Genomic DNA, 72,089 nt, shown 5'->3' with positions numbered 1-72,089 from the left:
AAGATTATACAGTACAGCAAATTAGAATATAAATTACAATATAAACATAGAAAATAAACATCATTCCTGCTGTTTCACAATGGCTCTTGTAATCACGCCAATATTAAACCTGCATCATGAAGGATTCAGCACTCTTACATACTGTCCTTCTTCACTGAAGCCACCCCCTTCAATCAAGTTGGTAATATTCTCATCTATTTATTACAGTTTCATCTGTTACATCAATGCCCATTTCATAATTCACAACTTGCATTAAAAAAAAAAAAACCATGAATCCTACTATCACTATTTCTCTGCTTCCCACAATGTTGTCTGACAACCTCAAAGACTTCCCAGCCAAGTTTTCAAATTAACCACTTTCCACCTTTTCTGACTTGTCCATATTATATTTGCTTGTCACCATGTCACTGACAGCTGTCCTGCATATCTGCTTTCTCTTCCAACCAATCATAGAACGACCTCAAACATCAGAATATGTTTAAAAATCCCTTTTCCATCTATGGCTTGTGTCATGAATACTCTAAATACCTATTTGTCTTATTCTTATCCCAGAGCTCAAGGCTGCTAACCCACAAAGGAGCCCTGATTACCTCAGTGAGGAATAAGATAAAGCCCCAGTTAGTGCTCAAGGGAAGGAGCTTCTTCCTTTATTCCACTGATTTCCACTGAATCACTGCCAAGCAATCTTCCATAGGCCAGAGAGAGCTCCCAAAGCAAAGGGTGTGATAGGATTCCTTGGATTTTTCATATCTAAAAACTCATGTTCTTTGCACTGCACGAGTAGTGCAGAGGAACCAAATAATATATATAGGCTTGCAGTTGTAAAGATAGGAATTCATGAAATACATCATCACAAACAGGTGAGCCTTAGGTAAAGCCAACGTCCCATAAAAGACTGTTGATATAATCTGAACATAATTACCAGCTTGAAAGTGAAGGAAAGATTATTTGTGCTTAAAGAGTTTTGAACACAAGAGAACGGAGTATTGATCAGAAGATAAGGAAAGTCTTCTTGCCAAGTATATGTTTTAAGGAAAAGGTATTTGAGCAATATTACAATTCAAAAAGGAAACATTTATTCACATGAAAGGTTAAAGACCTTATTGCATTTGAATTAATGTTTCAATGGTAAGAATAAAACAGTTTGAAGGAAAATAACATCAATGTTGTTACAGCCAGTAAAAACCATGATACACAGTACTTCATCACATTCTAGAAAATATTATTTCTGATTTTCCCATTAAAAGTCTGTATGCAAGTAATTGGGGCTAATGGAGAAGATAATCAGAATCAATGTCAAAGCAACCCGGTCTCATTCCTCTAACATGAGCTTGTCTCCTGCTCTGGGAACTATCTTCAGGCCACTTACAAGTAGAGCATGACACGTAAATTGAGGAGACCTAAATCGTATTGTCTTGTCAGGATCTATCTTCTATAAGCCATTTAATCTTCACAGAAGCGGGCTTGATTTATAAAAGGAAAGGATTTGATTATAAAGCATTTTAAATTTAGTCTTAAGAGACTTTTAAAATGCGAAATTTGTTGACGTGTTGCTTCTGTGTGTTTACTTTTGCTTGCAAGACATCAATTCCTGAAATAATAATCGTGGGGCATCTACTGTATTTTAGGTATTATATTGAGAATGATATCTTAATCTTTCCAACATCTCTATGAAGTTACTCTTAATATTTCCATCTTATAGATGAGGGAGACAGCTTTAAAGGTCTACTATCTAGAATTTTCCTAATTAGATTTTATCTTCCATTCAGGGAGATGTCATTAAGAGAAAGTCCGTAATCATGGAATTCACAGAACTAAAATTGTAATCTTTCTGAAAATCCTACTCTCCACATAATTACATGATTGGTCAGTAGGAAGACCGGTTTCAGCCAGTGGAACAGGAAACTTAATAGCTTAGGTGAATTGCAAACAGCAAGTTTTCAAAAAAAAAAAAAAAGCTTTATATTAGATAATATGTAATTTGGGGGCACCCGGGTGGCTCAGTCATTTAAACTATTCAACTCTTGATTTCAGCTGAGGTCACAATCTCAAGATTTAGGAGATTGTGCCCCATGTCGGGCTCTGTGCTGATGGCATAGAGCTGCTTAAGATTTTCCCTCTCCCCCACCCCCGCCCTTCCCCCCTTGCACACAAACTCTCTCAAAATACATTAAGAAAAATCTATTATAGATAATAAGTAATTTCTTTTAGCTTTAGGCTAAGAAATTATTGGAATTTCAAATCACTAATGGCTAAGACTTCCTTTGTACATGCTAGAGAGACAAGCTCATGTAAAATGGAATTACTGTCAGAAAACACAAATAATCAATTTTAAATTGTCATTAAATTATAGACTATTAAAGTATTTCAGAAATCATTTTATCCAATGTTCTCACCTTATAAGTGAGCAAACTGAGGCCTGCTTGGGATTCCTTCTCCCTCTTTCTCTTCCTCTCTCTCTCAAAATAAATAAACTTAAAAAAAAAAAAAGAAAGAAAGAAAGAAAAGGAAGGAGAAAACAGAGTCTACTTAGCAGGGACACACAAGACAGAGGGTAGAGTTATTTAAGAGGAGATGGAAAGTCAGGCATAAGGTGCAAACCACAGCATTTAGAAGCCTATTGTGGTGATTAATTTTATATGTCAAGTTGACTGGGCCATGGAGTGCCAGGATATTTGGTGTGCTTTAATATTATTAGGGGTATGTCTGTGAGGGTGTTTCCGAATGAGATTAACATCTTAATGGTAGACTGAGTAAAGCAGATTGCCCTCACATGGGTTAGTCTCATCCAATCAACTGAAGAAAAAATTTGCTCATTCTACCTGACTGTCCATGAGTTAGGACAGCAATCTTGTCCCGCCTTCAGACTCGACTAGAACTCGAATTTCCACTATCAGCTCTCCTGTTTCTTGGACTCAGACTCTGATGGGAATGTGCACTGTCAGATTCCCTGGTTCTGGACTTCTCAACTTCTGCAACCCCAGGACACAATGTCTTATAATAAATTTCTTTATTCATGCATGTGTGTGGGTGCACACACTCTGGAGAACCCTAATCCACCTATTTAAGAATTTTTCATTTTTATCTTTATGGAAAGAAAGAGGAGATAAGAAATATTTGAAATGTTTAAGCATTAGAAGTAACATACTCAAATCTGCATTTTGAAAAGATTGTTATGCTTGCAATTCATACAGCCAGTTTGAAAATAGCCAGACAGGATAAATGATGACCCTTTAGGCATTCGTGTTAGTGGTAATGGCAGTTTGGAAGAGAAAGGTTCCCAGGGAGACAATGAGATCCATCTGAGGTCATGCATTTTTGTCATCCAACAGTGACAGTTCATTCATTTCTTGCAAGTTATCAGAATACTGATTTCCTATTTGTATAGGTATTTGCAACAAGAAACACAGTAGGCCTTTTTACTTATTCAGAGGGTTTAAAACATGAACCACAAGTACATCCTCAAACTACTGTTTGATTGTTTCTAACTTACTGTCTTATAAACGGTGAAACAAGACAGACTGATTAGAATTCTATGTATCTCTTATGTGAAAATGACTTAATATCTACAAATGTACTCTATAGAGTGTCAGCCACATGGTTTAGTGCTTACTAAATGCACTTTCACCATTGTCTATCCTTTCATTCATGGTAAACACACTAAATTAAATATTCTGTTTCTTCTAGAGTAGATTAAAAAATTATTTCAGTTAGAATAGAAAAATATATACATGTTATATATATATATATATACATATATATATATGTAATACATATGTCTTTGCATAGAGATAAAGTCACTTGATCTCCTTCTCTCTCACACAAACATCCAAAATGCAAGGCATGAATTTGAAAAAGGAACACTGAAAATCAAGTATTACAAAGAGATAAGCGATAGGTTAAACTCTTCTAAGAATTTCAGAAATATTCATAAATAGTACACTTAGTTTATTATTCTCACATTGTTTTAAGACTAATCAAAATCAACATTACCTGTATTCCTATTCTAACCTTAATTCTAGTCAACAGAAGGCTGCCCAAATACCACGTTTCCCCATTAACATTTGTATTATGCCCAAAATAAGACAAAAGAAAATTTTATAGGGGCACCTGGGTGGCTCAGTCAGTTGACTGTCAGACTCTTGATTGTGGCTCAGATCATCTCATGGTTCATGGGTTCAAGCTCCACATTGGACTCTGCACTGACAGTGGGGAGTCTGCTTGGAATTCTCTCTCTCCCTCTCTCTGCCCCTCCCTAGCTCAGGCACTCTCTCTCTCTCTCAGAATGAATGAATGAATGAATGAATGAATAAACTGAAAGAAAAAGTTTCATATAACTGGAAGACTTTGTTTTGTTTGTATCTCAGAGGAATATGTATTATTTACAATTTTACAAATATATATATATTACAAATATATACAAATATAATATATATTACAAATATATAAATAAATTTTACAAATTATATTACAAATATATATATTACAAATATATATTATACATATATTACAAATATATATATATTAAAAATATATATATTTACAAATATATATTACAAATACAGTTATTACAAATATATATTATTCATGTAATTTATATTTTGTAAGTTATTTTTATATATTATGCATAATATATTTAATCTAAAAATACTTTGGGACAAAAATATCATCAATAATAAATAATAAAATATGTAAATAATATATAAATAAAATAATAATCATAAATAAAATTTTTTGTAGCAATATGACTAAATATGTGTCCAGTACTCATTCTTTGCTAGACACTAAGTAGTTTGAATATATTAACTCCCATACTATCCACATCAACTCCCTGACACAGATATTATTATTATACCTTTACGTAGATAAGGAAACAGCCTCAGGGAAGTTAAATCACATGCTTAAGTTTTCCCAGTTGCTAAATAAAGAATAAAGGAGAAAAATAAAGACTTAAACTCAAATCTGGCTCCCTAGTCAGTCTTGCTAGACTGCTGCTCTAGGTCAAGACCGCAGTGTAGATTTAACCAACAATTCTGATTTTAATCTACATGTTCTTAGAATGTTTGATGAGTTTTTAATTTAACATATATATAATCTCTTTGTTCAGGTAATTTTAAACACGTTTCTACTGAAGAGACAAAGTGTGAAATAAAAACTATTTGATGCTGTTTCCATTGTGTTTAAAATGCTATACAGAAAAAATCCTACTGTTATTGTTTGTAACACTTCCATATTTTAAAGGGTGGATACACAAGCAGCATAGATTCTATTACTGCCCTTAACTATTCGCTTTTCCTTTCCCTATACAAAAATGATGTATCCTTTCTTATTACATGTGATGTTTAATGCCCCTGTTGAAGTACTCCTCTCTACTGGGATTCGTTTTTCCAATGGGATATAATACATATGACTCCAAAAATAACTAGCTTCAAATGCCATAGTTTTATTGATCTAGTTGCCTTAGATTTTCCTTCTACCATAAAAATTGTTTGCCCTAATGACTCCTTTCATGCAGATATTGGAATGAAAAATACACCTACAGCAGAGACCCTCAGCTCATGTGGAACATGACTGAGAAATAAATTCTTCTAAGATAGGGAGATTTGGTGCCTGTGCCATGATGAAGGGAGAAAAAACCCACAGCCCAGTAGCCTTTCTAAGTTGAAGACATGGAGCTGAGAGTCTGGGATGAAAACAGTAGCTAGACATTGAGTTTGAAAGAGGAGAGAGCTTCAGAGAGAGTTCTGAAAAACTGCAGAGTTCCTATCTCAGTGTGTCAACTAGTCACTGCAAGAAACTACCCAAGACCAGGGAAAGAACACCCAGAAGAGTAGATGTCAGTGCCCAGCACTCACACTGGACAGGGAATACTGCCTATTCTCACCAGCCAGAGTACAAATCTACAGTGTCTGAAAAGTAATAAAAAATTACTCGGCTTACAAAAAGGCAGGAACGTACAGCTTATGATGAGAAAAATCAACCAGCAGAAACTCGTCTATAACTGAAAAAGAATTAACAGAACAGGACATTAAAACAGTCATTTTAACTGTATTCCATATGTTCTAAAATCTATATGGAAACAGGGAAGGTATAAAAAAATACTCACATAGATTCTTAAGAATAAAAACTATAGCATTTGAGATGAAAAAGTTACAACATAAAATTAATGATAGATTAGATACTGAGGGGAAAAAAAGATTAACAAACTTAAATACAGAACAATAGAAGCTATCCAAAATAAAACACAAAAGAATTTGTCATGTTAGATAAAAATTAAAAAAAAAAAAGTTAGGTATAACTATGTGCTTCCTACAAATAATTCACTTTAAATAGAAAAGTGTAGTGGTAAAGGACAGGAAAAAGACCCCACAAGTTAACATAAAGAAGAAAGGAGGAATGGCTATATCAATATCAAACAATGTAAACTTAAGAACAAAGTATATTACCAAAGGAAAAAAAAGGTCATTTCATATGAATAAAGAAATTATTCATCTGGATAACCCTAAATATCTATGTACCTAGTCACAGATATTCAAAAATACATGCAGCAAAAATTGATAGTACTGCAAAAAGAAATAGAAAAATCCACAATTATAGTCAAAGATTACAATACTGCATTCTCAACAAGTGATTAAACAAGGCAGAAAGCCGGTATGTAGCAGACTAGAACAATATTACCAACCCACCTGCTTAATTTATATTTAAGGAATTCTTTTTCCACTAAATATCTAAGTTGGAAAAGACAAAAAATTATAAATCAGTTATCCTAGCCTTCACCTCAAGATACAAAAAGCAAACAACAAAAAGTTAATTAAATCTAAAATACACAGAAAAAGACATATAATAAAGATCAAAATGAGGCGCCTGGGTGGCTCAGTCGGTTGAGAAGCCGACTTCGGCTCAGGTCATGATCTCACGGTCCGTGAGTTCAAGCCCCGCGTCGGGCTCTGTGCTGACAGCTCAGAGGCTGGAGCCTGTTTCAGATTCTATGTCTCCCTCTCTCTGACCCTCCCCCGTTCATGCTCTGTATCTCTCTGTCTCAAAAATAAATAAACGTTAAAAAAAATTTAAAAAAAAAGATCAAAATGAAAGTCAATGAAATAGAAAATACTATAGAATTTTTTTAAAAAGCTACATCTCTCAGGAGATTAATAAATTAATATACTCCAGCCAGACTCATCAAGAAAAAAATGAATGAAGACGTAAGCTATTAATGTTAGGAATATGATAGATCATATCACTACCAAGTCTACAGATCTTAAAAGGAAAATAAAGAATACATTAACAATGTTAAACCAATAAATCTGACAACCTAGAAGAAATGGGTAAGTTTCCTAAAAAACACAAATTGCTAAAATTCACCCAAGAAGAAATAAAAAACCTGAATAGCCCTGTATCTATTTCAAAAATCAAATCTGTAAGTAAAAATCCTTCCACAGGAAAAAATAAAAATAAAATAAATTAAAAAAAGAAAAACTTCAGGCCCCTGTGGCTTCACTGGTCAAATCTACCAAACATTAAGGAAAAAGACAAACAAAACAACATAGTACAAGACCTAAGTCCTCCAATTCCCAAACTTGGTAAAGGCATTCAAATAAGATTGCAGACCAGTATCTTCATGAACACAGATACAAAAACTCTAAATTATTTTAGCATATCAAATCTATCCATTGATACATAAAAAGGATAATACAATATGACCAAGTTGGGTTCATCACAAGAATGCAAGTTTGATTTAAAATTCTGAAGTGAATCTATGTAATCTACTAGATTAACAATGCTAAGAATAGGAAAAACATGTGATCATCTCAGTAGATACAAAAGAAGCATTTAATCAAATCCAGCATTAATTCCTGATAAAAATTCTCAACTAGAAATAGAAAAGAAATTCCTTGATCTGATAAAAGGAGTTTATAAAACAAACAAAGCAAAAAACCCTGGAGCTAATATCACACTCAATGGTAAAAACAACTGAATACTTTCTCCCTAAAATCAGAGTAAGTCCAGGATGCCTACTCTTAACATTTTTTGAGATATAACTGACATATAACACTAATTTCAAGTATACAACATAATGACTCAATATCTGTATATATTGCTAAGTGATAGCCACAATAAGTCTAGTTAACATCCATCTCCAAGCATATACATTTTTTCTTGTGATGAGAACTTTTAAGATCTATTTTCTTAGCAACTTTCAAATACACAATAAGGTATTATTAACTATGGTCACCAGACTGTAATTACATACCCATGACACTTATTTCATAATTGGAAGTTTGTACCTTTGACCACCTTATTTTGCCCAACCTCTAGCCCCTGCCTCAGGCAACTACCAATCACTTCTCTATTTCTTTTTTTTTTTTTTTTCAACGTTTATTTATTTTTGGGACAGAGAGAGACAGAGCATGAACGGGGGAGGGGCAGAGAGAGAGGGAGACACAGAATCGGAAACAGGCTCCAGGCTCTGAGCCATCAGCCCAGAGCCTGACGCGGGGCTCGAACTCCCAGACCGCGAGATCGTGACCTGGCTGAAGTCGGACGCTTAACCGACTGCGCCACCCAGGCGCCCCCACTTCTCTATTTCTATGAATTTGGATTTTATGCTTGCACCATTTCTATTCAACTTTGTACTCAAGTCACTAGGCAGTGATTTTAGGCAACACAAACCTAAGAGCCATCCAGATTGGGGAAAAAAGTAAAAATGTCTTTGTTTATAGACAACATGATCATCCACCTAGAATATTAGATGGTATCAACAAAGAAGTTACTAGAACTAAGTGAGTTTAGCAAGATTGTAGGATAAAAAATGGATATAAAATCATAAGTTTCCATAAACTGGCAACAAACACTTGAAAAATAAAATTCTAAGAATCCCATGTAATATAGCCTAAAACTTATAAAACTATTAGGAATAAATATGATGGAAAATGTTAAAAACACTATAAACTACAAAACATTTTTCAGAAAAATTAAAGAGGATAAAAATAAATGGAGACAGAGCCTGTACTCATGGGTAGGAATTGCCAATACTGTTAAGATATCACTTTCCCCAAATGGGTCTATAGTTTCAGTACAATGTCAATTAATATCCCAGCAGGCTTTTCTACAGAAATTAACAAAATCACTTAAAACTAATGTTTAAGTACAAAAAGCCTAAAATAACCATAACAACATTAATAAGGAGAACCAAACTGGAGGACTAATGCTATCTGATTTCAAAGCATATCATAAAGTTATGATAACCAAAGCATATCATAAAGTTATGATAACCAAGATGATAGGTTTTAGAGCACATTGGTCAATAGAACAGAATAGAGAGACCAGAAATAAAACCACCTATATATGGACATTATTTGAAAAGATACAAAAGCATTGTATCTTTGTGGAAGCAGGATAATATTTTAAACAAATGGTTTTGGAACAAGTAGGAAGCTCTATGTAAGAAAATGAACTATGATCTATCTTTTCCCATTATATACAACTTACTATGGCTTTGAGACCTAAAATGTAAACACTAAAACTATAAAAATTCTAAAAGAAAGCATAGGCTAAAATTTTGGATGAGGCAAAGATTTCTTAGGTACAATTCCAAAATGATCTTCAAATAATAATATTGATAAAAATGGACACTGGCAAAATTATAAACTTATCCTATTAGAAAGACACTTAAGAAAATGCAGACAAGCCAGAGAGTGGGGAAAAATTATTATATCACATAAAAGATCTATATCAGAATATATAAGGACTCTCAAAAATTAATAATAGAAAACCAGCAATCCACTTAAAACTTTCATAAAATTTTGGAAGAGATGGTTCACCAAGGAAGAGAGATGGATGGTAAATAGGCAAAAAGAAATATGCTTAAAATCATTGGCTATTAAAGAAATGCAATTTAAAACCACAATTAGATACCACTGCATACATACTAGAATACCTCAACTAAAAAGATTGATCCTAGAAATCAGTAGTGAATATGTAGAAAAACTAGACCTCTCATACATTCCTGGAAGGAATGTAAAATAATAAATCCAATTTGAAATGGTTTGTTAGGTTCTTAAAAAGTTAAGTAAATATCTACCAAATGATCTAGCCATTCTGCCCCAGGATATTTATCCAAGAGAAAAAATATATGTCAATAAAAATATCTTTACACTAATTTTTACAACAGCTTTATTTGTAACAGTCAAAACCTAGAAACAGCAGATGAATGAATCAACAGCTGTGGTATATATACACAATGAAATACCACTCATCAATGAATAGAAACTACAGACACACATTAAAACATGGATTGATCTCAAAATAATTATCCTAAGTGAGAGAAGCCAGACAATATACACCGTATGATTCCTATTGTATGAATTTTTTAAAAAGGTAAACTAATCTATCATGAGAGTCTTAGTCACTGCCTAAGATACAGGTGGGGGAGAGGCAGGGCACAAGGAATCTTTGTGGGTGATAAATAGGTTCACTATTTTTTTTAGTTTTTCAACGTTTATTCATTTTTTGAGAGACAGAGAGAGAGCAGAAGTGTGGGAGGGGCAGAGAGAGAGGTAAACACACAATGTGAAGCAGGCTCCAGGCTCTAAGCTGTCAACACAGAGCCCAACATGGGAGCTGGAAACCACGAATCACAAGATCGAGACCTGAGCTGAAGTCAGATGCTTAACTGACTGAGCCACCCAGGTGCCCCTAAATAGGTTCACTGTTTTGAAAGTGGTGATTATTTAATGGATATATACTTGGGTCAAACTCATTAATTTTTACATTTTAAAGATGTGCAATTATGTTCCTATAAAGTTGTTAAATGGGAAAACAAAGCAAGATTAGAATTAGAAATTACATAGCTTCCCGCACTATTTAGAATAGAAACACTTACATTAAGCATATTAAAAACCACATAGTGTCTCTTTTATCATTTTCAAATCACCTTAACACAAAAGGTTAAAGGTGTTTTGACTTCTTTTCATACAGGCACCAAGAAGGGTATATTCTCAAGAGTCCATTTTTAAATTTTTTAATGTTTAACTTTTAAAGAGATTCAGAGAGAGCGAGCGTGAGCAGGAGAGAGGCAGAGACAGAGAGAGAGACAGAGACGGAGACACAAAATCTGAAGCAGGCTCTAGGCTCCACGTTGTCAACACAGAGCCCCATGTGGGGCTTGAACTCATGAGTCAAAAGATCATGACCTGAGCCAAAGCTGGTCGCAACCGACTAAGCCATTCAGACGCCCCTCAACAGTCCATTTTAGATTTTGCAAAGTGATATACCCATTTGCTCTCTGGGGCATATACCCTAAAATACATCTCCCTTTGTGTTCAGAGACAGAATCTGTTTGCACCACTCTTACAAAACTAGGTATCTGATGTTTGCTTTACTTCAAATACTTTCATATTACCTCACTGCTAAATTCCATTATATAATATGCATGTAAGTTTTTATTTCAAATATTCATTCAATAACCATTTCCTGAGCAGCCAAAATAGGCAGGCGCTGTTTTGGGTCCTACCTTGGTAATAACAAAGAAAATGATATGTTCCTTTTTTTCAGGGAATTAGAGTCTTTTAAAGGATGAATTCATGTAAATAAATAACTAGTGCCCTGTACTATGCATATGCTGAAGAATTATAAAGACAGAACTGTGAGAAACCAAAGAAATGTTCAGCCTGGTTCAAACCAAAGGTTTGATCAGGAGCTATCCGTGCGTGGGCAATGCAAAAATATGTTTTGTGGACGAAGTACCACAAATAGGCTGTTTTAAAGACGAAGAGTTGGTGAGGCTGACAGATGAGGAAAAGATATTATATACAAGGCATATGGATGTCTCAGAGAACTGGAACCAAAACTAAGTATCATCAGTAAGAATTTGATGAGAATGTTTAACGTGTAATGTGCCATTGCTACAGTCTGACCTTTATCCTGAAAGTAGAGGAAAGCTTTTAAAGAATTTATGTAAGATACTGATATTATCACACCAATGCAGAGAAGGAATTTACACATTGATATTTAACCTTGGGTTCTTAAAACATAACAGAACTGTTACCAAAAAAGAGTATCAGTGGTTTACCCAAATCTTTTAAAGTATTGATTTACTGATGGCTTGAAAACCTAAATGCTTTCATATTATTGTCCTGTCAATACCCATTATCAAATAAAGAGATGGCCATAACGTTTTACATAGGAATTCTTTTTTTAATACTTTTTGCATCTTTGAAGTAATCCATACGTAGAATACTGTTTTCCACTCCTATCTGTCCTCTATGTCATCATAATCTTAGTCTATTGCCTGGACAGTTCTAGGCTTTAGAGGAAACACTTTCCTGGAAACCTAAGTTGATTAAGAAAAAAAATTGTGCCCATCATCTCTAATTTCATGACTTTTCTCACAAGAATAAAAGCAGAATTATGCACAGGATAACCAGTTTTCTTAAAGGAAAAGGATGTAAGCTGAGACCCTTGAAAATACACAGAAGAAAAGCATTTGACATAGCAAAGTTTATTAGACTCATCTTTGACATTTATTCTCCCAAAGAAATAAACTTCAGCCATTTACTTGTTCCCTTGGGTTAAAGGTTCCTTCCTCTTACTTGTTTTAGTTAAGAGTATTGTTGATCCCTAAACTTCCACAATCAAATTCTTGAAAGAGATCAAACCTTAAAACTTCTCTGGTCAAGTCATTTCAAAAAACAGAAGCACAAAAACTCAAGTGCAATATTCCTTAAGGTGGTACACATTAATATCATCAAATATTTGGAGCATGCACAGCATAGACATAGCTTCAAGTTCTAAGAACAAGGAAACATTGGATCAACACTGTATATATAAAAAGTCTTGATACTTTGCAAATAATTGATAGAATATAAAATATTCAAAGATATTTCCAGTCAATATATGCCTATAGAAGATCCTGTTTTTTCTAAATATTAGAAAAATGTTAAGAAACGAAGCTCTGATTTTTTATATATGATTGAGTAAAACTCAGTCAAAGTAAAAAGTTGATTCAAGAAGAGTTACTATTGGGCACACATAGTCCACAGGAAACACCTTGCCAATAATTACCTGAAAACATTTGTAGAATTAGCTATTTTCCATATCAATTGAATATTTATTGACTTTCTTTCTTATCACCAGATACCTATAATCTTCCCTACAAACATCTTGTCTTTTCCATTTTTGTTCATATTTAGTTTTTGGCAACTGCAGCTTGTTTAATTATGTTGGAGCAAAACCAAATTTAGGAAAAACTGTAGATTACAAAAATTTTTCTTTGGCTTACCTCCCACCTGTAGTGTTTCATGGAATAACAAACAGCATTTCTCTCCATCAATGTCTTTCCTGGATTCCTGGAGTATTGTTCCCACATTCTCTTTGACTAAACTCTACTGAGGTGTTAACTCCTAAAAACACATGTGAATATTTCTATGGGGTTTTTGCTTTCTTGATAATAGGTTCCACTGTGAAAAAGACAGATATGCAGTGCTCATGATGGCAGCCACATTCATTATCAAAAAGTCAACTCTGCTTTTGAGGTACATAGAAAGTGTCTTCCAACAGTAACTTGATCATTCATGAATTAAACCAGCATTCATGTTTAAAGAAAGTAAAATGAAAGCATGCATATTAAATTTGTGCTATTTTCATTTAAAAACATTTTGCCCATGAATTTCTAACTCTTGCATGTAATCTCCATTTATGTTCTCGTTATAGTATAAAATGTATAGAGGATGGGTAAAAGGGAGTAACACTAAAAGTTCTTATGTGCATAAGGATTAGGTATTTTATGAGAAAGAGAGGCTTCTGAACACAGGTCACCCATTGTACTTCGCATCTCACCTGAGGCATGCTGGCCACTCCGGTCCACCAAATGCAGTTCCCTTGGGACCTACGCTGAATGGACACTCAAGGTCTCATGAGGTAAAAGGCTAGGACACTTGCTCTTTCTGACCAGGCAGTGCTGTGGCTGATTAATATCCATCCAAAGCCACAATCACCTTCTGATCTGAGGAGCAGGTGACGTAGAGATTCTGAAGTGTCTTGATAAATTATGCAGGCATATCAAACAACACACATAACAGATTAAAAAAAATTTAGTTCACTAAAGTGGTTTGCTTTGTCCTTTTAAGAACTGAATCTAGATAGCTCATCGTCAATTACTGACAACTCCCAGCATGACAATGCTGAAAAATTAGTATGACATGAGTACCACAGAAGAGCTGTTTGCTTTCGCAGTGAAGTATTTGGGAAAGGAGAGAGGAAGGGAGAAATACAAAAAAGGTCATTTTAATAGTCTTTGAAATTTTTCTTTTTCCATTCTTTCTTCTGGAAGCACAAGACAAATTTATTCACAATATTCAATGCCTTTCCAACACTACATCTTATCCTAAGCCTTCCTTCCTCCTTGCCAATACAAATTATACCCATCTTTCAATCATCTTTTAAGACCCACATAAAAGGCCAAATGATACCTGTTCCATAGTCCCATTTTGTAACCATCCAATCACCATGTGATTCCTCTGACAATTATATATATGCTATCTGCACTTAGAATATCTTTTCTGCTACAGTCTCAAAATATAATTGAAATACATAATTGTTATTTTGCTTTTTGTGTTTACCTCATCACCTTAACTGTTTAGTAATTCTCAAGTACAAGAACTTTTCCCATCCATTGGCCTTTTAACAAATATTTAGTGTTTAAAAAAATTATAGGGAAAATGATTCACCACACCACTCTACTCAAAATTCACAATGTTAACTTGCATTACATAATACATGGGGATTTTCAAAAAAGTAATTTATAGTTTGTTAGACCACATATTGTTCCATAAAGAATTTAAAGCAATGAAAAACAAACAAAAAAAAATTAAGCATGTATACATTTATCTTACCAATATATACTATTAGCAATTAAATATATATACAATATATACTATTAGCAATTAAAACTAAGATGCTTCTAAAACCAATATATTAAATTCAACACTCTTTAATTTTGTCCTCATCAGAGGAAAACAGCTGTTTCATGGGTTGTCAATTGTCTTTCTAAATTTCATTATTATGACAAATGTAAAATATCTTTAACACATATATACGGGGTTGTATGTTACCTAGGTGAAAAGGGAAGGATGCACTGGGCCTATGAATCATCTCAAGAACATAAGCAAGAATTTGGTTAGCCTTTATCACTTTTTCTTTTTAAATAAGAAAGTAGAAAGAGAGTAAGTCAGCTGACATCTGATTCCTTGGCTGGACACATAAGCCCTTCCAAATGTGGCCCTGTTCAGTCTCCCTCCCCCACTCAAGCCATCAAAGGCCCACCACCATTCTTCACACAGAGACATAGCAAGTTCAAAAAAATCTGAGCCATCCGACTGTGGGCCTTTCTGGGGAAATAAAGTAAACCTTATTTGGCTAACCCCCCTTCCCCCTCTTAGGATCCAGCTTTGATGTAACTTCCTAGGGGTCTCCACTCTTACTTTGCCCAATTGGGGTAACAAATGACCATACTTTGTGTTCTCATTATACCTATCCCCATCCTAGTTTAGACTGGACATTCCCATGTAAAAACAATACCCATTTTATTCTCACTTTACTCTCAATAGTGTCTAGGCTGATGGCAGATTAGAGTCAACTTAAAATCAGCCTTGATCAGGAAGGTCAATTCTTGGCTCTCACTTCAAGGCACCCCTACCAGCTACCAAGTGGGTTTTATCAACACTAACTAACTGAAGCCAACTCGGAAAAGTTATCAAAAATACTGAAAGGAAACATATGGTCAAATAGTGGCTGTATTATTGCAGAGGCCCACAGAGGCAAGAGCTTTAGGAAATTTTCCCAGAAATATTCCCCTTTTGATTTTCATGAGCTTGAAGACAGAACATGCCCAGTAACATAATAGTAATGTCAAATTCCAAAGGCAGCCCCGTGATGGCTTTGCCAGAATATAATTCGCTTGATAGAATTCTAAGGCTTTCAATTCTCATGACTCACACTTTGGTGATTTGAGATTAGTCCACAAAAGGAACAGACCCAACTTTCACTAAGGGTTTGCCTGAATTTTGCAAGACATTTTCCAGTGATAACAAACAATGCTATAATATAGTTATTGACAATTCAGTTCCTATTTGAAGCACGTAATTTCTCCAATATTTTTACTTGAAATGTTTGAATCTATGACTAGTGCTTTGAGTTAATCAAAATAAAACATATTGCTAAATATTTAAGTAGAAGGCAGGGCTAAGGATGGTGGCTGGGGTGAAGATATAAACTCAATTCTTAACACGCCTCTTTCAGTGTCTAAAATTTAGCAAAGAAATGATGTAACACTGCTAGGTTCAGGGCCAATGAAAACAAAGGGAAGAAATGCCATACTGGCACATCAGTAATGCATACTGCCTTGAAACCTCTATCTGGCAGGAGCTCCAGGGGAAGATTTTGATAAGGTAATACTAATACTGTTTAACATCAACCTTTAAAGGTTCAGGTTTGAGGTGAAGAGGCCATTCAAAAAAAAAAATTCAAATGGATAACAAGTACAAAACATATTAAACCCTTTCTAGTACTCAATTATAAACTTATATAGGCAACATGTTTCTACTATCAACTTGGTAAAGTTTTTAAAAAGAAAAAATATCCACTGACACTGATGAGATTCTTGGCACTCTCATGCTCTACTAATGAAAATGTAAAAGAATAGAGCTACTTTGTAGAGCAATTTGATAATATTAAAGACCTCTCCAAAATAAACAAAGGCTTTAGAGCCTTTGACTCCACAGTTTTGGTTGATTGTTCCAATAGAAAAAAAATCAAAAATGAAATCAGAGGGCGCCTGGGTGGCTCAGTAGGTTAAGCCTCCAACTCTTGATTACAGTCCAGCTCATGATCTCACGGTTTCATGAGATGGAGCCGTACATCAGGCTCTGTGCTGATGGCAAGGAACCTGCTTGGGATTCTCTCTCCCTCTCTTTCTGCTCCTCCCAGGCTCTCGCTCTCAAAATAAATAAACATGGGGAAAAAAAACAAAAAACATGAAATCAGAATTTCTAGACAGGAGGCACATGCAGTATTTTTAATTCCTGACTTCCCCCAGCCCCACAAAGGTAATTCTGAAATAGCCCAGTTTAGGTATCACATGTTTACAAAGACTGTTAATGTCAAGAAAAATGTTCATTAAATGTTAAGTGATCAAAAGCAAAGTACACCTTATTGTTTTATTTTTAAAAAACACAGAAACACACAAATCCAAAGCTGAAACTATAGTCAGATGTTAATAATAGATACTTACTTCTAAATAATGAGATCCTGGAAAAGGGATTTATATGTGATTATTATTATTTTAGTTAATTTGGATTTTCAAAATGTTAGATATGCATTGTTTCTGAATTAATAAGTTATTTTACAAGATTAATATTTAAATGTCTATTATTTCATAATCTAGAATTACCTCAAGTGTGTTTTACAAATGGTAGATCCTTAGGGCACCTTGGTGGCTTAGTCAGTTAAGCGTCTGACTTTGACTCAGGTCATGATGTCACGGTTCATAAGTTCAAGCCCCATGTCCAGCTCTGCGCTGACAGCTCAGAGCCTGGAACCTGCTTCAGATTCTGTGTCTCCCTCGCTCTCTGCCCACCCTCCCACTCACACTCTGTCTCTGTGTCTCTCTCAATAATAAACATTAAAAAAAAGCTTTTTTAATGGTAGGTTCATTTTCTCTACTCAAGATTAACAGTCCTGAATGCCTCAGGAAGGGTGAGCCCCCAAATTATATATTTTCAGATGCAGAAAATAGTTTGAGAATACCGTAGCCTGCAACAGAAATTTTGTATTTATTATAATCCCTGTTACATATGTGATAAAATTATTAACTGACTTTGGTAGCATATCTCAATGGTTCTCAAACTTTTTGATGTGAGGAACGCTCTACATTCTTAAAATTACTGAAGACCCCAAGAGTTCTTGCTTATGCATGTCATTTATACTGACCATCGACTAAATTAAAAATTATTTAAATATTAACCTAGTAATTTGCTTAAACCCAATAACTCATGAATGTTAGCACAAATAACATTTCATAAAAAAATATTTTTCAAAACAAAACAATTAGTAAGACGAATGGCATTGTTTTACATTTTTGCAAATTACTACTTACTAGAAGACAGCTATAGTATCATATCTACTTCTGTTTTCAATCTGTTGAAATGTGTTGTTTTTGTTAAAATCTGAAAACAATCTGGACTCACACAGAGGTAAGTTGGATGCAAATGGAAGAGGGAAGACTATTTGGAACTTTTCAGCCTATTTTGGATATGGTTCTTTGATATTATGACAAAACTCAACAAGTGGTAGTTCCCTAAAGGTTAGTTGCAAAATGGAATCTGAAACCTACTGATAAGCTTTCCTACTCTGTTCCATGAAAACCCTTGGTTTACCTTGCATTTTCGGTGAATTTTTACCCATGCCTGAATTTGTAACATGATACCTTCATCATCTGGAAAATACTAGTTGTCTGACTTATGCCAATTTTGTATGGTTACACACTTCATTACACAGTATTAAAGCATCAATATGAGGCAGCTAAGAAGCTCATGATAGTTAATGTAGGTTTCTGAAAATTACAATTTTCATATGAAAGCTCACAGTTTATCTCTGATAACAAATACTATGAGTTGTCCTTGAAGTGACAGACTTCCTTCATTCACTTTTGAGAAAATGGCCTAATAGTCATGTCTGAGTAACTTTTCTGTCAATATTCTTTTAAGTAAAACGGTATTCCATGAGAAAACCAGAAAGCTCAGCTCACAGGCCATACAATACCTAAGCTCTTTCCCTAATGACGGCCGCTCTACTCTGGTACACAGTGCAAGGGCTGTATGTGGATTTTTCATTTCATCACACAGAGCATTAAGCACTTTTTAAAAATTAACCATTGGAACTACTGAATCAAAGATGTTAAGTGAGAGTGTGTAGCAGTAAACAATATAAGGACCACTAGTACACGTCGGTGCTGTTCCCTTGGTTCATGTCAACAAGATAACAGCTTTACCTTACTTTTGCATCATCAGTGAATGTGGTAGCAAAGTGAAAATGGCAAGTAATACCTTGTTACTATTACAAAAATAATTTTAAGCCTGAAGACCCATGAAGGAGTCTCAGGGACACACTGGGGTCTGCGGACTACATTTCCCAGCTCTGATCCACTAACAAGATGAATAGGCAGAAGCTCTCCTCCCACCCATGAAAACAATGCCTATAGGCTCCACATGATGAACTTTCATGACTAATACCCTCTTAACACTTCTGCTCCCAATAGTTCAATTCTATACCCAGCAGTGTCCCCTGGGTAAACTCCCTCATATATGTTGCCTGTGGTCTACCTATTGTCATTATTCTACAAATTAATGACATATTGTGTAAGCCAGTGAAATACAAGTGCAAAAGAAAAAGAATTGAAATCGCAATCTAAATTCCACAAATGGAGAGATTTTTATCATTGAATTTACCACTGTATCCCCAGCCCCTCGAGCAATGCCTGACACATAGGAGACATGTACTAAATGTTTAAGGAATAACTGATTTGTTGTTTCTTTGAAAATAAGGGGAATCTCTTGAATGTCTTTTTTTTAAGGCAAATAATGTGCTGGAAAAACAAGAGTAAAATAAAGAAGTGAGAAAAATCTAAGAGTCTGTAATCTCACTGTTTTATGGTCTTGCTCTAAGGATATGGAAATTAGAAATCAAAGATACCCTAAACATGATTTATCCATAAAAGTTGAGAAATTACTCCCATTGATTAAAAGAAAAAAAATTCTATCAAAAGTCTTTTTATTTATTTCTCATTTACATTCTGAGGATCCCCTTCATCATCAAGTATTCATCAAATTCTGCCAGTATTTCCAGGAGCCCTTAAATTTGTAAAAACCAAGGGCAAATTGATGCCAGCAACATTTCACCTTGCTGGTGCACCACCACCATCTAGTGTCAATAACTGGTAACTGCAAGTTTTAGTCCACAGACCTTTGACCTTGGCTTCATTTAAAATGTTTCAAGGAAGGAAGGAAGGAAGGAAGGAAGGAAGGAAGGAAGGAAGGAAGGGAAAGGAAAGGAAAAGAAAGAAAAGAAGGAAAAGAAGGAAAAGAAAGAAAGAAAGAAAGAAAGAAAGAAAGAAAGAAAGAAAGAAAGAAAGAAAGAAAGAAAGAAAGAAAAGATATACTGAGATGCAAAATCAATGTTTCTTGAACTCCCTTCTACAAGTTTTGAATCACCTTGATGGGAGTTTCAAATTTCATATACAAATTATATTTTGAGACTTAATACTGTGTTTAGGGTATCCATGTTATCATTCTAAAAGTTTTTATTCTGGGGCACCTGGGTGGCTCAGTCGGCTGATCATCAGACTCTTGATTTCAACTCAGGTCATGATCTCATGGTTCATGAGATCGAAACCCATGTCAGGCTCCATGTTGAACATGTAGCCTGCTTCAGATTCATTCATTCATTCATTCATTCATTCATTCATTCTCTCTCTCTCCCCACCCCCACCCTCTCCCCAACTCACACACTCTAAAATAAAAAAAATAAAAAATAATTAAAAAAAAAGTTTTGTCCCATCTCCTTCTACTATTTATCTTTTTGGAGTGAAGATTCACTTTGTGACCATTCTCTATGTATTTGCTCTTGAATAATAAGAAAAAGGGGTGAATGACAAGGTTGACCTAACTTGTACATTTTAGCTAACACTGCTGAGTATAAAAGCATAAAGTATACAATAGGAGGTATGATAACTTCAGTACTGTGGGGTAATAAGTGACATAAATATCAGAGGTTATACACAGTTGATCTATTACAGCAAAGAGAATGCAAAAATACCAAATGATACCTGCTGGGCCTGGTGCCTCCAAGATGGGAAATGCAAATTGCCACTTTTCTTCTCATTTCATGAAATTTAAAGGAACCCCAACAATACTTTTCTTACTGAAAGTACCTTCCCTAGAAGTCTCTCTCTCAGAATTGTGAAATTCTACTATTAGAAGTAATTTTATGTATGGAAGTGTTGAATCACTATATTGCACACCTAGGACTGATATTACACTGTATGTTAACTGGAATTGAAATAAAAACTTAAAAAAAAAGCAATTTTACATTTATAATGGCAATTTCTGCTAGAATGTATATTCCTAAGGAAGAACCTTGTCAGCTATTTTAAGCCCTTAACAACCTCTTGATACAGTTAGTTAGCTGAAAGTTAGTCTAAGCCATTCACACTGTAACAGGGAAGCAGGCCACAGGTCTGGAAAGCTGGAGGTCAGCAGGCAGATGGGAAGCAGCAAGGAGATCCAAGGGAAGACGGGAGAAAGGAGGGCAGAATGTAGGAGCATGTGTCTTCTCAGCACTCCTGAGAATATCTGATTTTGCAGCCTGGATCCTTCCAAGAAGATTCTATATGGCAACATTAAATCCTTTTGAAAACCACACTATCCCTAAGTTGATTAGCTCTATAGGCTTTACGCTAAAAGTAGGACAACTTTTAAACTGATTATCAAGCAGCAGTTTGAATCTAGGCTCAAATGCTAATGTGAAATGCAAGGGTGTGATTAAAGATTCACATGGGCAGCGCATCCCCTTAGTGTCTGGCTGCATTTGCTAAGGGCATGTTTACCTGGTTAGTCCTGCAATTGTCTCAGACCTGTGGCCCTATCCCAGGGGAAGCCTGAGGGAAGAGGACAAACATTAGGAGTCATCACTCTTTCTGTACCAGGGATACCTTCATGGGCATATGAGCAATGTAATTGTACAGGGCCTCATGCTTGGAAGGGTACAGCCCTTGGTTTAATGCTCAGCTGTTTCCACACTAAAATTCTTCTGAGCCTGAATTTTTTTAAGTGAAATCCAATGGTATAATAGACATGCACTTACACAGATGAGCTACTCACACTATGCATGTCTGCCAGCTCTTGACTTCCCATTCAAAAATAGTGTATCCAATGGTCCTTGAGCACAGAATTCCAGCAGGCCCATGATGCCTGGGAGTTCAGAAACACTCAAAGTGAACACAAAATATAGATATTACATCTACAATGGACTACCTTTCCATTACAACTAAAACTTAATTCCAATGAAGAAAACTCATTTGTAAGAAACTTGAATGGCCAAGAAACCCTATCATGTCCACTCTTACACTTTTCCCTTATATTAGCCATCCACTAATGTTGAAAGTGATGACAAAGGACAATGTGGGAAGGGGGCGCCTGGGTGGCTCAGTCCGTTAAGCATCCGACTTTGGCTCAGGTCATGATCTTGCTGTTTAGAGTTCAAACCCCCCATCAGGCGCTGTGCTGACAGCTCACAGCCTGGAGCCTGTTTCAGATTCTATGTCTTTCTGTCTGTCTCTCTCTCTCTCTGTCCCTCCCTCACTTTCACTCTCTCTCTCAAAAATAAACATTAAAAAGTCGTGGGTTTTTTTTTGTTTGTTTGTTTTTTAAGAAGGATGTGGGAAGAGGAAAAACCACAGTCCCTTTTTCTTTGGGTTTTTCCTTACTCATCCATAAGTTGAAGGTAAAAGAGTGTTGGTAGTCTGTGGATATATTAGCTATATTCACTATGTGAAATAAAAACAGTAGAGATTGTTTTATGTGGCATTTTCATTTTTCTGGTAAGAATGAAATACACATGCCCATATAAGCTAAAAATGCAAATTATACATTTTAGTGATGTGCATAGTTGGCAAATGTTCTTATTTTTATATTTAAAACAGGCACTGCACAACATAAACAGTAAAAATCATTCTAATAATTTTTTCTTTATATATAATGACATTAACAAATAAAATCACCTTGATAAGTTGAAAGCCCATGGAAGAAAACCATGTGTATTTTGGAACCTTTCACATTTTCCTTGCCTTTTGAACAAAGCCCCTTTCATTTGCACTTTGCACTGGGCCTCACAAATTATGTTCCTTACACTTAGTAGTGTTCTCAACTCTCTCAGACCAGTTATGATATTCCTTGGGGAAAAGTCAGCTGTCAAAATATCATTTCTTCTTGGTGAAGGCTAGAATCCTTTGTCCTCTGAGAGCATGCCCTTCCTCTCCAAATAGGATAAAAGATGTATTACATAAAAATTAAAATGTTTACTTTTGTTTATTCATATTCAGAAAATCTGTGTTCTTCCTGTAAAGACACATTTAGAGAAAAAACAAGAGACTTCTTTGTTTCTAATTTTGTAAATAGAAATTTAGTCTTTACTAGAGTAAAACAACAATGAAGACACGTTTTTCCTGTAGCAAAATATTCTATCATATCCAGTGTACTCTCTGTTAAGATATTTGAAGAGACATTGATAGACCACCAAGACCATTTCAATGCTTTCCCTTTATTCACATTGGAAACCAAAGCTGAGAATATGTGACTTCCTTGGTGCTCACCTCCTCTGAGGACATCTCCCCACCATTTCCTCCACACTCTGTGCAGAGCCTGATGCAGGGCTCAGGCTCACCACTGTGACATCATGACCTAAGCTCAAATCAAGAGTCAGACACTCGACCTAATGAGTCACCCGGGTGCCCCTGAATGTGCATAGTCTTAATGCACCGATTGTTTGAGGATGCTGGCAAGATGAAATAAATTTAAAGGTATGTCAAGAAATAAGGCCAAATCTCAGAGTCAATTCATTCTGTGAAACAAAAACCACACACACAAAAAAAGCAATCATATTGCCTTTTTATACAAGTGGTATGAGTACAACTTTAAAAACACTTCTCAAACATACTTTTGTTTGGTCTCAATACAAAATGACTATTGCAGAAACAGTGTAATTAGGTGAATAGTGTAATGATTATACTCAAGAACAAAGTCACCTTTTTTTCCCTTTGTATACAAATGACAGCAGGAAATGTATGAACACAGAGAAAACTTGCTTTACTCTCTAAGTATTATTCTCTCCTCTGGAGTGGAGCCACTGAGGACAACAGTCCATCAACCCATGAAGCCACCCTAAGGAAATAATACTTTCACCTTCAAAGTAAGTACAGCTTCTGCTTTCAGAAGCAGCTCACTGTCTGCTATAGAGCAGATATGCATCAAAGTTGACTTTCAACTTGTGTCTCCCCAAGTCAAAGGGAAGTTAAAGGGAAATAAAAGTAACTGATTTTTGAAAATTACACTGATCAATGACATTACTGCAAAGTTACAGGATGAATTCATCATAGGGTTCCTTACTCACACATTTAAAAGATCAGAAACACTGACTGGCCCAATGTTACACAGCTAGGAATGGGCAGAATCAGATCTTCCAGCCTGGCCTTACTCCGGTCTTTATCCATTTCACTCCTCTATGCAGCTGCTCATATAGACCAACTTGTTGCCCTGCAAGGGCACTATGATTCTCATGGGTAAGCATTTATGCAAGCCCCTGTAATCTAAATAGTTAGGTTTCTATTTGCTTTAATTCCAAACAAGTGATTGAGTTATACAGGATGAAAGTAAAATTATTACTGATTATTCCTTTCAATTGTTAACATTTTTACTGCTTCAGTCACCAATACAGTATTAAACACTTCAAAGTTGCTAAGAGACTAGATTTTAAGTGTTCTCACCACAGAAACAAATAATTATGTGGTATTCTAGAGGTGTTAGCTGACAGTATGGTGGTAATCATATTGCAATATATAATGCAATATATAAATGCATCAAATGAACACCTTGCACACTTTAAACTTACACACAATGTTATATGTCAATTCCATGTCATTTAAACAGAGAGGAGAGAGAGAGAAAAAAAGCAAATATATCAGACCAGGGCAATCAATACTCTTTAAGAAGAGGTTTTTCTCTATTAAGTGAAGTCTAAGCCCGTATGTTATTATTTTCTAGGATTATAAAGGGCTTCTCCTGATAAAATGATGAACTATTCAAGAATAGAGACGCTGCCCACCTTTCTAATGTGGCTAGATAGATTAAATTAACCACATGCTGTGAAGACTTAGTTATAAATACTGGAAATACAACAATGTACTCAGGGGCAAATAGTGCCTTATACTGGGAGGGGGACAGGATTTCTTTTTTTTCCTGTGTGAACATTTACCGCTTTATAGGGTGAAAGAAAAGGGTGACACTTTGTTCAGTATAAAATACTTCCAAATATATTCAAGAAATTGCAAACTATTTATAGAAAGGCTTGGACAGGTTTGAGGGAGAACTCGACCTTCTCTTGGACCTCACCAATTCCCATATCAATATATTTCCCTATGGCACAAAGGTACTAAATTATCATTTCAATATATTCTTAAACTAAAAGAACATCTAGGAAGTAAGGACAAAAACACTGAATCTTCAACAATGTCCACCATACATTTTAATGTAGTAATACCTGAACGTCCATTATTACTTCCTAGCATTTATCTTTACTTTATTTTTTCCTATTTTGCACTATGCCCATTTTCATAAAAAATATGCCATTCAGCCTCACATTTTGTCACTTCTTCAAAAACTGTAAACTATAAGAGAGAATGACTAAATGTAGATGTAGATGTTTTCTAACATGTAGATGTTTATGTCTTTGAAAATCTTTCATAAGTTTAGTCAGATGTAATTATAAGTTTACTCACATACCTTTTAGTATATAGCATACAATCTTTCATCTTAAAAATAACAGATCAATGGCCTGTTCCACTAGAATCTAGGGTCTAGGGTCTAGATGACTTCTGCTGATAACATTAACATGTAATAAGACTTAGGTTTGCATTTTCTTTGTTAAAGTCAGTTAAGTGATGAGAGCAGGTGACATGCAAAAAAGAGAAATTTTACAATGGTCAGGAAGTCTTTTCCAACTCCAAAATTCAATTAAATTAATAGAACCAGATGACTGACTTTTGTAATACAGTGCTTATCTCCCAGGGGGAAGAGAAACCTTGAATACGTAGTCAAGACCAGACAGGAGTAACTGAAATGACTTGTAGATCATGATTTGTTTTAGATTTTTTTTAGTAAGTCAAAAACAAAATTCATTTTGTGAAACAAAAAGTGCATAAAAATGCATCTGTATTGCATTTTTGTAGAAGTGGTATTGGGTACAACTTTAAAAACATTTCCCAAACACACTTTTATGTTTGGTCTCAAGACAAAATGACTACTGCCAAAACACTATAATTACACGAAATAGTGTATTTATACTTGAATTCATACTTAAATTTTTTAAAATTCACAATTTTTAACAAAATATCTCTACCATTTTCCTTAGAATTATCACAACGTAAAATAGAAGGAATAGATCAACAAACGGCCAGAAACACAAAACTTTTTGCTTAACACAGAAAAAATTAAATTCTCCTCCTGCTCTAGTCCGTTTTCTGGCTTATGGTATTGCCAGTCACCCTGTGGTGAGGACTAGAAGACACAAGTGTCTGTTCCCTCTCATTCATAATCTCTATCTAGTTGTTCTGCAAATTCTGGAATTGTCCTTCCCATACAACATTTCAGTCTGTTCCTTCTCTTCCCTTTCCAATGCTGCTAGCACAGTTCAATTCTTTATGGTCTTTCAGATGGACTTTTATGAAACTTTCTGTCTGGTCTCCCTGGCTTTGCTTCTCTCTGTCCTCAAATCCCTCCTACACTCTGTTGCAAGTTTTGGTCAGAAAAACAATATAGTCACAATTTTCAGTTACTGAAAAAGTTTAATGGTTTTCACTCCCTATAAAGCAAAATGCAGTCTCCTCAGCAGTACATTCAAGGTCCTTTCTCATTGGACCCCAAGCCACATCATCATTCCTTTACCTTCCTCATCTAATCACATAGTGTCACTTGTAAGGCTCTTCTGCCCCTTAGTCCAGTTAAACTCTGTTCTGTCAGAAAACACCCCATGATTCGTAATGATCCTGACATTTTCCCCCATGCATTTTTTTTTAGAAAACTGCATACCCCATCTCTTTATGATGTCTACCATTAAAACTAAAGATTTCTCCTCTGAGTTAACTGCCTCTTCCTCTGCCAACAGAAATGGTGCACAATAAACACCTATGAATTCCTCAATCTCTGCATTATTCTGTTGCCAAAGAGCTGGCCGAGGCCTCCTGAAAGGGGGATGGTGGTAGTGGTGTCCCTGTTTGTTCTCTGACTGCACACACAGGCGTCACTCGTCTTTGTGCACTCCACGATGTAACCCAGAGCCCAGCCTAAAGTTCTGGGGGTCTTTATGCACTTGAATTCGGAAATGGATCAGGCCAAGAGATCTGCATACAGACAATGCTTAATCCAAAAGAGTTAAAGACAGAAACAGGATAATCTACAAGGAGCTCTGGGACTTAAAACCTTACTCTCTCTCCCTATTTTACACGCACTTAGGGAGCTAACTAATTAAAGAAATCCTCTGGAGAATTTCTTGTGAAGGAAGAATTCTTTCACAAAGCAAATAATCAACAATTTACAAAGTACTTATGGAGTTAGGTGCCTACAGTATCATCAAATGGCATTTTAGGGACCCCTTGTCATTGTCTATGTAAGCAAGTAACTCTAAAGGAATCTTTAAGATTCTCAAGAAAATTGGGGAGTAAGTGATTTAAGCTCTTAATTTTGATCTTCTATAAAAGAGTATAATAAGGCTTTATTTGCTTTCCTATTTAAGCTTTAAAACATAGAGTACATCAAAGAATCTCCACAAGTAACATTGTATTATTACATTTATCTTATTTCAGGCAAAAGGCAATAAAAAGTTGTCTATGATTAAAATAAAGGGTCTATTGTGTTATTTATAGATCTTTAATTTGGGAGCAAAATTTTGACACTTCTTTCTCAATCTAAGTAGTGATAAATTTTTTTTAAAAAACTCTACTATGAAATTTGTTGTTGCTTTTTTTAAATGATTCTCCAACCAGGGGCAGATGAACTGAATTTTTACTATGAATTAAGATTTCAAGTTTTACTTTTGAGTATTTTGTCACCAACATTCCTAAGATTTTGAAAACTAGCATGTCTATTATTTTGGTACTATGTATATAAGAAAGAAAAGAACACACACACACACACACACACACATCTGTACTAGTTTACTGGCCCTATATTTCAATAGGGCAGCTCCAGATTTTCCACATAGAACTGATTTGGGGGGTGGCAATTTTCCTGGGGCAAGATGAAACAGAAGCAGCATTAGGATACTGCCCCAAGGATGGAGTTTCGTGGTAAGTACAGTTTTTTTGTTGTTGTTCTTTTGTTTGTTTACCTAGGATACATATGTATGTGTACTTGGGGCGGGGGGAGGGGACATGGTTAGGGGACAGTATTTGAGATTCTGTAAAAATGAAAATTTCCACAAACTATTTCTTGGTTTCAACCCTGGTATGCAATTTCTGGGCCAATCTCTATCACAAACACTATTTTATATTTTGCTTCCCTCCCTCCCTCCTCCACTCCTGCCTTCCTCTATTTCGTTCTTAGAAAAGCAGAGAGATAGGTTTCTAAAATTTGTGTATGCATTACATGTTAAAAAATAAAGTTGAATTGCCTGAGGAGGTAACATATGGTGAAAACCTTTAAAAGAAAAATCCTATAGAACATGTAAAACTCTCCATATTGAAGTCCCTGCCTACCTCCTCAGCATTATCTCTATATACTTGGCTAATTTCAGTTTCAAGATTCTGTCAAACTGTTTCACACGTCCATGCCTTGGCATTTGCCATTTTCATTGCCTGGAAACCATGTATTCACTGAACATTTCTACTGAAATCTACTCTGTGTGAAGAATGGTTGAAAAAGATACTCACGCTTGCTGCGCACACATGACTTGGTGTCCATCCTCCCTGGCAAATCCACGGTCATCCTGCACCTTCTGTTTCTTTCTCTGACATGTGTTCCCTGACCACTGCAGGCAAGAGTGGAGACACTGATACAGCTTTCATGTATCTTACAGTGTTAACTGAAATGTTTTTCCTGTGGTTATTTTACCCCCCTGAGTCTCTTACGAAACAGTGAACTTTCTCTCTCTCATTTTTGTATCATTAGTATACTGCTCAGCACTGCATGAATTAATTAATTTAGTGACTAAATTGAGGTACTGATTTTTCTGGAGAGAGTACACTGAATTTCAATTTGAATATTGTTTTACACGTACTAATTCAAGCCTTGGCAAAGGACATATTTATATGAAAGACAATTCGCACAAAACTTTAAAATGTGAAGTTGACGAAACCACAATGAATATAATCTCCTACATGAATGTATCTTCTTATAATAAACATCAAAATTCCTCAATTTTGCTACTTGAAATATAAGCATTATGATGTTCTTCTTCTGGTGTTCTCCCAAGTAATCATAACTGTTACATGATTCTGTCTATATATGTGGTGCTTTTATTACAAAGGTGGCTAGAATTACTATCTAGAGTGGTTAAACTCTTCAGAAGAAATACACTATTTAATTCAAAACTCACAATGGTAATAGCATCTTCTATGAAAGCTGAAAAGTTGGCCTTGGGGAAAGAATATGCCTGATTCTTTACGAACAGAAAGTAGCTTAGAAATTTGTAGGCAGTTTTTTTTTTTTTTTAATATTAATCCCAGTGTAGTAAACAGCTCTTTAAACCACACAATATCTGTATATATGCATTAGATTTCAGTGTAACCTAAGGGCACCAGAGACCCTACTGGGCTTGAGTCATCACCTAAACTTTCTTGTTCTGCTTAAAAATATATTATTTTAAATAATAGAGTAGGGATAAGATACATTACTGAATGTATTTTAAGTTCCTTGAATATGGCCATACTATTTTATCCATCCTTTTAATTACTCCACTTTCCATTACACCAACTTTACCAGAGTAGATTCTCAATAAATACTGCTCATTTTTATTTGGGTGTCCTACAAATAATAAAAGAAACTTGAACAAGATTCACTGCTTTGGGGCGCCTGGGTGGCGCAGTCGGTTAAGCACTCGACTTCAACCAGGTCACGATCTCGCGGTCCGGGAGTTAGAGCCCCGCGTCGGGCTCTGGGCTGATGGCTCAGAGCCTGGAGCCTGTTTCCGATTCTGTGTCTCCCTCTCTCTCTGCCCCTCCCCCGTTCATGTTCTGTCTCTCTCTGTCCCAAAAATAAATAAACGTTGAAAAAAAAAATTAAAAAAAAAAAAAAAAGATTCACTGCTTTGATAGAAATAAAAGAGAGGACGAATATTTAATATGTTATCATTTTGCAAATATTTGATTTAATTAACTACATGTGATTCCAGATAGCCTAATAGATCACGCCCGAAACTAGGAGTCAGATATTGGTTAAATTTAATAGAAACTATTTTAATAAAGGCAGTTGACTAGTAATAGAATGGGCTTAATATAAGGTATGATGTGTCCTACTGGTAGATAGTCTCAAACAGAATGCCTGGAAAGTAGCAGATGACTACCTTTGGCTGGGAGGTTGACAAAGAAGATCTGACAGAATCCTGTGAGACTAAAACTGTTCTTTAAGCCCTCTAAAAGAGAAACAAGCATAGCTGAGTATATTCAATGCATGTGTTGGTTTATCCAATTATCTCAAAAGAGTGATACCGTATGTATTTTATAGTCTATAAATACATGTCCTCAATGCTATTGAGTTTTAAATTGCTTCTGGACAACTTTCAAGACTCCAGAGTCCTAGAGACTTCAGGACTGGTCATAAACTACTCTGGAAGTGACCATCACTTTCCCAGAAAGGTGCAAATTCCTCAGGAATTCATATACAGATGTTCATTACTTAAGATAAGAGGAGTCATTACAGGATTATGCATTTTCAGAGGTAAAACACTTAGCTGAGTTCATGAACCTATCTCAACAATAGAACAGACTTTCTGCAATCAACTTAAGTTTAAATTCAGTCTCTAAAAGAATAAAGATGAGAAGTTAATTTTCAATGGCATTTCATGAAGAGTTCCAGTTCCCCCAGCTAATCTTGGTCAACCAGTATTCAGATACTGATTGAAGAACACCATTTCTCATTTAAAATCCCTTGGCTATAAAAACAACCTTTATAAAAGCAAAATTAAATTTCAGAAGGGGGCTTTCTGTAATATTATTTGGCTACTACCATTCTTTTGGTTTCCTTATTGAAAGCGGGAGAAATTTATAACTAGTGGAAACAAAGGTATGAGATGCAGATATCCGTCCTTAGTTGTGCTATACTCATAAACTTTGTGACATTACACGGCAAAAATAATTATAACAAATGCTGAAATGAAAAGAAAATAGTCATTGGCTTTTGGAACTTCTGAAGAAAAAGATTAAAGTGAAGTGTCAGAAACATACTCGTCAACCAAACCTACTGTTCAGCGATTTGAGAACTTCAAACTTCATTATCTTCCAGTGACAAAGAAAAATGTCCTCTGTAATGTGATTTTTTAGTTCTCCCTGGAAATAAGTCATGCATTTCAATATCTTTGAAGATAAAATGGTCTTATTATAGTCAACCTGTCATACTGTATTGTTTAATTAAACATAATAATTTACCTTGGACTGCTAGAAAGTCAACTGTCCAGGGCTTTTGTGTTAAATGTGACTTGGGTCATAACAGTTACCTGGAATAGTATATTATTTTTTTGCACATCTTTGTGTATTTTCAACTATAGTTTCATGAGGGAAATTCATTAGAAAATATAAATTTGTGTAGTGGGGGATGATATTTTTTGGTTATTCATCAGCTAGTATTTAACAAACCACTATAAATCACTGGCTTAAATTTGACTATATTTAAAGTGGGGAAAATATATATTAAAATATTTATGGTATATAATAAAATAATATATATGCTTTATTTTATATTTTACCTATGTGTCCTTATTGATATACAGATTCTCTGGTCTATTAATATCAAACCCAGATTGAACTTTAAGCTTCCTTTCTTAAACTCAATGATATCTAAGCATAGTAAGTTTCAAGGAATGTGCTATCAGAATGGCTAAAATAAACACAAGAAACAACAGATGCTGGTGAGGATGTAGAGAAAGGGCAATCTTCTTACACTACTGGTGGGAATGCAAACTGGTGCAGCCACGCTGGAAAATTGTATGGAGGTTCCTCACAAAGTTAAAAATAGAACCATCCTCAGATCCAGTAATTCACTACTAGGTATACTAAGTATTCACCCAAAGAATACAATAATAGTAATTCAAAGGGATACATGCACCCTGATGTTTACAGCAGCTCTACAATAGCCAAATTATGGAAACAGCCCAAATTTACATTGACTAAATAATGGATTAAGAAGTTATTATATGTTATATATATTAATATATAATATAAAAATATATAATATATAAAATATAATATATAAAATTAAACACACACAATCATGGAATATTAGTCATAAAAAATAATGAAATCTTGGCTATTTGCAATCATGTGAATGGAGCTAGTAAGTATTACACTAAGCAAAATAAATCAGACAAAGGCAAATATGACTTCAATTATACCCAGAACTGAAGAAACAAAGGAGCAAAGGGGAAAAAAAGTGATAAGCAAACCAAGAAACAGACTCTTAACTATAGGGAACATACTGATGGTTACCAGAGGAGCAGTGGGTGGGGGGATGGGTGAAATAGGTGATGGGGATTAAGGAGTTAAGGAGGGCACTTGTAGGGATGAGCACTGGGTGTTCTATGGAAGTGTTTCATCACTATATTATACACCTGAGACTAGTATTACACTATATGTTAACTAACTGGAATTAAAATTAAAAAATTTAACAGGAAACAAAAATTCCAAGGTGTGCATCAGGTGAACGCATATGGGCCTAAGTATTTTTCTTTGAAAGCAGAACCAGACTGTTCTAAAAGAAAAGAAGGTATACCTACTATGTTAAAAATCCAAGACAGTTCCCAAGATTTCCACTCCTTGGGTACATGCATTTTTTTCTCCCAGTTATTCAGTCAAACAGTAATTCACATGCTGCTATAAAGAGATCTGCAGATTTAACTGAGACTCCAACTGAATTGATTTTAGAAAGGCTATTACCCTGGGTAAGCCTGAGCTAATCAGGTGAATCTATCCTTAGTAAGGATTCAGCTCTTCCCACAGAGATTAAAAGTATAGGAGGGATTCAGTGACAGGGAGAGCCTTCACTGATGGCTTTGGGGTAAGAACTGAGAGCAGCTTCAAGGAGCAGAAAGCAGCCCACATCTGAAAGCCAATAAGAGAACAGGGTCTTGATTACTACAATGGCAAGGAACTAAAATCAACCAACAACCTGAATGAACTTGGAAGAGTACCCCATGCTGCAGATGAGAATGCACCCTTTCATCACTTTGATTTTGGCCATGTGGAATTGAAGAAACAACCTAATAATGCCATGCCCCTAATCCAACTACAGAATTATGAGTTAATAAAAGGGTAATGCTTTATGCTACTCAATTTGTGATAATTTGCTACAGAGCAAGAGAAAGCTAATAATATACCATGTGGCTAAATAGACCATCACCATTTTAGATAAATGAAATGTGTGGGGCTGTTCTGAGGCTCAAATCAGAATAAAGAATTGATTTGAAGGTAATAATTGACCCTTAGACTTATAAAAAGCACCTTAATTAACCAACCATTCAATTGGGGCATAAAGTACAAAGACAGTGTGTTAGAGTGGCTAGCAATGAAATCTTGAGCAAGACACTTAACCACTTTCGAGTGCAGTTTCTTCCCCTATAAAAGAAGCTGGTCTCCTCTGAGATTCCTTTCAGGTCAAGGCATCTAAGATTTAAGTAACTGGTAATAAAGTGAATCAACTTTGATATGGTAAGAGGAATATAGTACTAGGAAAAAGGAGAAAAAGGCGGGTTAAATTCTATGTTATAATCAAGCCACATGATCTTGAATAGACTGTTTCATCCCTGGAACATGGTTCACTTGGTTGAAATGGGAAAAAACACCACTGTGACTCAAAACTCTTCATGAAGATGAAAAGAGTTATTCTGAGGAACTGACTTCCAACATGGCAATGAGGAACCTGATGATCTCCTTCTCTGAAACAATAAAAATATGGGCAAAACAACTACTATGAACCATTTCCAAACTCCAGTAATTAACAAAAGTCACAGAACAAATAAACCAAATCATCTATTCAAAAGAAACTACTGAACCTGAGTAAGACAGCAGATCTCTGTTGTTTTAACTTGGGATTATTCTCATCTCCTCCTCTTAGCTCAGTGGTGTGGTAGTCAAAAGCTGGCAGCGTTTACAGACAGTGGAGACATCTAACCACCTTAGAAACTCTGGTAAAAGCCCCATCCCCAGGGCACACTTGATACTCTGTCCAAACCCTTGGATCTCTGTGGAATGCACAAATATGCAGAAGTAAAACAGCACACTCCTCAATAACCATTAAGTCCAAGAAGAAATCACAGAGGGGAAAAAAAAAATGCTTTGAGATAAATGAAGGCAACAATACAACATTCTAGAACTTACAGGGTTCAGGTAAAATCGTGCATGGAGGGAAATTTATAACTGTAAATGCCTGCATTAAAAAGAAAGAAGGACGTCTGGGTGACTCAGTAAGTGAAGCATCCGACTTCGGCTCAGGTCATGATCTCACAGTTCACGAGTTCAAGCCCCGCATTGGGCTCTGTGCTGACAGCTCAGAGCCTGGAGTCTGCTTCAGATTCTGTGTCGTCTTCTCTTTCTCTGCCCCTGCCACTCACTCTGTCTCTCTCTCTCAAAAATAAATAAAACATAAAAAATTAAAAAAAAAAGAAAAAGAAAGGGAAAGCTCCAACCAACATCTTAAACGTGGGGACCTAATCTTCCATTTTGAGAAACTAGGAAAATAATGCCAACTTAACCCACGCAAACAGAAGGAAGGAAATAACTAAGATTAGAAATAAATGAAATAATGAGCAGAGTAACAGATAAAATCAGTAAGACCAGAAGTTAGTTCTTTGAAGAAATCAAAAACTCCCTATACACCATCAATGAGCAACCTGAATATGAAATATAAAAACAGATTCTTAACTGATAATAATGGGAAGAATAAAATACATAATAAGTTTATGAAAGAAGTATAAGACTTCTGAAAGTACAAGTCTTTCAATACTCTGAAAACTACAAAAAATGAAAGAAATTAAAGGTTACTAAATAACTGGAAATATACAACATGATAATGCAAAAGAAGACTTCACATTGGTAAGATGACAATACTTCCCAGATTGACCAAGTCAACATGATCATTTTCAGAATACCAGTGTTTTTTTTTCTTTTTTTAGCAGATATTAACATGCTGATCTAAAATGCATATGAAAATACATGACACCAAAATAGCCAAAACCTTCCTGAAAAAGAACAAAGTTGGAGGACTCATACTTCTCAATTCTGAAACTCAGTGCAAAGTTACAGTAATAAATACATTATGATATTTCAGAGAAATAAACCTATCCATGCATAGTCAGTTAACATATACAGTCACTTGATTTGGATGAGGCTGCCAGGAAAGTTTAAAAGAAAAAGTAGAGTCATTCAAGAAATGCTGCTAGAACAGTATTTGCTGGATAACCACATGTAAAAGAATTTGAAGTCCTACCTCACACTACACACAAAAAATAATTCAAATGCATCCTAAACTGTATTGTAACTCCTAGAAGAACAAATACGAATTAATTTTTGTGATCTTGGTTAGGCAATGATTTCTTAGTTGTGATACACAAGGTAGAAGTAATAAAATAAAAACAGATAAATTAACTTCATAAAATCAAACAAAAAAGTTTACGTGTCAAGGACACCACCAATAAAGTGAAAAGGCAATCCGTAGAATAAGACTATTTGCTAATCATATATATGACCAAGAATTTTTATACGAAACACATAAAGAACTCTATCACTCAACAATAAAAGGACATAACCCCATTAAAAAATGAACAAAGGAACTGAATAGATATGTCCAAAGGAAATATACACTCAATAAATACATAAAGTGATGCTTAACATCATTAATCATTAGGGAAATGCAAGTCAAAAGCACAGTAAGATAGTGCATCATGCCTACAAGAATGGCTAAAATAGGAAAGGAAGAAGTGTTGGTGAGAATATAGAGAAAACGGGACCCTCACAAACTGCTTGTAAGAATGTAAAATGTTGCCACTTTGGAAAGCAGTTCCTCAAAATACTAAATATAGAGTTACCATATGATCCAACACATATATTTCTAAAGGAATAGAAAACAGAGACAACACAAAAACCTGTGCGTGAATTTCATAGTACAGCTACAGATAATAGGAAAAAGTGGAAACCACTTAAATGTTCATCAGTTTAATAAGTAGATAAATGTGATATAGCCAAAGAATGGAATATTACTGAGCCACAAAAAGGGGCACCTGGGTGGCTCAGTAGGTTAAGTGTCTGACTCTTGATTTCGACTCAGGTCATGACCTCACAGTTCATGAGATTGAGCTCTGTGCTGACAGTGCAGAGCCTGCTTGGGCTTCTCTCTCCCCCTCCCTCTCTCTCTCTTTCTCTGCCTCTAAATAAATAAATAAGCTTAAAAAAAAATAAATGTAGTACTGATACATGCTATAACATAGATGAATTTTGAAAATACTATGTTGAGTGACAGAGGGCAATTACAAAATTTAATGCAAAATTGTATTAAATGCAATTAATATTTTGTATTAATCCATTTATAGGAAATGTCCAGAACAAGCAAATCCATGGAAAGAGAAAATAAATTAGATTTTTGTGACAATGGCACAACTTGTGAAATATACCAAAACCCACTGAATGAATACTTTAAATGAGTGAATTTTATGGTATAGGAAATATATCTCAAAAAAAAAAGAAAATAAAAAAAGAAAGGAAGGAAGGAAGGAAGGAAGGAAGGAAGGAAGGAAAAGAGATACATCTTAGCAAAGTTGTCAGAAAAAAAAAGTATTCCTTCTGGCCATTTAAAAAAAAATTTTAAAGTTATACAACATAGCAGTAAAGTTACTGACACAAATACTGAATAACTTATTTGCTCTGAACTAACCAACTGAAAAAGAATTAAGAGAAAGAGAAAAAGAAATATTAAGAGTTAGGCAAGAGAATGTTTTCAACAAAGAAAAGACAAGAGGTAGTAGATGACATTTGTTAACATGTACTGTTCTCAGGCACCTCCCCAGACAGACACTCTCTCCCCTGCAATAGAATTGTGACCAAGCAGAGAGCACTCGACAAGTTCTGATGTTTCTCTGGGGCCAGAGATGGACAGTGGACCTACCATTCTACTGGAGAGCCTTTATTTATGACTATTTGAGTAGATAATATTATAGTTACATTTTAGTGTCTAAACCCATTATCTAATGTGCTAACGTGATCTAAGCACTTATGAAAATTCAAATTGCTTCTGAGTCCTAAGAATTGCTTAGACTTTATTTCCAAGTAGGCCTCTGATCTGTATTCCTTCATACATTCCATTTTTTAAAATAAATTTCTGGCCTTCATTATCCACAAAAACATTTTAAAATAAAAGAATTAAGATTCTAAAGATACAAAAATACTAGTTTTCTATCATGTTGATCTGTGAGAACGTTCTCTTTTGCCATCAAATGTCAAACACAGAGGTGTAGATTCTATTTTAATTAATCCAGCTGAGTTTTGTTTTTTTTTTAATATTTATTTTTGGTAGAGAGAGTGGGAGCAGGGGAAGGGCAGAGAGAGAGAGAGAGGGAGACACAGAATCGGAAGCAAGATCCAGGCTCTGAGCTGTCAGCACAGAGGTGGATGCGGGGCTTGAACTCACAAACCACAAGATCATGACCTGAGCTGAAATCAGAAGCTTAACCGACTGAGCCACCCAGGCGCTCCAATCCATCTGAGTTCGTAAGGCCAAATTAGTTTTACAATTCAAGCTTCCAAAGCATTTCTTTTCTTATAAAATCAACTGATATATTTCTTATAGGACAAATGATAATGAGAAATTGATATTCTGGTCATTTGAATGGTCCTGATGAATCTCTAGGCCTCTTTCAGTTATTATTAACACTTAAAAACTTTTTGATTTTCCAATGCAAATGTGGAAATAGGGACCTTTGGTAAACTAGTGCTATTCTGAATTGGGCTGTACTGAGACAGAGTTTGTATTCGATCAAACAAGACAGACAGGGCTAAGAATCTTTTCTCCTAAGTGAACAACCTGGAGGTTCCACATGTGAGGCAGATGAGCTGTTGTGGAATACGTTTCCCTCTTCCCGTGAGAGTCCTGGAGAAGTCGAAACCTTAAAGCCCTTCCTTTGGAGGCAGAGACAGGTTTTCACTTGAAAGCCAAAGTAAGACAGTCTATTCTTCTCTTTTTCTTTCTCCCCCCACCCCCCCCCCGTTTTTAGTACTATCATCGAAGATACAAATTGGTACTATTCAAAATCTTTCTAATAGTTTTCTATTTTAAGAACCTGCCATGTTTTATACAAATGCCTCTAATTTTTCCACGTTGTGCAGATAGATTATTCAAGTTAAAATAAAATTAACAACTATGACAAGAAAATAGGAGTTATTTGAATAAAAGACAAAGTGGTTGTGATACAGTTTGCCCTTGGCCTGTATTCTCTGATGTGTGACTGGCTGGGGAGGAAATGAAGTGGCCTATATACAGTATTTAAGTTGAATGTTAATATCTTCCAAAATGATGCAGCAGTGTTAAGGATACTGTTGACTTAAGAAATGTATGCATATGGAATAACTTTCAGAACAGCTTATGTCAAGATCTATAAGAGGAACAGAGCAACGGAGTCTATAATGAGAATGATTCCCGTGGTGTCCAAGAGGCATGCACTAAATAAAGAATGGCAAAGGCAATGAAACACAAATCACCCGAGCTTAAGGAGAAAATAGCGGTAACGAGAAAAGGAATGTGATTTCTACCTCAGAGCAAGGGAAAACAGTTTGGAGAAATAGTTTGGACAGCTAATATGAATCCATTAGTGCAGGCAGTACTATGGAAGGGTGACTGAATTCTTACAATTCATTTATGTATTTCCACAAATACATAATTTTTAATTACATATTTTTAATTACACCTGTATGAAAGTTTTAAAGCATTTCATGGCTAAAAGTGAATATATTACTTAAAAACTAACCATAGAATTAGAAAACAAAAAACTGTTAAGATCACTGTCAAAATATGCATAACTGGCTAATACGCTCTTTCATATTCCAAAAAGTGAAACACACTTCAGGGAGACCTTTCCTGATTACAACAGATTGCTCTGATCTAAAGGTTTCTTAAAAATCACATACTAGTAGAGGCTATGTCAGTATATATACAATATATCTATATACACACACACATTACTGCATATAAGTTACTTGTTGCATTGATGGCCTTTCTAGTTTCCTTAGTTGTTCCCAAAGGGCCCAGTGTACTGTGTACATTCGATGTCCCTCCCTGCTGACCACTAAATTCTGATTCAGATGTGTGGATGTACTTAGATTCCAAATACTTCATTAAATTGCACTTATATAACATCCCTGCCCCACCTATCAATGTGGGATTATCTCCCAATTTAGGTAAGAGCGCAAAATATGGACTCAGAGTCTTAGTTCAAGTTCTATTATTTATTAAGTGGGTGTGACCTTGACATTATCATTTACCCTCTTTTAACCCCAGTTTCACTATATTTAATGGAATAGTGCCTTCAACTTAAAAAAATGAATGAAAATACAGTTTTCATATTATGCACATATTGTTTCTTTTACAGATGGATTATTTTATAAATGGGTTCATCATAATCATTTAGTGGCATAGCATCATTATCAATTAGCATGCAGTCTTTTATTTGTATTTACCTTAAATAGACATTATATTTCCTTTTGTTCTATTCCTAATTTCATTCTCTCCTCCATACACCCTGTCACTTGTTGAATTCTCCAGGAAACAGACTAAGACAGAATTTAATAGGTGGGATGTTTATGGACGAGGTGGGGGATTCCCATGGAAGAGTGGAAGGAAGCAAGTTTAAGCAGAGGGAGGACTACAACTGTGAAACAGGCCACGTCAGCCTCAGCCAACCTCAACGGGAGCTCTGGAGTTTATGACGGCCCCGGAGTTGTCCTGCATTGGTCAAGTGGCCAGTCTCAGTCTGTCACTGGGAGTGACATCTTGGGCAAGTGGCTTTCTGCAGCTGACACAGTCCCTAAAGGGACCGATAGTTGGAGGTCCGTCTGCTCACAACATTCCCAGAAACTGGAGAGCTAAGTCGTTCCTTGAGGGGACATTTGGGTAGCATGTGAGTATCCACCATAGTCTCCAAATTTTATACATTGCAAATATAAAAAGTATTGCGTTGGACATTTTGTTTTTTGTCTATTTTGCCTTTAACGTGTCTATTGGATTTATCCATGCTGACAGCTGTAGACCTGGTTATTATAAAATTATTTTCCACACTTCCTTCTGTATAATCAAATGAACGTTGCTGGTGTAACATCAGACACCACCCCAACACATTTTTCGTTGCTGTGGAGAGGAGATACTATTCAAACACATCAGTCTGTTGTACACATACTGATTAAGTCCTTGACTCAATTAACCAGTGCTCAGAGGGGCAATTCTGCCACTCCAGTTTATTCTGAGTATTGCCCAATAGCTGTACTTCTTTCCCTAAGCCCTCTTGTTGGGATGAGACCGATTTCGTCCCAGACATGGCACCACTCCTTCCAAGGCTTTCTTCAGCTGTACTCTCAGGTTACGTATCTCCAGTCCCACTTAGTTTGGGTTTTTTCTGCTTTCTTACCTGCCTTCACAACTGCAGCGTCAGCATCACCTGGAGTCAGGGCCACCTTTATAAATTCTCTTCCCCCAGAATGTAACCGAATATATGACAGACAGCAAGTGTATAATAATTATGGATTCTTAATTTTTCAGTAGTTCTAATTGTATTGATTGTATCTCCTTTTGTATCTGTGTAAATTATACATAATTTTAAATAAATGGGATCACGACTCAATTTTTTAAAAAAATTATTTTTACCATTTTTGGAAAGAAATGACAAAAAGATTAATGCTTACCTAGCTTCTTGTCCTTATTTCTGATTTCCCAATTCAGAGGTAAACTCCTTCTCATTTTAGATACTATCTTTCACACTACAGTTGACCTTTGAGCCCCCCACAACCCCAGTCAAAAATCCATGTATAGCTTTTGATTCCCCCAAAACTTAACTATGAATTCCTACTGCTGTCTGGCAGCCTTACTGATACAAAGTTAAGTAGTACACATTTTGATTATTATATGTATTATATACTGCATCCTTACAGCAAAGGTAGAAAAAAATGTTAAGAAAATAAAATATATTTATAGTATTGTACTCTTTTATTTAAAAAAAATCATGTGTAAATGGAACTGCACAGTTCAAACCAAAGGTGCTCAAGGGTCAACTGTATTTCATGTTCTGACATGGAGTAGGAAGTCTATGAGCCTCCCTCGTCTCATTGTTGGCCTATGTGTAAATCACAGAGCACAAGGTATGAACCAGAAGGAAGCTCCTCCTATGTTTCTCACCTTGGAATCCTGGGCTGTTAAGGGGTTCTTGAGTGGCCATGGCAGGGTGAGAGGCTGCAGAGAAGGTAAAACTCCAAACTCACCCCAATTTATGCTTTGATCATATTAAGTATCATTCGTGAAATATCTAGAATATTTTTAAATGGGCTTCCCTGCTAGAGAGAGACAGAGAGAGAGAAAGAGAGGCAGAGAAAGTGAGAGAAAGGGAGATGAGAATTTCTCATCTAATTCTTCTCTGATTGAGATACACAGGCCCAGAATGGAATTCCCTTGTCCAACATCCAATAATGTTCTCCTACTTCACATTCTTCTCTCTGTACTCTTTCAAAGCAAGTTATTAATGATTGTTTGATTACGAGTTTTAGTAGCCTTGTGTCTTCTGAAATCTTACCCAGGCTCCGTTTATAGACTTCAGCTCCCACCAGTCTATACTGCGGTTTTGACGTGGCCTCAAGTCCAGCCATATTCCTCATAGCTACCCTTGTTTGCATCCTGGTTTTAGTTTCAGTTTTTACTAATAGTAGTCTTCTTTGTTGTTTCTGCCCTATCTTCAGATGTCACAGGCATTGACAAAGCATGTATCTGAAGGAAGGTTAGGAGAAGTATAATGATGGAAACACTGATACCTTACTTACTATATATTTAGAATAGCAATCAAGTAATAGGATATTGAATTGTAATGGAGCCAATCATTTGTTTTGTCATCCCTAAATTTCATATGGGGAGTTTAGCATAAACTAATTACTCTTGATGATTATTTGACAGATTAGTTTCAAAGACTATGGAAAGAGATAATTTGAAGCATCAGACTGAATAAACAATCACTATGTTTCTCTAAGACTCTGATTAATTCTAAATATAAATGTCTTATTTAGAATGCATTGCACTGGATATATGCAAAGCACATCCTTCCCTTAATGCCAAAAATTTTTTCCAAACCTGTCATGTTTTTGAAGTACCTTACTGGCCTGAGTCTATTGTAAGGTTTATATAGATGTTGAGTTAAGAACCAATGTTACACAATCTGTATTAATGCATTCACAATAATTATTTCTATGTTAGTATAAAGCACATGAACTGATTTTTTTCTTTATGTAATAAACTATAAATAAATAGGATTTTTATTCTTATTCATTTTCCTTCTTAGTGGGTGGATGATAACTAACATATACTGGATGTCTATTTTAGACTAGACATTTTGCATATATTAAAGTTTCCTACAAAGTAAACCTAAATCAAAATTAGAAACAGTATTATATTCATGATTTTTAAAGATCCCTCTGCTTGCAGAAAAAAATGATGGGTAACTCCTAAATGTACCTAATACCAAAGATATAAAGACTTAGAATTCACTTACTTATAAAAAAAAATAATAAAAAAATAATTAGGCATTTAGCATACTGCATAAGAATCCATCCATTTTAGTACATATTTTTTTTTTATTTTTTAACATGTTTATTTTTGAGAGGGAGCGAGCCTGAGCAAGAGAAAGGGAGCGGGCAGACAAGAGGGAGCTGGCAGACAGATGGAGGGGCAGAAGCCAAAGCAGGCTCCAGGCTCTGAGCTGTCAGCACAGAGCCCCACGCAGTGCTTGAACTCAGGAGCTGTAAGATCATGACCTGACCCGAAGTTGGACACTTAACCAAATGAGCTACCCAGGCACCCCTCATTTTTAGTACACACTTTTACATTGTATTTTATGTTACAAAGTCCCCAAATCGCAATACATCTAATATTAACAGAAAGCACCAGAGTTACTGCTACCTACCTGTCTGCCCTCCTTTAAGCCCTCTAGTCCTCTTGGTTTCAATCACATTGAAGTCACTATTGCTCCACACATACACAGGTTCCTTTGTTCATTCACTCTCTCTCAGTTGTACCTTGCTTGTGCACAAACTTTCTTCTGAAAGTCTATATCATTCTCCACCCACTGCCAGGACTTTTCTCTACCTTAGTGAATTCGTTAATTGTATTTTATTTTGCCACTAAAACATCAGACCTTTCTGGAGAAGCCTCCACTGACTCCTTCAATGAAAATCCCATCCCAGGTAGAGTTAAGTGTGGCTCCAATAGATTTTCATAACTGAAATCTCCTTACATAGCTCCACTTTGTACCATTTATCATCCTCTATTTAATATGTTCATGTGCTTCTATGTTTCCAAATTGGTTCAGTTATCCCCTTGAAGAAAGGGACATATGTAGTCTTAATCCAGCATCATGTCCTCAGCACACAGCACAGTGCTAGATTTGTCATGGGTACTTGGTGTTGTGGGGTTAATGAATGCTTGTATAGTTGTGGATGGTGTATTACATTCTCCGTCTATTTGTTATGCCTATGTGCTAATACCACTTTTACTTGTAATGTCAGGGCTCTTTAGTATAATTATTGGGTATGACACATCAAATATATGCTGTCATGCAAAGTGTGTAATTACTTGGGTTGGACCCCTCTTTGATTGAAAAATTTTCAAAATATGAGTGATCTCATTTTCAGTAGTTCAGCTAGATGGGATCACCATGTCCCCTCCCTCTCTGCCACTTGCTTGAACCTCTCTCACAGCCTGCATTACAATGCCTTGTAGTTGGCACAATGTGCCCTTGCTCCCTTACATTAGGCCTTCAAAGCGGGAGAGTGTCTTTTTCATCTTTACCTTCTCTGTGGTGCTGGGCACACAGAAGACGCGCAGCAACCCTAAGAAGGAATTGGTACACAATTCGCCCAAGTCCAACTCAATTCCAGATGTTTGTTATGATCGTCTTTTTTAAAGAGTTATAGAATTTTGGGGGGGATTTGTTGTTGCTGTTTTTTTCTGATGAAAGAAGTAATGTAAACTCACTGTAGAAGATTTGGAAAGCACAGAAAAATATAAAGAAACATCACCCATACAATTGAGATCAACATATGTTAGAATTGCAGCACACTTCCATCCAGTCTGTCTTCCTCAACCATAGATGGATTTATGTCATATAAATTATTTTGTACTTAGCCTTTTTACTTCATGTACAGCGTATTACTTTTGTCATTACAAATTTTTTGACCTCATAGTATTCTACCCCGTGAATACCCACAGCTTAACACTGTCTGTTGAAAACCATTTATGATTTTTCACAACAATTTTGCACTATTTCTGTGACTAATTATTGAGGGCTTATAATGTACCAGGTATTGTTTTACATGCTGGAATACAGCAGAGAAGAACTGACAAAACTCCCTGCCCTCACAGAACTTACATACTAGCAGAAGAGACAAAAAAGAAATAGGATAAAATAACATGCTACATTATGTAATAATGAATACCGAGGGAGAAAAATACAACAGAGCTGTGGAAAAGAAAAGTACAGGGGGGGTCACACATTAAGGCTGAGGTGGCCGGAAAAGGCCTCATGAGAAAAAATTTGAGTAAAGAGCTCAAGGAAGTGAGGGAATAAAATCATCCTGAAATGGGGTGGGTTGGAGAAGGGGGAAGATTGTTCCAGAACAAAGTGTAAGCAAAAAATGCTCAGAAAGAGGGTTTAAGTCACACTGACTGAGGAGGGAAATAGATAAAGAATCCAAAGGTCATCAATTTTAGGCCTTTCAGACCAATGAAACTGCTTGCCTTCTACTCTAAATGAGTTGTGAAGTCTCCGGATGTTTTGAGTAGAGCAACAGCATGATACAACTAGTCTAACAGGATAACTCTGGCCTCTGAGTTGAAACAGACTGAAAGGGACAAGTCAGATACTGAAATGCCAACTGGGAAGCGACTGTAACACAAGCAGTACGGGCACAAGGACTTGGGCCAGTGTTGCAATGAAGGAAAAGAGAATCAATTGCTGAACTTATTATTAGATCAGATGTGCGGTATAAGAGAATAAAATGGGTCAAGGATGATGTCACAATTTTTGGCTTGAGCAGCTGGAAGAAGATGCCATTTCGTGCAATGGAACAGAATGCTAGAAGAACAGGTTGAGGGTCAAGGCCATGTCCATTTTCCATATCCTTAGGTTAGGTATCTAAGTGAAGATGTCAATTAGACAGCTGAATGTACAAATTTGGAATTCAAAGAAGTCCTGACCAGAGATGTAAATTTGGGTGTCCTCAGCATAGAGATTATATTTAAAATAGAACATTCTCATGCATAAATCTTTATTTAGACTTCTCATCATTTTCTTTCCATAGATAATCGTACATCAGGAATTATATAAATTATTGTCCCCAAGACACTGTGACAATTTAAGCTTTCTGCAGGCACTGTCATTTTGCATCTTTCGATATGCTAATTTAAAGAACAAAATATATGTATTTTGTACACCTTTATTTTGCATTACTTTGATTATTGGTGAAGATATTCTTGACTTAGAAACTAAAATGGAAGATTCCATCAAAAAACAGCAAAATCTACAAAAGTATGCATGTTTGTACACAGCCACACAACATCATTTTGTAATGTGTAAAATATTAGAATTTGGAAGAATAAATAGGCAAAAAATTGACTAGTATAGAACATTAACCCTATTAAATATCTAGTCATATGGAGAAACAAAATAAATTAGTATAATACTGGCCCCAAAAACAAACAGACAATTTTACAGACATGCCATTGTACTTATTTAAATTAGTACATGACAAAAGAGGGATCACAAACTAGAAGAAAACAACAGACAGTCAATATATACTGTATTACTATTCTATTTGAAGAAAAAAATAGTTTTTCTCCTTGTTTCCTGCTGAATACAACAGAAAATACATACATCACTGAAATAATTAATTATGGAAAAATCTACCCGTATTTTTAAAAACTAAAAGTTTGAGAATGTCCTAATTTTAATCAAGAAAATAAGTTTATAAACTTAAGTGGAGGAAACTACAAGATTTTTTTTAAAACTCTGTATATAGGTACACAATATTAACTGGCCAACAAACAGATAAGAAAACAGTTGTGACAAGTAAGACAGTAAACAGTTAATAATCTCAATAATTAAAGCTCTTATCAATTCCCTAGAAAAGCATGCAGACCCTTCACAGAAATTTTACAAAATATAAAGAGGGCATCATAATTTCTTAAAGAGTGAGCAACACCTACAACAGTGACCTTTTCCTTAAGTGAGAAAAGATATTAATTGGTAAGATTAGAGGACATAGTCTTGCGAATGGGGTAAATGACTGATTAGTAGACGTGCATACCAGAATGAAAGATACTCTTTGGCCAAACATGATTTCATCATAATATCTAGCTCTCACTTTTGTGTCCATACATGAACCTCACCATCTTTTGCTAACCTTTCCTGCACTTAGTGACTATTTTCACTATTTCCATCACTATTTCAGTGACTATTTTAAACAGTTGTCTGATTGGATTAAAAGGATGAAGGAACATAGTGGAAGAATAAATATAGAAAGTATACATATCATTTATGAGCAAAAATACACAGAAGCTAACAATAAAATTCCTTACTGTGATCCTAATAGAGTTCTTGAGATAAATCTGTATAAATCACTGAGCTAAAGAACTGATTCCTTCCAAATTAGTGCATATTAAGTTACCTCATTGTTTGTAATGAAGAAAAAGACTATTAAACTACCAATTCTATTCCATTTTATAAAGCATGTTTTTGTCCTGCTACTGAAACCCAGGGTCTATATTAACATTTCTATTTCTTAAAATCATACAACTTTAATGCAACACTTCATGTAATAGAGAAATAAGGATGGTTTTCCCTCAGATTGTTTTAACATGTTGTGATGGATATGCCTTAAATTATCACCTTACATGATACAGTATACTGCTACATGACCATTCCTCTTTAATAAAACATGGTGCACATTTCAAATAATCATCTAATAGCATTCAAAATATTATCTAGTCAATGTGTCTATAGGCCTATGATCAAGGAGTACTCAAATTAGCATGGCTTTCTGGATCTCCCCAATCCCTTTCCCCTACCTCCAACAATTTCCCTCAAAATGTTTATAATAAGTATGATACTCCTAGAATCTATTGCAGACTCTGGCTTCTATTTAAATCATTTCATTTCATACTCTCTCTGACTCAAAGAAAAAAATGCCAACAGTACAATATATCATCATAATATGAATGTGTGGTATTGAGACAAGAAACTATTTTTGAATTCCACCCCCTCAGCTTTCTTTCCCAAGCTCATCTCCTCTTTATCTAGGAAGTAATGAAAACACACACACACACACACACACACACACACACGAAAATCCTGTAAAAAATACTTTGCCTTTTATAAAAAAATTCTGTTTAAATAATGTTCTCATTCTTAATTTTGTATAGAGAAGAAACTAATAGGGCAATTCTGAGGATGCAGAGTGCATATAATTTCCTTCATATTAATTTATTATGCTAATATTATTTCAGATGCATACACCAAGCCACTAAGGAAAGTAGGAGTGTGGTTAAGGAGTGGGAGATTGGGCAAGCGACTTCACCCAGGTTTCTTATCTATCAAATGATGAGAATAACGTTTGCTCTATGAATTACATATTCTTGAAATGGGCACCAACCAAGCAAAATTTGTGAAAATGCTCTCAAGATAAAGGTTAACAAATAATATTAATATATACATTCCAAGTAAGTGTAATATTTTCCATCAGAAACTATATCAAATTAATTGCCATCTGAATTTAGGTAAAAGTTTTACCTTACAGTTCCCAGGCAATTTCAGAATTCTTTAAAGATTGTATCAATGCCTTCCCAAGGCCCTGTCCTTTATTAGACAGCGTTCCCAAACATACCTTGGGACTTCAATTAATGTAACATGCGTCCTCGAGATGCATTTCCTGAGCACAAGGTATAACATGCCTCATATTCCTCTTTGATGTTTCTCTCAGTCAAAAGCATGATGCACCAAAGTAAATAAAAGTGAGCTCACTGCATTGACATGGAAATTGCCTTTCTTCTGGGTAGCCGATTTCTTTGAGATAAAAGTGTAAAAAAGGACTCTGTAACATTAAAAACAGCAGCCTGGAAATCCTGGCAACCATGAAAAATGTATACCACTCTTTAGAAAAAGCCACAGTTCTCTTTTTTTTTATTTTTGTAAAAACAAAGTTAAATGTTTTTTTCTTAACAGGTTATCATTCAAAATATTTTTTAGTTTTTTTTTTTTAACTTTTTAAATGTTTATTTCTTTTTGAGAGAGAAAGAGACATAGCAAGAGCAGGAAAAGGGCAGAGAAAGAGGGAGACAGAATCCAAAGCAGACTCCAGGCTCTGAGCTGTCAGCACAGAGCCCGATGTGGGGCCTGAACTCATAGACCCCAAGATCATGACCTGAGCTGAAGTCAGACGTGTAACTGACTGAGCCATCCAGGCATCCCTATCATTCAAATTATTATTGATATACACATATTATTAGGTTTTAGACACTTGAGGAAAAATGATCATGGGGTGGAAAGGCTTGTTTCCACATAAAACTGCCTTGAAACTCACTAAAACAAAAATTATGATAAATTTTTAACAGTTTTATAGCAAATTAGGAAACCCGGTCATCACCATCAAAGAAGTAATGCCCTAACACCACCAAATGCTGAGAATATAGAGCAGTAGGAACTCTCATTCACTGCTCATGGAAATGTAAAATGTCACAGCCACTTTAGAAGACAACTTGGAGGTGTTTTTTTTTTTTTTATAAAACTAAACATACTCTTAGGGTGCGATCCAGCAATCACACTCCTTGGTGTTTGCCCAAAGGAGCTGAAAACTTATGTCCACACAAAAGCCTGCACGCAGATGTTTATAGCAGCTTTATTCCTAACTGCCAAAACTTAGAAGCAGCCAAGATATTCTTCAGTAGGTCCTACAGACTGAAAGTTGTGTCCTCTCACCATTCCGATGTTGACATCTAACCCCCAGTGTGACGGTACTAGGAGGTGGGGTGTTTGGGAGATGATTAGGTCATGAAGGCAGAACCCTCAGGAATAGGATTAGTGATTTCATAGAAGAGGCCCCTTCTGCCCCTTCTGCCAAGTGAAGACACAGCAAAACAAAACAAACAGCAAAAACAAAACAAAAAACAAAAACGAAAAAATCCCAGCCATTTATTTACCAAGAAACAGATCCTCATCAGACACTGATTTCACCTGTACCTTGACCTTGGACTTTCCAGCCTTCTGACTGTGAGAAATAAATTTGTTGTTTATAGGCCTCCTTGTCTCTGGAACATAGAGAACAGTCTAGCAGCCAGAACAGACTAAGACAGTAGGTGAATAAATGAACTGTGATACATCCAGATAATGGAATATTATTCAGTGCTAAAAATAAATAGGTTACCAAGCCATGAAAAGACATGGAGGAAACAAATGTATACCACTAAGTGAAAGAAGCCAATTTCAAAAGGCTACCTGCTGTGTGATTCCAGTTATATGACATTCTGGAAAAGGTAGAACTATGAAGATAATAAAAAGCTGTGTGGTTGCTGGGGTTTGGGGATGAAGACAGATGAACAGGTAGAGGACAGAGGATTCTTAGGGCCATGAATCTATCTGTATGATATTTTAATTTTGGGTATATGTAATTATATATTTTGTGAAACCTACAGAACATTAAACTCTAAAAGTGAACCACTCTGGCAGGTAACATTGATAATGGGGGCAGCTATGCATGTGTTGGGGGCAGGTACTATATGAGAAATCTGTGTATCTTCTGGTCAATTTTGCAGAAAAACTGCTCTAAAAAATAAAATCCTGAATGAAACATAATTAATGCCTGTGAATCACTTTCTTTCTCTAGTGAATTTTATTCATCTCACCCTTAAAATGGAAAGTTTGAACTAGTTGATCTCTTTGTCTCCCTTCCAAATCTAACATTCTGTGGTTTTAAAATGAGGATATGATTAGGCAGTGATTAGAGACAGTACCTACACCACAAACAAAAGCTGCTAAACCAATGACCAAAGACAACGAAGTAATTCTTCCATTCAGTCCACATGATTGGCAGAATAATGGCAAGGTAAAGCCGACTATGTACATGTGACTGAGTTAAGGACCCTGAGATAGGTTTTTCTGGATTATCCAGATGGGCCTAACCTAATCACAGGGGTCCATAAACATGGGAAACCTATCCCGTGTGTGGTCAGAGAAAGATACGGACTACAGAAATAAGGTCAGAGAGGTGTGTGGAGGGAGGGGGCTAAAAGCCAAGGAACGTGGATGGCTTACAGAAGTGGGAAAAGGCAAGAAAATGGATTCTTTCCTGAAGCCTCCAGAAATTAAACAACCCTGCCACCAACTTGGATTTAACCCAGGGAGAGCCCCATCAAACCTCTGAACAGTAAGATAATAACTTTATATTGTTTTAAACCACAAAAGAGTGGCAATTTCTTAAAGCAGCCATAGAAATTAATATAGCCCCCCAAAAGTAACAAATATGTTTTCTCTTTTCAGAAGAAATGGAATTATATTGCAACAGTATTTATGCTAGATTGTGAATAATTAGCTACTAGCTTCTATGTGATCTCCATAATTTTGGGAATTTTTCATAAATCTTGATAAATATTGCTATAGTTTATCAGGGATCCAATACGGAGTCTCAGGAAAGAGAGATGATAAACTATGTTGATAAGTGCTCATGACCTTCCTTACCTATGATCACTATAAATTACCAATGTCACACAGCATTTTAAACAACATATAAATAATCATGTCCCTGTTTCACGATTTGGAGAAAACACCACTCACTAATAATCATCTCTTCACAACATTTTGATATTTTTAAACGATGTCAAAAGTCTAAAGTGACAACTTTATTTAGTAACTTCAGCTTTATTTATGCTTTATTATTCCAGCATAAGACGGTTCTCTCAATTCTTTCTTCTATACTGTTTGCAATACTCTTAAACTAGGGAGGAATCGATACTGTATCAGAAAGAACTGTTAAATGGCTTGAGTTTTACTTTAAACACAACTCAATACCCTCACTGAAAAAATGGGAAATATTTAACTTCATAAACATAGATGTATAAAGCTTAATTTTATGACACACATCTGAGTTTTAAGATACCAAAAAAATTCAAGTACAAAACATTAAGTATAAAAAAAAGTACTACCATCCTACATTACTTTGATATTATTTTTTTTAATTCCCTATTAGTTTTCAAATGAAGAACTGCCTTGACAAGTTAACTACAATTAAATGAATATCTCTCTCACAACTTCTCTTGGTTGTCTTTGGAAGAGCACACTTCAAAATTACATGCATTCATCATTAGAAAATCCATTTGCATCTGGCAAAGACAAGTGAATGTTAATGTGTGTAGACTTAAAGGGAAAGATGGACTTAACTTTTTTACTGCTTTCTTAAAAAGCCTATCGGTGTCTCCTTGGTAATTATTCCAGGAAGAAATGGACAGGAACTCTTCAAATTTGCTCCCTAAGGGTCCTTCCTTCAGGTCACTATTATCATGAACTTGTCTTTGTTTCTGATGTTTGCTGGGCCTCTTGTATTGCTGATACAAGTTTTACATTCCCCAAGGGAGAAGTTATTGATCTCACTGAGTAATCATTAAATTCCCAGCTGAACTGAAACAAATTTCTCAAAGGCGGCAAAAAGAAAAAAAAAATCCCAAATGGTTTTAGAATCGACTTCAGGTAAAGACACTTTGTAATCTTTTTACTAAAAACAATGAATTTAAACACACACACACACACACACACACACACACACACACACCAAATGACATCCTCTCTCCACCATTAAAATCAATCTCAAACACAAACATTTCAATTCTCTTCAGAGGTTCTTGACAATTCAAAGGCTACAGAATGAATGAGAGGTGTATTAAAATTTTAAATAGTTTATAAAACTGGAGGACTAAAAACCAGTGCATGCTAAATCCAAAGAAATTTTTACATTGTGTATATATAATGCTGAAATTGGGGGGGGGGGGTTGGGGGAAGGGCTGGGATGACAACAAAAGCAGAGTATTATCACTGTACTTACTTTAAGTCAAATGTTATCAGGTATAACAATAAAAATTAATAGCACAAATTCCAGTAGAAGTTACTTCACACAAAATATGAATAAAAATAATCACTATAACCATTAATATTCACTACTGATTTATGTAATTAATAATTTAGTGATTTAATTTTTAATTTTATTGATAGCATTTATTCCCAACCAGTTATACCATTTGATAGGATATTTAAGGACAAGAACTCCAAAAGGATACTACCTGGGTTCAAATCCTACCTCTCTGCCCTATAATCTTGGGTAAATTACATAAATCCTTTCGTTCTCAGGATATTCATCTATAAACAGTCTTAAAATTTAACAGTGTGAAGACTGAATGAGTTAAATCATTAAAGTAATAGAACTGTTACAATTAGCAATGCATGGGCATCTGTGTGTATAGGGAGGTTGACACATGACATTCCCGGTTTTGCAGAAAACTTGCCAGCTCTTTTACTAGGGTGATAAGAAACCTAAAAAAATGAGATGAAGAGTTTTAGAGCATTACTTTTTTCAAAAAAAATAATATATCTCTATCTGTGTCTATGTATTTATCTACATATCTTTATGTATTATCTCCATAAAGGCTGCTTGAAAATCTTATGTTGAATTAGGAAGACCAACTATCTAGGAGGAAGATCCAAGAGGTCTTGCATCTTTATGCCAGAAAGAGGTACTGAGAGCAAAGGGTATAGCCTAATAAAATAATTATTAACTTCTCAGGAAAAATTGCTATGTGCTAATAACCATTTTGCTGTGGGCATTTTTTTTAATTTAATTTTTTTAATATAGTTGGCACACAATATTACGTTAGTTTCAAGTGTACAACACAGCGAATCAACTTCTCTATACTCTGTGAGCTTTTCCAACACATGGTAAGTGTCAAACAGCAAACTCAAGTGGCAGATGGCAGTGGGCCTCAACTTAGGCTACACAGTGGTCTCCCCACAGCAGCTTTTAAAACTATCTAAACCTGAGCCTCATCATTGGAGATTCTAACTGATCTTTCTAGTGTGAAATGGAGAATGTGTATTTACTAAAAGCTCTTCTGGTATTTATAACATGCATAAAGGGTTGAGAATCAAGTAACGTGTTTAAGTTTAAAAAAAAAAAAAAACAGGGTAAAAGCAGACTGTAAAGACAAACCATCATCTCAATCTGGTATTTTGTTTTTGGACCAGTCCATACAAACACGTAAGGTAAACTGTCAAGTAAACAAAAATCCATTATTTATATTCATTCTCCAAAATGAAAGTGAAAAATTACTATGGGTAGGTGAGTTGAATTGTGGTTTTTTGCTTTTATTTTGGTCATGTTTTAAGTCCTCCTTCTCTGACCCTGTAATGCTGCGTGGAGTAGATTGGAAAAAGAAAGAATAACAAGAAAGATGATTATTAGATTTGGATGACATGACTAGAAGTGTCTATATATTCTAGAATATATAGTAGTAGAATCACAAAGACTTGATAACAGATTATAAATGAGAGATAAGGTTGTCAAGTTTAACAATTATTTCCTGGTGTCTGGTTTGAAATGATGAATGGGGGTACCAATCTGCAAGACAGAGAGTATTTGTTGAGTACTAGATTTAAATACATAAAAAAATAATAATAATTCAGTGTGTAACACTTTCTGTTGAAGATATGGCATGTTACAGAGACATCCAAGTGCGTATGTTATATGGGCAATGGAGTAACTAACTGAGCTGGAATTTAGAAAATATATTTGTTTGGAGGAAATAAATTTGGGAGATTCTGGTTTATCAATAAATCACTCCATGAGAATGAATAGAATGTAGAGAATAAGAGGTCACTAAAATGACGGGGTCTATCTGGATAGTGGTCTTTTTGTGTTTAATTTTAGTTGTTTCAAAAAAAAAAAAGACAAACCATTTTATTTAAAAAGGAATTCCAATTGTGTTACTGGAGTCAAGGTCAATGACATAATAGCTGCCTGAATCATAATTTATCACAACTCCTTACACAATGCCAACCAGTTGTCATGAACATATATCTTAGAAGAAATTAAGGCTTTAATGTTTTGTGACTCTGCTAACCACTACTTGGAATTGCAGTTTAAGCACTTCCCGCCTGGGTTCTATGTTCCTCCCTCCCTTTCTTCCCACCTCCTTCCCTCTCCTCCTTCTTCCATCCATCCACCCACTTAATATTTATCTAATAACTACTACAGTTGAAAGATACATGTAAAACAAAGGATTTCTTGCCCTTGTCTAGTTAAAAAAAATTGTAATTTGCTATAATAAAGAAGCACAGAACATGATCTAGAGAAAGCTCTACAAAGATGCTGATTTTTAAAAACAAGTAGCCATTTTCTCAACAGACAAGGGAGATGCACCAGACAGGAGAGAAAGCCTGCCATTCGTACTTATCTCTGGCAGAGAAAAGCAGCTACCTGTTCTCAGGTTCCTGTTGTAAATGGCTATGCTAGGATCAGTAATTCATCTAGACAGAATACTGGGATAAGGGATACAACCAGGGGTTTTTTCGCCCACCTGAGATGATGAATAGGACAGAAGAAGGTAGGAGGATTAAGGCAACAGCTATACTAGCCTAGATCTCAGAATGAGGAAGAGAAGAAGGGGTGAGGGAGGCAGAAGAAGGAGGGAAAAAGGAAGAGAGGAAGGAAAGGAAGAAATGGGGAGGAAGAGGAAGAGAAAAAGGATAAGGGGGGAGAAGAGGAAAATGTTTAAACACTACAAGAAGAACAAAGAAATGAAGTGACATTGGTACCCTGTAAGTCGTTACAGCAGAGGGTGCTATACTGGTGAAAATGTATGATATAAAGTACTTATTCTCTGACAGGACACCCTTCAATGAACCAGATTTTTCTCCAGTTACTCTCTGGAAGTTGGGTATTTTATGAATGCCATAAACTCTTCCAAACTATCTGAATAATTTTTGAAAGCTTTCTCATAAAAATTTCATCAGTACAAATAATATCTATATGTAAGCAGTAGCATTTTTTTAAATAAAAAAAAAATTGATAATTGTAAATAGTGAGCACATCTTAGAGGAAAAATTATGAAAATGTAAAATTTAAAAATCAAATTATTTCCTTTTCCTAACTAATGATTTGATAAATCCCCAATGGCTCTAGTTTCTACCAACTCTTCATTCATTTGGTGAGTGAGTGATGCTCAAAGGGACACTGTAGTCCATAACAGTGGACAGGAACCTTGTAAGTAATAGTGATATTCAGTAACCTGTATGGCACAGAAATCAATCAAAATCAGCACACACAAAACTCTGGCTCCTAAACAACGAACTCAACTATCCTGCTGTGTCCTTGCTGAATAGCAGCCCTGATTATACCTATCAGCCCATATCTAAAAAATCAGTTTAACCATCAATGCTGAAATCATTGAAGGCTTGTCATTTTAGGTTGAATATCAGGTTTGATTTCAATTCAGACATGAGTGAAACTCATGATAAATCTAATTTTTAGATTACAATCGGAAATCTGGAAGATATTTTATCACTGAAATCAAATAAAGAAAAAATGCAATTGAATTCACTTAATATTCATGAATGTTATTGACTATTTACATTACCAAAGGTAATATAAGCCAAAATTCAACATCCCTTAAAAAAAATAGGCACTTCCCATATTAACACACTATAGGAATACTGAAAATTAAAATGTTTTCAATTAAACTGTACACCCTGATTTGTAAGATTTATGTACACTGAATGGAAAACTTCGGCTACCAAATATGTTTTTTTTTTGCTGTGTACTATTTTACTCTAAATAGCTCAGGCTTTGAGAATTGATAATCAACCTTATTAATACCAAGTTGTTTTTTTTTAATACTATGTAATTTATGTTGCACAAGAATGCTTATTCAAAGGAAAAGAGTTTCAATTCCTGTTACTCCTAAACTTGGCGTATACCCAGCATAAATATTAGTCCAATTATACATATGGACAATAAAATCTTGGATCAAGTTACAACGTCTAGTTGGGAGACTCTTCTATCATCATCCTTAATGAACCCTAAATTAGATAAGCATACTTAGGAAATAATTGCCCAATAAAATCCTCCAGTGATGACTCACTAGTGCCGCCAGTTTTATAAGTGGAAGGAACAAAAAAGAACCTATCCATTATCAATGGGTATGCCTCACAAACATACCTAATGAGTCACCACAGACAAAGTCATTGGTCAATTTGAACCTGAGTATTTTCCTGCTGTCATTAGAAGACAAGGATATTAAGAGAATAAAATGTAGGGGTATAAAAGTTTTCTCTACGACAGGAGAGCATTTTTCATTATTAATAAAAGTCTACCTGGTTTCACCCAGAAAAAAAAAATACTGTCAAAATTGTTATTTGAAGGGGATTGTATATATACAATTCATGAAGGACTGCAGTTGTTTAGAAAAAATGCATAAATATGTTCCAAGTAGTGTACCAGACATACATAAGATGGGACTTAACAGATTATACCATTAGAGATAATTTTTTTTTCATGGGCAAGAAATGTCACGTTATTGTAAACCAACTGTGCAAGAGAAGGAAGTGTTCTACTTAAAAGTGAAAATAAGGCATGAAACAAGTGAGAAAATGATCCTTGTTCACATCTAACAGGAGTAAATGATGACAGTTAATCTTTTTTGAGGGAGCCAAGGATCACTCATCCATTGGTAAAATCTACCAATAATTATGCTTAATCATTTCAATATCTAAATCATTGTAAATATTGATAGAGGCATCTTATTTTAAATTATTGGGCTCAGGGGCACCTGGCTGGCTCAGTCGGTTGAGCGTCCAATCTTCAGCTCAGGTCATGATCTCACAGCTCATGGGTTCGAGCCCCACATCGGGCTCTGTGCTGACAGCTCAGAGCCTGGAGCCTGCTTCACATTCTGTGTCTCCCTCTCTCTCTGCCCCTAACCCACTCGCATTCTGTCTCTGTCTCTCTCAAAAGTAAATAAACATTAAAAAATTAAAAATTTATTGGGCTCAGTAAATGTCTGGAGCCACACTTGGTGGGTGTGTGCCTGAGGAGTCACAACTCTATTAGAACAGGACAGAGTATCACAAAAGCCAGACTTTCTTCTCTGGAAGTTTTATTCTGTTCCTCTCATACCAGTTTCCTTTCCAGGCTCCGTTTCTGCCTGTGTTCCATTACTGTTTTGATCTCTTGATCTACTTTGTTTCTCTTCTGTCTGTCTTCTGTTCTTAATCCTTGCTTATATTCTGGACTCCTCTCTCTTGACTAAACATTACTTGGACTATTACCAGGCATTTTGACCTGGCTGTAGGACTGCCATGCATAATATGACCTCTTTGTCAACTCTGAAGGCCATGTCCAAGAATCCCCTGGGCATGAATTTTCTTTGTCTAGAGGATCAAGTGGCAAATACAGGAGTTTAAGGTCTATGACCTAAACATGAACATAAACCCTTGCTTTCTCCTCAAAGCCTCTTTTCTAACATGGAGAATGTTCTACTATCCCTTGACAAAGTTCACCTCAAAAGGAAGGAGCATCTTTGATTTTAGTAAATGCCATTGTATACTATACATGCATGCCTCTTCAGAAAAGTGTCTATTGCCATTTGGTTCCTGACTATTCCTGACATTGAATTTGGTCGAGATAGATATAAATATCACAAACATTTTATTTTCTTTAATTTTGTTTACAATTCTTAGGCATAGGCAAACCTTCTAATTTATTGGGAAGTTCAGCTACCTTAGTCAGGAATACATGCACCATGGTGATTTAGCTAGCATCTACTCAATAGTCCAAACAATTCCCTAATTACATAATGAATGTTAGAAGTTAGTTTTTACTGGCAAAACTGGTGATATTCAAAAAATGAATTGGCTGGAAATATATTCAGAGTATTCCATCTCTTGCATAAAAAGGATATCCACAGCTCTTGATCCCCTCATCCTTCCTTACGCTTCAGATGGTGCTGAGACTTAATTTCAAAAGTGTCCTATAACCAGCTATAGAGGCAGAAGGTTTTGGCTCCCTTATGCCCACAGTAACTTGAATTAAATCCTGTCTCTAGAATATTATAGCATTTGCTTCAATGAACCTTTCATGTAATAAGCGGCCTGAGTACCTAACAGGACAGAGAACTGAGATTTCATTAAGCAACAGGTTTTGAAATGTTCTCAGGACTACTGGCAGATAAGTGACAGTATGTGTACCAAATTCTAAGACTTGCCGTCATTCCCAGTAGTGACAAAGCAGCAGGGAAAACATGACTATCACCTCTAACCACTGATGCACACCAGTAAGTATCAAAAGAACCAAATAATTGTGAATGGTATATTGGCTTAGGCCAGTCTGTAACAGAACATAAATCCTAAACTCCTGACAAAACAGAAAAAGCATATGCCAATGGACTGTAATTAGAGTAACTACTGAAGTGTTTTCTGAGTATTTCAGTTTATTTCTTGGAGAACAGAGAGTGGGGGTGGGGAAAAGGAAAGAAAACAAAGAAACAGCAATTAGGATGGATACCAATTTAACAAGTTTCAATTAGTTCTGTAAAATAGGAAACTGTCCTGAGGGAATCAGGATTTGGAAGGACAGCTAGTGTGGGAGCTATTGTAGCCTGTCATGGCAGTGTATAGGGCCAGGCAGGGTACATTACACAGGAGTGCAAGTATGAGTGAGTCTTCCTACAATCCAGGAAATTATTCGTATTTATTAAAAAGAAAAGAGACACTGCTGGACTCGAGTGAAAATGATGTCCATTTAGATAGATGGAACAAGTAGAAATACAGGGAAAAGGAACTATTTACATTGAGAGGGTTAAAATACAACCTCTGGTCATACCCTTTCTTGTTATTAGCAATATTTTATGCCAAGAAATTGTGGACTATCCATTCAATATTATTAGATGATAGAATGGCCATTCAGGGATTGAAATTATTGAAAGTCAATTAAAGTCAATAATTTATTAGCTTTTAAGTAAAAATAGTCATATTCTTCCCTAATTTCTCATCGTACATTATTCGCCACCTTAGAATGTTTTAAAAAATGAATTTATCCTAAAATAGATTAAGATGTACTCGGGGCGCCTGGGTGGCGCAGTCGGTTAAGCGTCCGACTTCAGCCAGGTCACGATCTCGCAGTCCGGGAGTTCGAGCCCCGTGTCAGGCTCTGGGCTGATGGCTCAGAGCCTGGAGCCTGTTTCCGATTCTGTGTCTCCCTCTCTCTCTGCCCCTCCCCCGTTCATGCTCTGCCTCTCTCTGTCCGAAAAATAAATAAACGTTAAAAAAAAAATTAAAAAAAGATGTACTTAAGGGGAAAAAAATCTGCTTGAATTGTTACCCTCATCTTTTCTGCATTCTTTACCCTGACCTTGTTTCTCAGGGAAAATACACTTGATTTGTCTATCCTTTGTGGTCTTCTCTGAAAACAACACTGCTTCCAAGTACACAAAGTGTAGCATAATGTTTTGGTATAAATGACAGTATTATTCCTAACCATCTTAATCCTTTTCCAAAAAGATTAGATATGGTTCAAAATGCCATTGTGCAAAACATCTCATTATCAAATAATATACACATTTCCCTTTTCTGTGAACCAGAAGCACAATTTTATCTTTTATTTATATTGTAACCTCATTATGAAATGATTCCTGCTGAAAAGGTTTTAAATTTATCTGTAAAACGGTTTATTCCTGTCAGAATAAAATTCTTGATGAATTCTTAATATGGCCAGTAACACATCTGTAAGGTTTTAGTGAGAGATTCTCTCCTGTATAAGATTAATTCATATAAAGCATTACATTTAATATTCTGTATTTATATTTCATAATTACATATGACATCTATGTTGTTCTTCTAAAGATATCTGCTTTTTAAATTATTTCACATTTTGTTAATAATTCTGTCTTAAGATTGCATAGGATCTTTTGTAATTTGATTTATGATTTTTATTGAGTATTTTCTTTCTTTGATAACCATCTTTTCATTTGAACTTTCCTTACATTTCCTTTTAAAATAAGTTTATATTTATCATTAATATGATACATACATCTTGTCTAAGTGTAAAACTTCAATCACAAAACTAATAAAAGAAAATATGAAACAATATCCTTATTTCCCGAGATTTGGGAAATATTTCTTAATACTCACTACAGTCCCATCCCTATGTCACAAATTATAAGGAAAAACTTGATAAAAATGTGATTTCATTGGAATAATTTTTTTTATCAAATAATGATATCATAGACAAGGTTAGTACATAAGAGTTTACTATCTAAAATATTCCAAGAACTTCTTTAATCATCAAGAAAAAAAATTGGAATGCAAACTGGAAAATTGTCAAGGATTTAAAATGGAAATTTGCACAAAGAAAAAACTTATTAAGATGATGATGGCTAATGGTAAAGAGACAAGTCATAGATTAATAAAAATTTACAATATTCAAAATGACATGGTTAGAGTTCAAACTAAAGAGTCAGTCTGAGGCACAATGTCCAGTATCTGGTAAAACTAAGTAGGTTTGTAATCCATCACCTAGAAATTTCTCAAAATATGCCAGAGAAACTCTCTCACGTGCACACATACATACACGCACACACACAGACACACAATAACAACAAAAAGCAGTAAACTACATACATGATTGAATTAACTACCATGTCAATCATGGTATCAAATAGTTGGAACCATCTAGGAATCCATCTATGGAAATACATTAGTAAGATACACAAGAAGTCAGAAACTACAAACCAGATGGATAGCAGCATGGACAGGTGTTCAATTCAACACTGAGTAGGAAAAAAAGGGAAAAGAAAACAATGAAATTTAAAACTTAAAACCATTTATATACGCTAAGCACACAGAGAAGATATATATTTATACACACACATCCACCTGTTCATATATACATACATATATATATGTATATATATACACACACACATATACACACACTTGTAAGAATTTACATGTATCTCAGTAAATACAAGAAAAGTACGCTGGAAGCACACTTACAAATACAACAAAGGGTATACCTATGAGAGAGAAAATATTAGGGTTTGAAATATAAAAATGAAATAAAATTTTCAAAGCTCAAATAAGGCTCCCAAAGACTGATGTTGATAGTGTACTATTCACTGTAATCAACAAAATGTTGTATGCTTGGACATAAAAACACATGAATGAAATAAAGAAAAAGACTAATTGTATATTAAGAGTATTAACTGTTTCACAAATAGCAATTGCTACAATTTCTTACACTAATTTTAAAATGTCCTCCATTGTTTTATATAAAGAAAGTATGTGGAAACTATGAAGATCATAATACAGGTGCATACTCAAATAACACTTGAGACTATTTGAATGTTTTATTAAGTTTATTTATTTATTTTTGAAAGAAGGAGCATGTGTGGGCAGAGGAGAAGCAGAGAGAAAGAGAGAGAGAAAGACTCCCAAGCAGGCTACACGCCGTGAGTACGGAGTCTGATGTAGGACTTGAATCTACGAACCATGAGATCATGACCTGAGCCAAAATCAAGTCACTTGCTCAACTGACTGAGCCACTCAGGCATCCCAAGATTATCTGAATGTTTTATAAGTGTTACTTTTTGAATACTCCTAAAAACAAAATACTTTTACATAAATTTCTACCAAGCTTATAAAGAAGTAAAAATCCAGCAAGACACCAGATGTATAAGAAAGCAATGGTTTTTTAACCATGCTATGGAAAACTCTTAACTACTATGAAGATGTATTAGATTATCTACAAGCAGAGCCTTGTTTTTTTCTTTTTCATTTCTACGAAACAATGAAAATTTGCATTGGTATGACATAAAAAAGCCTTTGGTTTTTTTCAGTGTTTGTTTATTTTTGAGACAGGGAGAGACCGAGCATGAGTGGGGAAGGGGCAAAGAGAGAGAGGGAGATATGGAATCCCAAGCAGGCTCCAGGCTCTGAGCTGTCAGCAGAGAGCCTAACAAGGGGCTTGAACCCAAGAACCACAAGATCATGACCCAACCCAAGGTAGGACCCTTAACTGACTGAGACACCCAGGTGCCCCAAAAGCCTTTGGTTTCTCAACAGTTTGAAAGTTATTCTAGAAGAGAACTACTCACTGTGGTACATGTCCTAAATCTAGTCATCTCAAGTCCCTCATCAATATTGAAATTACTACTAGGGTTTCTAAGAATGAAAGACCACAGAACTTTGTGGGATGCACACACTTCTGTGAAATCAACTGGAGGCCATCCATGAGGTGGGTGTAGTTCTGCTTAACTTCAGAAAACTACCTTTTGCCTAACTTGAGTCCTCGTGAGAGAAACCCCTTCCTTGTGAGTTTGACATGGCACAGAGTAACTAATGCAATAAATTAGACTATGCCATAGTTATGGGGTCAGAGTACTTCCAAATATATACCCTTCCCAAGAAAAAATAGTGGGATTTCTGCCATTCTCAGATAATTTATAACAATTCAATAACCTTGGGGTGCCTGGGGGCTCAGTCAGTTAAGCATCTGACTGTTGATTGTTGGCTCAGGTTTTGATCTCATGGTTTGTGAGTTCAAGCCCCCTGTCAGGCTCCACACTGACAGTGCAGAGCCTGCCTGGGATTCTCTCCCTCTCTCTCTGACCTCCCCTGCTCTCTCTAAATAGATAAACTTCTAAAAATTCAATAACCTTAAATTATGTCTCATAAACAACTCAAACTAATACCATAAAACTATTTTTATTCTGCCTGCAACATGATGCTAGTTTTATACATGTTAGTGGATCATTGAAATGTAAATCATTTGTCTATACAATAATGGTCATTTACATTATCCAGGCACCTCGAAGATAAGGGATCTACTATTTCCCAAAATTTTTTTTTAATATTTATTTATTTTTGAGCAAGAAAGAGTACAAGCAGAGGAGAGGCTGGGGGGGGGGGGGGGTGGAGACAGATACTGAAGCAGGCTCCAGGCTCTGAGGTATTAGCACAGAGCCCTACCCAAGGCTCAAACTCACAAGTTCAAGATCATGAGCTGAGCTGAAGCTGGATGCATAACCAACTGAGCCACCCAGGCGCAACCTCCCAAAGTGGTTTTTATGGCTTCCAGTTGACCATTAAAAAGTACTTCTATAACTATGAACTTGATGTGTCCAGTAACTAACAGGTGCTTGTTAGTGATATTACTCTTAATGAAAAATGAAAACTGCTTGAGCTCATTAGAGTTATGTCTTCCTTATCTTCCTCTATCTTGGGGTGAATGCTTGCTATGACAATAGAAAAAAACTACACTTCAATAACATTTCTGGCATAAGATGGCTATTTCTGCCTATTCCAACATCTATTATCAAAAAATGCTAAATAGTATTTAAACTAATATTCATCATATATACAACCAGGGGAAATAATAGCAAAGCCAGGGGTAAGAACAGTTTATTAATAAGAAAGTATCATTAATTAATGATTTTTAGAAAGGATAGTTTAGGAAAAAATTATAGTAGTTTGAACCATGTGAATTTTTTTTTAAGGTCAAAATCAAACAAATAGGGACCATTAGAAAAAATGTTTGGTTTGTTTCTTGCTGCTATATACTGTTTAAGTTAGGCCAACAAAGATTTTTAATTCAATTTTTAGTATCTTTTTGATGAGCTGATAGGAATAATTTATAACAATTATATATTTATATACTGTGGCAACTTAAATTATTTTTACCTAAGTTCCTGCATTGGTACTGAAAATGTTGTTTTGAAAGAACAATATGGTCATTATTTTGAAAATAAGAAGAAAAAAAGTTTATTTCTTTAACAAATATTTACCTATTGGCCCTTGTATAATAGGCGCTGACCGAAGATATAGCAAAGTCCCTATATGAAGCCATATTCTATCAGGGAACAGGATAAACAAAACACGTGAATGGGCAAGTTACACAGTTTTGTCAAGGTTCACAGAACCTAAATGAAACTGTTAGCAAATGTAAATATAAATCAAGTATATAAAGTTTCTGATATTCTGAAGTCCTAGAATTTTAATTACGCTTATATGAGACCAATAAGTGGTAATTTAATTTCAGACTACATTGTTTCACGGTCTCCAAATTTTTTTCTTCCAGATTAATCTTCTCTCCCTAATTATTCTGTAAGATACTGATGACACAGGCCACATATGTCATTACTTCTGTCACAGCACCTGTAACAATGCTCAGCATAAAACAGGGACTCTAGTGACACGGATCGATTTTTCCAAAATTATTAAGGAGAGGTTTGAAAAATCACTTGTACCAAGTTGATTAAGTTTCTAATCTTGTTTATAGTATTAATCCATTCAGTTAATAATTTTACTTGACTTTCAGCCCCCTCCTTCCATCAATTACTAGAATTCTCAATTAGTGGAGCCTAAATTAAAGAAGGCTTGTTGTATGTATCTACCTGCCCCCAAATCATTAATTGTTACTTTCTGAAGAATTAACCAAATCTACCCATCTACTCCCCAAAATGAATCCCTTTTATATAATTCCTTTAAAAATATTTTCCTTGATGTACAGTTCACTATCTACCAAACTAAGCAATTCCATGTTTTAATGTAATGTCTTTCTTCTACCGACTAAACCGGTCTCATTTAAATTTTGCTTGTTCTTTCTTTCAAAATCTGAAGAAATTACCTTAACTTCCCACATCTGGTTTCTCCATGCTAAACAGTCACAGGCTTTAGATTTATGTAATATCATTTTTCAGTAATCTTTGTAAAATAATAAGATTACTAGGCTTTCTAAATTGTCACATAAATACTTTAGTTTGGGTTACTCTCTTTTGAATACCAGGTCAAATTTTGAATTGAGAAAATATGATTATTTTAATCAAAAGGCATGGTTTCAACTATTGAGCTAGCCTGATCCCCTCCTCTAAGTACTTTGGTTTGTCCATTGAATGCTAATAAACATCCCTCAATTCTGTCACCTACAATCAACAATTCTCCATGTGTTGTTCTTTGTGTAAATATAGAGTGACACCTCATATTTTGGAAAGCATATTTCTATCAACAGCAAAAAGCTGAATTGCACTTTTAATAACCATTTAGTTTTATTAACCATAATAGAGCATGTACTCAGTTAATCCCTCTATAATACATGAGCTTCTATCAAGTAACTATATTCTCACCCTGTCCTTTAATAATCAGCTATATTATCTAAAGTGTTATAATTACTTTTCATCTTAGTTAAGTTAGTAAACTTAGGATTCTATTTAGTCTTTCAAGCTTGTATAATCTTCAAAACCAGTAATGTCTTTCATATACTCAATCAATGATAAGGATAACTCTCAGTTGGTTAAGGCAAGGCGTATCTCTCCAATTTACGACAGTTTTTATCAACACACATTGGGATATATTCATTCAGCTGGTTAAAAGCCATTACACATTCCTCACATCACCATTTAATATATAAGATCATTAGGCAATGACTCTTGCCAAATTTCTTTTTTGACTCCGTGTTTGTGACATCTCAAAACTTATTTTTAGTAAATTTATAATCTTACAGTTTTCTTTAAGTGCATGCAAACCTTTAATAATCTCAAAATTTTGAAGGAGACTAATAATTTTTTAATAGCTGAATCTGGAGTTTTGGTCCATATTTTGTGAATCTATTGATAGATATTTCAGGATAGATGTTAACAGAAAGCATTGCTAAAATTGACACTGAGTTACTCCTTCCTATAGACCACCCGCCCCATAATTTCCTTAATTGTTTTTTAATTAAATTAAATTTAACTTAATTTAATTAAGGGAGACAGGGAATACCAAGCAGACCATAACCTGAGCCAAAATCAAGAGTTTGGATGCTCAACGCACTGAGCCACCCAGGCACCGTAAATTTATTATTTTCTCTTATGATCTCTATTATTATGAAAGAGGATAATAATGATGTCATGATATGCCTGATAACTCATTTGAAAAATTATTTAGTTCGATGTGTATTGTACTTTAATATACTTACTAAAAACCAAATGGTATTTTTCACAACTAAAAATACAATAGATCCCAGAAGATATGAAAGTTTAAGCAATAACCTTAAGAGAGATGCAACAAATATATTCAGCGATCTATACCAGAACAATTATCTTAAAAGTCCCAACAATCAGATCACTGATTTGTTCATAACAACCTTAATATCATTATGATACCTAATATTAGATGATACTTTCTGCATACGTATTGGGTTGTGTTTTGTTTTGCTTTGAGGAGTGATGGGATAGAGATCATTTTACCTGTTTCATCAAACTAAAAGCATTCTGAATTCTCTGACACATTCCATGTTTATTTCCACCTTCTGAAAAGTGACACAGTGAGCAGAAAACAGCTCTAGACTATAGGAATAATTCAAATTGTCAATGGTCTCCATAGTGGCCATATCTGGTCAATTGGATCCTAATGGCTCACATCTCTAATTACTACAGTCGACTACATCCCAACAAAAATCAGTGGATCCTGATGTACTGTTTCCCGTATCTCACAGGAACATGCTGACACCACCGCCCCTCCCACATGAAAAGACAGAATCGAATCAACTCCTGGACACTAAGATATCCACTGAAAAAAAGAGTAGCTCCACACTAGAGACAGCATTTGGTAAATAAGAAAAAACAAAAAACAAAAAACAAAAAAACATAGCATGTTGTCAGTCATATAATCTCTGGCAGTTAAACCTGGACTACCAATCACGTGAATTTAAGAATCAGATATGATAATTTTGATAATAAAATTTCAGAAATGATGAATATTTAAAAAAATATTTTATTTATTTTGAGAGAGAGAGAGAGAGAGAGAGAGAGAGGGAAAATGAGGAGGGCAGAGGGAGAGGGAGAGGGAGAGAAAAAGAGAATCTCAAGCAGGCTCCACACTGTCAGCGCAAAGACTGACACAGGGCTTGAACTCACCAACCGTAAGATCATGACCTGAGCCAAAAATCAAGAGTCGGACGCTTAACTGACTGAACCACCTGAACCACCCAGGCACCTCAATGATGAATACTTCTATGGAGAAATTTAACTTCACTTCTTATTACAAAACTGAAGTACTGCTTTACTGATTATAGTTATAGTTTGTTACAATGAGAATACATTTTGAAATATATACATAAGACCATAGAGTATTAATGTTGCAAGTATTTTATGTGTGTACACATATTATTGTACCTCCATCTTTCAATCTACCTGTTTCCATTTATTTCCTAAAAACTAATTAGGTTCAACAACTGAACATACTTTGTATCCTACATGGAAATTTGAATAAAACTTCAAAAAATTATTAATAGAAATTAATACGTAGTAGCATTTACCTATATGTTAAAATTATAAAAAGACTGTTCAGAGATCAGAGGATTTTAAAATAGTGATATTATTGGGGGCACCCGGGTGTTTCAGTTGGTTAAGTGTCTGACTTTGGCTCAGCATGATCTTACAGCTCCTGAGTTAAGTTAAAGCCCTGTGTCAGGCTCTGTGTCAGGCTCTGTGCTGACAGCTCAGAGCCTGGAGCCTGCTTCAGATTCTGTCTCCCCCTCCCTAGATCTCTCCCCTGCTCATACTCTCTCAATCTCTCTCTCAAAAATAAATACACATTAAAAAAATTTTTTAAATAATGATATTCTGGTGAACTATCACTTAAGTTGTTTCTTTATTTCCATATCCAAGGTAAACAGTAGCTGCGTTAGTGCTATGAATGCAACTATTTTAGACACATCATTTTTTCTCGTTTAAAGACATTTAAGTAAAATGAATAAAGGATGAAAAGGATACAATGGTGGGTTTTTTAATTTTTTTTTTAATGTTTACGTCTGAGACAGAGACAGAGCATGAGTGGGGGAGGGGCAGAGAGAGAGAGAGAGACACAGAATCTGAAACCGGCTCCAGGCTCTGAGCTGTCAGCACAGAGCCCAACACGGAGCTCTGACCCACAAACCGTGAGATCCTGACCTGAGCCGAAGTCTGTCGCTCAACCAACCGAGCCACCCAGGCGCCCCTACAATGGTGTTTTAAATGATAAAGATGAATAGAGATAAAAGAGGAAAACATTTCTTTTCAAAGTCCTTCTCTGAAGATTATACACATTAGACACACGTCGCTATTGCTCTATTTAATGGTTTAAAAGCAAAGTTACAGTCTGTCATTTTGTTTATTTTTGTTTTTTTTTTTTTTTACGTATGTAAGATACCAAACATAAGGTTCAAAGTGTAGTCTTCTAGATGGACAAAATTCCTGAAATGTCCTTTGGAAGAAAATAGAATCCATCTTACTTAAGCACAGGAATGATTTCCTATTACTGTAGCTGTGGGTTTAGAGCTATATATATTTAGAATATAGTTTACTCCCAAGGTTTCACTTTCATGAAACATTTTAAGTAAATGTACACCTCAAATAAGGACAAAATAATGTGGACTATAGGAATGATGTTTCCAAGTTGTCATAGTCACTTGTCAAGTAATGTTTCTAACTCAAAGACCATGTCTGTCAGCAATGGAACAGCAGAGCAAAACTCTGAAAGTCACAATTCGCCTGAGAAGGCCAGGATAAAAATGTCAAAAATGATGGCATATATACAGATCTTGGCTGCATTTTGAAATACCGCTCTTTTGCCAGAATACAGAAGCTTCCAGATTTAATGAAAAATGAAATTTTGAGTTGAACGTGACCTCAACAGGAATGAAATACATCTTTCGATCTCCTTGAAGAACTACCAACAGTGTCTCCTTGCATCAGATCTGCTTCCAATTCTTAACTGTGTTCCAAAAAGGAAAAAGACTAACACTAAACAGTGAGAGAATAAATTGTATAGCTACCCACTTATTTAATCATTCTGGTTTGGTTTAGATTGGTAATTTAGTTTGTTCTACTTAATAAAATTATTATGATAAATTTAACAATCACACTACCACAAATAAATATATCCAATGCGGTAGAGTGAAAAGCAAAATCAACATGGGAAGGTATATATTTTGGCTAATATCTTTATAACTCATTTTCATTTAATTAAAAATAGAGAAATCTTATCCTAATTGTTCAGTGTATTTTTTAAAAAACAGGATTGGGGGCGCCTGGGTGGCGCAGTCGGTTAAGCGTCCGACTTCAGCCAGGTCACGATCTCGCGGTCCGGGAGTTCGAGCCCCGCGTCAGGCTCGGGGCTGATGGCTCAGAGCCTGGAGCCTGCTTCTGATTCTGTGTCTCCCTCTCTCTCTGCCCCTCCCCCGTTCATGCTCTGTCTCTCTCTGTCCCAAAAATAAAAATTAAAAAAAAAAAAAAAAAAAATTTTTTTTTTAAAAAATAAAAAACAGGATTGCAATATTAATTAACATATTGGTATGCCTTTAAAAATAAAGTGTAATTATTTAATTAAAATTATTAATTAAATATTAGTTTAATTAATGCAGGAATGTGTAAAAAATACGTAGTTATGTATCTTGTTATAATTTTAAATATCCAGACCAATATTATCTACACTGCATGCTGAAAATATGGTCTTAGAAAAGATGGCCCTTGGTTAAACAAATTTGGGAAAACTACATTTGGGAAGATTCACAATTCACCTCCACATGTTGAAGGTTTTGAAATGTTTATGCTAAATCAACAATACTAGTTTAACCTTATTTTGTAATATCTTTTTTCATAATAAATGCTCATCACATAGGCCTGAAAAGCTTACGGTTTCCCTAAAAGAACATACTGCGAAGTCTCCTTGACGAAAGTATGCACAAAGCCTGTGCTTCAGACAGACCTTCTTCCACCTTAGTGCTGCACATTTATTTAATTTTGTCATGAAACTTAAGTGAAATCTATGTATGCATTCACTATGGTAAATTTTGTATGTGATGTATTTAATGACAGCACTACACTCATTAAAAAAATATTTGTACATAATAACAGGTCTCAGAAAAATATCAGTCAGAAATCAATGTGGGAAAATGGCAGCAGGCAGGAAAGGCAACAAAGATTTCTCTAATAATAGGTTTTCCAAAGGAAGTTGCTTAAAAGAAAAATCAATACAGCTCTCTAGTCATTAGAATGATAAAATTAAAGCTATCATGCTTCATAGCAGTCCCTAAGATAGCTGATTGTCATAAATGCATGAAGGGAAAAAGAATCACGTTTGTAGAATAAACAAAAATGTTCTAGCTTAGAGTATAATCATGAAATTCACGATGTCCCAGATTTATAGAGGTATGATAGACAATTTAAAAACTGCCTTAAAAAAAAAAAGGCCTACAACTTGATGCTTTGGTATATGTATACACTGTGAAATAATTTCCTCAATAAAGCTAATAAACACACCCATCACCTCACTTGGGAACCATCTTCTTTCGCACTTTTGTAATAGTAAGTATATAAAGTAGAAAAATACATGGGTGATCACCACTACAGTTACAAGAATGCATCCTTTTTAAAGGGTATGAGAGATTATTCAGAAATAAACACTTCTAAAGCTTAAGTTTGGAGAAATTGTGTAACCTATAATCATAAATATATGCAAACATATGTAACGTATGCACACACACATACTGTGAGTACATATACGTGAAACGTGAATGCACTGGTGTCACAAACAAAAGCAAAATAAGGAGTCTGAGAGGCATGAAGGTCTTAGCTCCCATCTCTGTATCTATGCTAGCCTCTGCATCCCTCAGTTTTACCCCTAATTCCCTCTCACACTGGCAATTGTAGTTTCTTCGACTCAACCTTTGTCTACACTCCTGGTTAGGTCTGAAAGCTCTTATAGCAGGTGAGTTTTCTCTGTCCACCAGCATTTCCTAGCCAGCCAAGAAATCTATCTGGCAAAAGTCTGGAAACAGGTAATGTCCATGAAAAATGCCTACATTGCCTATACATCTATCAAGAGAGTTCCTTGAGTTACAGTACATAAATTCCAAGAATAATACCTGTCAGAATAATACTTTAAAATCTAAATGAGGAAACATACAAAACAGAAGCATTGGAAATAATTTCTAACAGGTTCTTTCAAATGTTGTTCCAGGGGCGTCTCAGGGCTCTGTTGGCCAAGTGTCATGGAACTCTTGGTTTCGGCTTAGGTCACCGTCTCTTAAGCTTGACCTACAGGTCAAGCCCCTGTAGGGCTCAGTGCCAACAATGTGGAGCCTGCTTGGAATTTTCTCTCTCCCTCACTCTCTCTCTCTCTGCCCCTCCCCCACGTGTGCTCTTTCTCTCTCAAAATAAATAAACTTAAAAAAAAAAATGTTGTTCCAAAAATCTTACCCAACAATATGCTTTTAAAAACCATATTATTCCTTTCAACACATCGGGACTTATTTTGGGAAACCCTGTTGTTATAGTCACAATTTAGAAGGTCTCACGTTACAGAAGTTGCTGTTTTAAGAGCCAGCCCAGCAGCTCCCCAGATCATTGCTATTAGGTTGCTAACACTGCAGAACTTTTGCAAGTAAAAGGACTGGCAAGTGGCTTCATTTGGAATTAAGCATGACACATATTTGCTACATCTCATCTGTGGTTCTTACTGTAGTAAAGATATGTTTTTCAGCCAGCAAATGCTCTTTCATATCTATCTTATTGATCTTCCTGTTTTTTTCCACCCCCTTTCCTAAAGACAGTTCAAAGATAAAAAAAAGTATGGATATCTTCTCTAGCGTTAAAGGTGTACAAAGTTTACATGCATCTAGATAAATGGCACCATATAAAAAATCTGAGTATCAAACCTTTGGGGGG

Source organism: Prionailurus bengalensis, chromosome B1, assembly GCF_016509475.1.
Source record: "Prionailurus bengalensis isolate Pbe53 chromosome B1, Fcat_Pben_1.1_paternal_pri, whole genome shotgun sequence".
Taxonomy (NCBI): domain Eukaryota; kingdom Metazoa; phylum Chordata; class Mammalia; order Carnivora; family Felidae; genus Prionailurus; species Prionailurus bengalensis.
The sequence above is the reverse complement of the archived record's forward strand: the minus strand, read 5'-3'. Positions refer to the sequence as shown.